This window comes from Microcebus murinus, chromosome 12 (assembly GCF_040939455.1).
Source record: "Microcebus murinus isolate Inina chromosome 12, M.murinus_Inina_mat1.0, whole genome shotgun sequence".
Classification (NCBI taxonomy): domain Eukaryota; kingdom Metazoa; phylum Chordata; class Mammalia; order Primates; family Cheirogaleidae; genus Microcebus; species Microcebus murinus.
This window is the reverse complement of record NC_134115.1, coordinates 66,721,513-66,793,601: the sequence shown is the minus strand read 5'-3', so window position 1 is coordinate 66,793,601 and position 72,089 is coordinate 66,721,513. Positions and strand designations below refer to the sequence as shown.

Genomic DNA, 72,089 nt, shown 5'->3' with positions numbered 1-72,089 from the left:
TAAAGTATATTTTTTAAAAGATTCATCAAAATTTAAAACAAGTAAAATATAATATTTAAAAATTGGTAATTATGATTAATTTTTTCTGATCAATGAAATAGATGAAGTTATTTGAAATCTTTCACCAAAGTTTTTTTTAATATGGTTTAATAATAAATGAATATAGTTGACAATTCAATTGATGTACTTTTTATTTGCTGAGTTGCTTTTATAATTTTCAGCTTTATTAAGATTTAATTGATAAATAAAAATTGTACTTATGATGTACAATGCATGTTTTGATATGTATATATATATATTGTGTGATGATTAAATCAAGCTAATTAACATATTTAGCATTCCACATATTTTTTTGTGATGAAAATATTTAAGATCTACTCTATTAGCAATTTTCAAGTATACATTACATTATTATTCACTATGGTCACAATGCTACATGATAGATCTCCAGAATTTATTCCCCAGGTATAACTGAAACTTTATACCCATTGACCAATATCTCTTCATCTTCCCCCATTATGCCTGGTAACCACTATTTTTACTCTCTGCTTCTGTGAGTTCAACTTTTTTAGATTTCACATATAAATGAGATCATATAGTATTTGTTGTCGTGGCCTGATTACAGGACGCGGGATGACACTGAACATAAAATAAGGACACAGACGCACATGGACACGACAATGACTCGAGTGACCAATGCACCGGTAGCTTTATTTTTATACTCCCCAGACCCAAGGTTAGTTCCTTGTACGTGAGCAACTGAGCATAGCAGCGATATCAGTCAATTCCGGAGTTGTTTCAAAAGGGAACAATTTCCCATGGTCTCAGACCTCAAAATGATTACTAAAGCTAAGGTGTTGGACAGAGCTCAAAAGCCAAGGTTGAGATAGGCAACATAAAACAATGCAGCCATTTGAAGTGCTTCTTGGTCTCAATCCCAGGTGGCGGCTCCTTCCTGGCCCCAACAGTTGTGCCTGTTTTAGGTCGACCCCCCTCCATGGGGAGTCTTATCTGTCATTGACTACCAACCGTCAATTGGGGGCCAGTTCTTGGGAGAGTTCTTCTTGTTCTTGTTCTCATGGCTTCCAGACTCCCCCCACGGGGGCCCTCTGTGTGGGAGTTGGGAGCATTTGCTTATGTGCAACAACTCAGGCCTCTTATCAAGTCACAAGGCAGCAACCGTGTCTGAAGAAAATGCTGACTACTGCTGCGTCAGACAGTACAGGTACATTACAGGCTATAGTGAATGATTAGTAGAAGGCATAACACCAGAATCAGCCCCCAACAATTTGTCTTTCTGTGACTGGCTTATTTCATTAGGAAAATGCCCTCCATGTTCCTCCATGTTGAGATGAGAGGATTTCCTTCATTTTTAAGGCTGGATTATATTCCATTGTGTGTGTTTGTGTGTGTGTGAATCTCACATTTTCTTTATTCATTCATCCATTGATGGACATGTAGTTTGATTCCAGGCCCTAAAAGCGTAGGCAACAAAAGCAAAACTAGACAAATGGGATGCATCAAATCAAAAAGCTTCTACACAGCTAAGGAAACAATCAACAGAGTAAAGAGACAGTCAACAGAATGGGAAAAAATATTTGCAAACCGTACATCTCATAAGGGGTTAATCCAAAATATGTATGGAACTCAAATGACTCAATAGCAAGAAAACAAATAATCAAATTAAAAAAAAAAGAAAAATGGCCAACAAGTATATGAAAAAATGTTCAGCACCTCCAATCATCATGGACATGCAAATTAAAACCACAATGGGATATCACTTCACACCTGTTAGAATGGCTATTATTGAAAAGACAGAAGATAACAGGTGTTGGCAAGGATGTAGAAAACGGAATGTTTGCATGCTACTGGTAAGACAGTACATTAGTATAGCCATTTGGGAAAATAGTATGGAGATTCCTCAAAAAATTAAAAATAGAACTACCCTTTTATCTATAAATTTCACTTCTGGGTATATAAGCAAAATAAATTAAATCAGTATGTTGAAGAAATATCTACATTCCATGTTCATTGATGCATTCTTTTTAATCCATTTCCTATTAAATTAGAACATTCTGATTTACAATTATAGTTACCAGGAGTCAAAGATAGTGTTCAGTGTCTCTGTTAGATGGATGTAGAAATTCAGATTCAAAATGGACCCAAAATATGTAGACATACTTTTTCAGAGACTACTTGACACTTTATGACATCATTTCAAAAGCTGAAAAGCAAAATGTCTGAACATGAAAGATAAGACTGAATGGATCTCTACCCACTCCTTGTTTTATTCATCTCTGGAAAGCTTTCCTTCAGATTTTGAGTAAACATGCTGATAATATATACCAACAATTTTATTCTCCTGCAGGTGAAAAAACCCACAGGTTATTGTGAAAGAGTGAAACTCTCAGTCATCAGTCCATCTGCACATGGTTTAATTTCTCATGACAACTTAACATATTATCCTTAACCTAAAAAAATAATATTTTAGCACTGGTGTTATAGATTCTGACTGTGCTAGATCCTACCCATACTGATGAGAAACACAGTATAGCTAAATCACTTAAAATCTTGGAAATGATCTGGAATTATAACATTTCTGTACCTCATTTCACTCATTTAGGTACCTTTACAACAATCAGTGTTCTTATGTGCATAAAAGCATTTCTTTGCATAGCAGATTGAGAAATATGCATGATTACATCATATTCACATTATCTTATTTTTTTTTTGACTCTGAATTGAGACCAGTAGTGGCCTCTGGCACTGGACAGCTTGGGTTTGAATCCCAGCTCCATCACTTACCCACTGTGGACTATGGACAGCTTACTTAACCTCTTGGTTTCTGCATCGACAGGCTGAGGATCATACTAGATAGGAAAAACTTCATAGATCATTGTGAGGATTAAACAAGTTAATTCATGTAAAGCTTTTAGACCAGCGCTTGATATGCAATAAGTGTTCAGGACATGTTACCCATTATTATACATGAATAGCACAAAGGCTAAAGTTGTTCAAATATTAGTGATTTTATCTAATTGTTAAGTATATGTAGTACATGTGGTTTTAATTGCTTTTCTAAGTAATTAATTTTTACTAATCAGAACTCTTTTTGATGTAAATTGAAAGAAAAAATCTTATAACTTGCTTAATTGGAAAACGAGAATGCATTAGCTTATATAAATTATGAAATCCTAGAAAATATTTAGCATTTAGCCTGGCTGAATTCAAACATTGTTAACAACAATAAATCAATCTCTCTCTCTCCTCTCTTTAATTTCTTGATTCTGCTTTTCCCTGATTTGACTTTATTCTCAGGAAAAAATGGCCTTCAGCCACTCTGTGCTTATAATTCTAAACTATCACAATCTCAAAAAGAAAAAAAAAAAAAGAACAAGCTTTCCCTCTCACAACATCCATATAAATCCTCATGAAAAATAAATGCATGGGAGTAGTTTATTAAAAAAATTAGTCTCTGTGCAGTTAATTGCCCCTTCCAGACTTCTCTTTAGAAACATATCTCCATATCTCTGGATGAAATCTCAGGCATGTTCCATATATCTTAGGTAATAGCAAATAGTTTTAATTCCCAGTGCTAAAAAATCCAGGTTCGTATTAAAGCTTAAATGTTTCATTTACTTTAAAGCTTCTTCCATTCTCCAGCTTGGCCCTCTTCAGGCTGACAATTCTGCAATAGGAAAATACAGTTAATGTGGGTTTCCTCACCATTTTTTTCCTTTTTGCTTTTCTACTCATCCTCTAGCATTGAATGAATTCTCTAGTGTTGGAATGGAGGAACAAAGAGAGGTAAGCGACAGGAAAGGTTTGCCGCTCTGGGATAGTCATAACCTGGCATTGGTACTCTCTGAGTGTGGCACATGTTCAAATGCTCATTCTTCTGATAGAGCACTTTTGTGGATTTCCCAAAGACTTGGCTGGGAACCACTCACTTGCAGTTCATTGTGTGAGTGAGGTACCCTCTGGCTAAACACTATTATTTCCTGTTTGGTCACTGGGTTCTGACAGGTATCTCAGGACTCTCTGTCTCTCTGGAGAGTATACTGACCACTTCAGATGGTGCTATTGATTAGGATCTTTCAAAACTCTTAAGTGCAGTTGTCTTCTATGGGTTCTACATTTGGTCTCACATCTTGCCCTCAGACTCAGGAGGTCCAAGACACCTCCAGTGCACCTCTCTTTGCTAGAATTGGGAACGAGCCTGGCTGCAGGCAGCACAGACTGTCCTTGTATTCCTGTCTGATTTGGTCAGGACTCCCAGCTGCCCTAGCCCAGTGCTGTGTGAAATTTTGCAGGTAAATTTTTCCAATTCTGGGCTTGTCTTACTTAGTACATATGTTTGTAAAGTGCATTTTTGTAATTAGCTTAATAATATAGGCAACATTTGGGCCTTCAGTTTTCTTGTTGTATTCCCTGCATATTGTTCAGAATCTAGGTTGGGAAAGGGGGTTCTTTTCATAGGACAAACTGAAAACTCCTGATGGCCTATAGATCACGATACTAAGAAACATTAGTCTTTTGGGGAAAATATAGAATGAAATTGGAAAAGATCTACAACATGGCCTTTGCCTTCAAATTTTCAGTCTAATTGGGGAGGGGGTAGGCAAGTAAGTCATTATGTACTTACCTAAAATATAAACAAACTCTACTCAGAATCAGAAAATCCCACAATTTCTGAGATTTCAAAAAGTTTATTTTTGCTGTACCTTATTACATATTTAAAGAAATATAACACATGAAATTTCACAAAAATAACATTAGTATACTGGTTTTATTTTAAATGTGCTTTTGTATATGTCTATTCATTTGATCATGTTATCAGTGTCATGGCATATATTATTATTATCAACATTATAATTATTATTATAAAAAAACCTAAGGCTCAGAATTATAAAGCGACTTGCCAGGTTACACAGGCAGCACCTGGGGGGACTTTCTTCTGATATGCAAATTCTATGCTGTTCCCATCCTAACTCAGTGCCTCAGATACTGCCAGCAATCGCTCTAGCTTTTCTTTGATGAGTTCCTCCAGAATGATAAATATCTTCAAAAAGTTGCCAACATGACTGCAAGAGCTGATTATTGGCTGGCTAGGAACAAAACATATAGAGCCGGGCGCGGTGGCTCACGCCTGTAATCCTAGCACTTTGGGAGGCCGAGGCGGGCGGATCGCTCAAGGTCAGGAGTTCGAAACCAGCCTGAGCGAGACCCCGTCTCTACCAAAAATAGAAAGAAACTAATTGACCAACTAAAAATATATATACAAAAAATTAGCCGGGCATGGTGGTGCATGCCTGTAGTCCCAGCTACTCGGGAGGCTGAGGCAGTAGGATCGCTGAGCCCAGGAGATTGAGGTTGCTGTGAGCCAGGCTGACGCCACGGCACTCACTCTAGCCTGGGCAACAAAGCGAGACTCTGTCTCAAAAAAAAAAAAAAATAAAAAAAAAAACATATATCAGACACGGTGGGAAAGCACACGTGCATTTATAGAGGCATTGTTTTTAATCATAAAAAGCTGGTATGACAGGTAATTTTTTGAAATATATGTTAAATTGTGTTTTGCTTCTCTAGCTATAAAAAATTTTAAAAAGAGCAGTCTTTATGTTTTATACTTTGTATTTTCCTCTCTTCATTCCAAAAAGAACTTTGCGTTCTCTTCCCTTTGGTGTAATTGCTGAGCCAAAGCAAAATTATTGGAAGAAAAATCACTTTTAATAGCCTTTGTAGAAGCTTAAACTCATGGAGGATAGGGAGGGAAGAGAAATATTTTCCAGAATGAGGAGAAATATATACAAGCAGTAAAAGAGTTACCACAAGATTTAAAAAAGGATGGCAATCTGCTAATTTATGTAATATTTGGGATATGAAGTTGGCTCCTTTGCAGCACCCATGGGAGCAGGAAGAACCCCAAGAGGGAACACTTGATAAAGCTCAGGAGGCTGGACCCTAGACAGTAGAGCTGGAACGTAGGCAGAAACTCAGATGCCTGAGCCTGCTAGCAAAGCTCCAGGGCTCCAGGGCTTCAAAGTTCAGGTAGGATGGATAATGGGTTTACCAGATCTTCTAGAATGTTCTAAAGTAGCAGTCCCCAACCTTTTTGACACCAGGGACCAGTCTCGTGGAAGACAATTTTTCCACGGACCAGATAGGGGTGGTTAGGGTAGGAGATGGTTTTGGGATGATTCAAGTGCATTACATTTATTGTGCACTTTATTTCTATTATTATTACATTGTAATATATAATGAAATAATTACACAACTCATCATGATGCAGAATCAGTGGGAGTGCTGCTTGTTTTCCTGCAGCTAGACAGTCCCATCTGGGGGCAATGGGAGACGGTAGCTGATCTGACAGGAGGCGGAGCTCAGGCGGTGATGCGAGTGATGGGGAGTGGCTGAAAATACAGATGAAGCTTCACTCGCTCCCCTGACACTCACCCCCTGCTGTGTGATCCAGTTCCTGACAGGGCATGGACCAGTACTGGTCTGCGGGCCAGGGGTTGAGGACCACAGTTCTAAAGGCAAGAGAGGCCTCAGTGAAAATATGGTTTTATAGGAGCCCCCATCACCATCTTTGAACGAAGGCAGAGGCAGAAAGAGGGTTCTCAAAAAGATTAGTTTTCTGGACAGCTACTATCTAGAAACTTGAAGCCATATTTAATTTTATTTGAAAACAATAAAGTATGTATACCTGTATGTATGTGTATGGGTTAGGTTGAATAGATAAAATGAACTTGGCAAAATGTGAATAATTTTTGATGGTGAGTGATAGGTACATGGGAGCTCATAATACTATTCTCTTTGTGTACATTTGAAAATTTTCATAATAAAACATTTTAAAAATACATTAAAGTTAGGTAATCATTTTGGTACCCCAAAGACTAAGGTCCTTCCTGGACATGCTGGAAAGAGCCTAAAAAGTACAATGCAAAGGGAGTAGCTAACTAGCAATGCCTGCCATGGGCTTAGCATGTAGAAGTGGTAATATGTGTGACATGTATTTTCCATCCTCGATCAAAATTCTCCAACTATTTTTGATATAAACAAAGTCATGGAAAATCAGAATATTCCAGTTCAATCACCTTCACACAGAATAGAACAAATATGTCATGCTTTTGGTGGACTAGATTAATAATTTGAAGCAATAGCCACATCTTTTATTATAAATAAAGTTATTGCCCAATATTAGATTCTAACCTTTTTACAAAAACCAAAGTGAAATGTTTCTGCTTGCTTTAGCTCTTGGAAAGTAATATCTCCTAGGAAGAGAGATGTGATTTAACTTGATCCCTGATCCACTAACGCTGTTAGATACAGATAATCCTGCTATTTTTGGTCCACCAGATTAGAAGAAGATGAAATAAAACCTGCCTGGGTGATCCCCAGAGTTTGGGGACTGGACTTCATTTCAAAGCTCAGAAAAAAGCCCTAGTATCCAATTCCTGCCTCCACCAGCAGTCTCGATGCCCCAGCCTTTCTCCCCAGTCTTGCTGGCACTGTGGGACAGCACTGTCGGATGTTCAGGGCTCCAGGGTGATCAGATTCTTGCTCTTTCTAGAGCCCAAGGGCCACTAGATTTGCTGATGCTCCTGAGTTGCCAGGCTCTTTCTAATTCTGCAGTAGGACCTGCAACCGAGGGGGCCCAGAAGCTGAGCCAACAGGGCTCCCTCTTCCAGTCAAGATGTCTAACACTAAGATACCCTGGATGAAGGAAAGTCCAGCTGAGGGAAGGCAAAGCACCACCCCAGAGAGCCCTGGAAGCAGACTTGTAAGGACACCTGCTCTCTAAGTGGAGGCTGTTCTTGGGAGGAGGCTTCTCTTGGGAGGAGGCTGTACTCCCTTGAACCAATCCTGAATGTGAGCTTCCAGTAGCTCATGAAGATTTAAAACCATCTTAGGGATGGACACGCTTAAGATGAGCTTCTGTAGAGCACAAACTACCAGCCAACTATCCACAGACACGTGTAGGTCTTTGGGGGATGCCCACTTCTACTTAGAACTGCCCCAAGTACATCTATTGATATACCCCCCAAAACAACAGCTTCTACCTTGGAACTACCCACTGAGAGAGCGAGCTCCTGTTCCTCTGAGCTAAGGATAGAGCATCAAAACCGAAAATGGTTTCAAAGTCCTTCCAAAGATTTTTGATGTGATGTATGGCGAAAAAATGTTAAAACTACTATTTGCATTCATTTTTATCAAATAGTCTAAAATATATGCTTTAGTAATATATATGGTTGGCAGTGGCTTCTTCACTTGGTCCATGTGTCACTTAAGATATAAATTGCATCCTGAGGAGAAAATACAAATTCCCCAACTCAAAGGGGTTGACAGCTGCACACTCACACATCCATTCAAACTCACTGCATCATAGTGCAGTTCACATATGCTTGATTTTGTGGATTCATGAATTTTGTATCACAAAGAGTAAAATCTTTCTAATACTGCAATTTTATAATACCGACAGAAGGTGCGATCATATAAACCTATTTTATGCATTGTTTTATTTTTCTTCTGTGCAACACGGATTCCTTGTTATTTTTTGGCAAAGAAAGAGAAGAGTAACATTTTTCTTACACTAAATGACAAGAGTTCCACATTAGCTGACCTTTTCTGTAATGGCAAGTTGCTGTCAATAGAATACTACCTAACAGAGATCCTCCAAAAAGATTAAGACACTTATTGTCTCCTTTCAAGGTAGAGGTGACATTCTAACAATGAGTGAGAAAGTAACTATTTGTTTTGTTTTAAATCCTGGGATGGGAAAAGAGTGTTGAAAATGGATGTTTGAAAATGTTTACATCACTGTTGTCAAAAAAGATACTTCTAGTTTCTTACATTTAAACATCCTCATATCTTACATTTAAAAAATTGAAACAGAATTCTCTAATCTATTTTAAGATCTTCCAAATAAAGTTTTGGCAGTTTTAAAGCCATTTGATGAAAATATTAAAATGAAATCCCTTCTCTCTCATTCACAAAAAGATCTGATTCCACAAAGTATGCATGAATTGAAGCATCACAGTGTACTTCCAAAATATACACAATTATTTGTCAATCATAAAGTAAAACTTTAAAAATATTTTAAAAATATGATTTTGACTTCAGGGAAGAGGGAACTTACTAAATTTTAACAATACAATTGAACAAGAAATGTTTTAAGTTGGACTAAGAAACTAATATCGTGATTTAGAAAATGTAGCTAATAAAGCACCTCTTGGATCTTCAGATCTCTTGAGAAATATTTTACAGCTATTAGTCATCAAAATCAAGTATCAAAATACAATAAACAGAACCAGACTTTTAATTTCTGTATCACAAAGAAGATTTAAACCAAAATTTCATTTAAATGATGGAGCATACTCCATCACAATGTTAAAAATATTAATAATATTAATAAGCCAGATACAGATTTTTGTTTGATTAATAAATATAACAATGTTTCAGTAATCTTAATTCATGTTTGCTATATACTTTGTATAAATGTCTATTCTGGTAAATGGTTCATATTGGGCATAATACCTAGTACTGTATTATATGAATGCGCTTATGTGTGTACCTATCTATATTTATGACCATATTCATTTATCTACTAGAATCAAAAAATATGCAGAGATGCCCTTGGGTCACACACATGAACTCCAGAACAACTGGCCATAGCTTTTGAACCACAACTTGAAACAGGAGATCTGAAGATGGCTCATCTCTATCTCCCTAGCATAAGGCCTGGCTATGCTCAATAAATGTTTGATAAATGAATAAAAATTTCAGTATGGCTAGAGGTTTGAATTGTCCTCATACAAAAATAAGCAACCATGAATTATTTCAAAAATGTTTTAATCCAACCATATATGCACAGAGCAGTGAAATAAAATTGCAAATTATTGATGCCTTTGGAAAGAAAATGTTCCTGTTAGGACCGTGAAAAGGTGCCTGACGTTCCAGTCATTAACCACTAGATGGCAATAGCTCTACATCACTCCTCATGTTCTGGCTTCCCAGGGATCCTTCCCTGCTGGTTTCAAAGGTGGCGTCTAGAATGATTGTTATCTCTGCAGATATTTGCCACACAAAAAGAAAAAAAAGGGGGGGGGGCGTATCCGTTTTAGGAACTCTGAGATTGATATTATTAATGAAAATGCATTTCTGTGCTTGTTTCTTGTTGCATATATCTACGACTATTGCAACAGTTATCCACCAATTTGATTATCTTGGAGCTGTAAATTATCACAACAAAATCAATAAAGAATTTATTTTAAGCCATAGGAGTCCATAAAGGTCTGCATATGGAAAATTTAAGATAATTGCTGTGCTTTTATAGCATTATAATTTCTCCTCTCTCCCCTCCTCTCACTTAACCTCATGGCTTTGGAACATGAGCACAGCTACAAATATCAAAACGGCAGAAGTGAGAGTTCTGCTCTTGCTTCTCTCTCTGGCCGTTCCTGTATACAAACAAGTCACCTAACTATAATACAAGTGAGAGCTGTCTAGTCCCTCATTCATGGAGCAGATCTACAAAAAGAGCCGGCAAAAATGCATGACAGAATTAGAGACAGGTTGACAACTGGAGAGCATGAACCTCTCTTTAGCTCAATACCTGGGGAAAATGAGATCATGTAATTTTCTTTTGAAATAGGAACAAAATATAATTCAATGCTCTGATGGGAGGTTTCTTTGAATTTATTCATGTAGCTATATCAGGGTAGTGGAAAGAAACCATATGCAAAATATGAAAACCATATACATAATTTGCAATTTTATTCCACTCCTCTGTGCATATATGGTTGGATTAAAATATTTTTGAAATAATTCATGGATACTTATTTTTGTATGAGGACAATTCAAACCTCTAGCCATACTGAAATTTTTATTCATTTATCAACTCAGGAGGAGTTGTGATCACTAAAGTTTGTTTTCCATAATTTTATCAAATATTAGATCTAAATGACTCAAAAATTGGGGAAAGAAACAGGTTAAATTAATTTCAAAGAAAAGAAAAACCTCTTGGCCTATGAATTTGTATCGTTTTGTTTTTCAAATACTTTTGGCAAATATAGCTCTAATGGGTTCAAAAATACAATTTTATTTTAGCATCTTATGTCAAGACAACTGACTTCTGTCCCTCTCCCTCAATTTTAAGATTATTGTAAAGGCAATATTGGAGGGGTCAGGAGAGAGAGAGAGAGAGCACCCACACTAAAATGAAGATGCCTTGAGTATTTCTTTTTAAAATTAAAGAAATATTAGAGATTAAAAAAAAACAAAATGTCACCGGTTTTTGTGATTATGGCTACATTTGATTGGCCTGTGATGGAAAATATCCCAAGTGACTAATCTCTCTCATGCTTTCTGCATTTATTTAACTTAAATTCCATCTCAATCTAGTTCTAATACGTTTCCTCCAGAGAGAATACTGAGGGATTATTTTAGGATTGAATATTCTCCTCACTACCTACAACCAATTGTTGTTGCAAATTATTTTAAACACTGACAAAATCAATTAGAATCAATGTGGTATCTCAAAAAGAGCATTTATTCATTTAACAAGCTCACCTAGATGGCCCAGCTGTTGTGTCTCTCGTAACAGTGTTCAGAACTAGAAGGTATAAAGGAACAGCAGTTTTCTAGGGCAGATGCACTTTTTCTTTCTTTAGGGAGAATAATCTTAGTATTACCTAGCTCACTTTTCTGGCACCTTTTTGGCCAGAATTAGGCCTTATATCGCCTCTAGACCAACTGGTGGGAAAAGTATACAGGGTTTCCTTACTCTTCTAGACCAGCCATTCTCCAGATCTGGGTGCAATGTCACCTGAACACAGCTGGAGTTCTGTTGGCCAGGAAGAAACAGAAGAAGGGTGGTGAGAAGGGAGAGTAGAAGTTTGGTAATCAAGGAACTCTGTCTGCTACAAACTGCATTGTACACATAGTGGAGTATCAACAGTGTAATACAGCCACATGGAATTCCATGGGGAAACAGTAAAAGATAAAAGGTTGATGTCAGCAGGACCTAGATTCAGGAGGATTTCCTCGAGTCAATATGCTCTTACCAGGCAATGGAGATTCTGTGAATGGCTTTTATGTTATTAGTTTGGTAATCTTGCATAAGTCTAATATCCATGACTTGGAAAACAAGAGCAGCCAGTGTGTGTCTGAGGAGAGATTTGCAGGGTATTTCCTACCATGGATGTTCAGCAGACACTGTTTAGAGTCGTGAAAGGGGGATGGTAAGAGGAAGTGGATCATGGATGATGGATGGAGGAGGTTGAGTCCCTTTGACACATTGTTTGGAGAAGGGAGGAGTCTGTAGCAGTGGACTGGCAATGATTGGTTTCTCTGTAGTACTTGGCAATAAGGTGCTGTGGAGTTCTGTGTAATTGCTGCTTAGTTGGGGATGGAGGGAGACCACCACGGGAAAGACAAAGGTTTAAGAGCCTGCAGGTGTGGTTGGAGGGAAGAAAGATTTGTCTATAACTTAGAGTTATGGTTAGGGTTAGGGTTACCCAGCCTGGGCAACATACTGAGACCCCCATCTGTACAAATATTTTTAAAAAAATTAGCTGGGAGTAGTGGCCTACACCTGTAGTCCTAGCAACTTGGGAGGATGGGGCAGGAGGATTGCTTGAGTCCAGGAGTTTGAGGCTGCAGTGAACTATGATTGTGCCACTGTACTACAGCCTGGGCAATGGTATCTCTAAAAAAAAAGGCAGAAGTGAAATAAGGATATAAATAATTTGAACAATATAATTGATGTTAAAATATTTATCTCCAGCTGGGAGTCCTATAGGTAGTTGATTTTTAGGTTATTTTTATTACCTTGACAAATATTGGTAGCCAAGAAAATAAGGTAATATACAACAAATTAAAAATAAACTATTTCCACTCTAGGACAAGATCAATTAGACAGTTCTGGCTTCAGGTTGTCAAAGAGACAGGTAAAACCCTGGAAAGAAAACTATAATAAGCCAGCTGTCCTATTGCTGATTAGCTCTAGGTCTTTATGAAAGGCACTTTCCTCTTTTGCTTCATTTATGTACCCATGATATAGAAAAAATGATGTCAAGTTCTCCTTCAAGTTCAACATTCTGTGACATTATGCATATAATTTTCATTCAGATAAAAGATGAAATTTTAATATTCATTTGGCAAGTGTTTATTGATGGTGTCTTCCATGCAGGTCCTGTACTATTTGGTGAGAATGGATATGTGAAGAAGCTATAAACTAGGGACTATCCAACTATGTTCAGAATGTTCAGAAGAAGCTCTTATAGGAGAAAATATTTAAACTAGGTCTTTGGAGAACACATAATATATTTAGAGAATAGAAAAACATATCCATCATTTTCTTTCCAATGAGTAATTCATGATCCTCAAAATACATTGCACAATTTCTTTTCATGCTACCAGTTCCTCTGATGATTTTAGAACTAGAGAAAAGAAAACAAGTTATTTCATCTAAGAAATCACCCCACTGGGCCAAAGCATATAAAATAAAGTTTGTGATGTTATAAAGGAAGATGGAAGTGCAAGAAAACAGGGAATCAAGCAGAAACTGAAAAGTTTGAAAAATCAATTGAAGTTAAAAGAAGATCAGTCAAGAAAGGAAACATAGTAGCAGTAGCTCTGCAAGTTAGCTATTGATAGCTCAATCCGTGCTGTTCCTAATGGGTCCTTACAGACACACCAACAGAAGATGGTAAAAGTTGGTGATAGGTGGTAAAGAATACTTAAATTCTAGTGAAGATTAGTTTAGTTTCATCTTGTCACAAAGGAACATAATTGCTATTTCAATGAGAATTTAAAAGGGCATTAGTAAATAAATATTTATTAATAGAATATTTTCTAGTGCTAGGTAGGGAAGGAAATCTAAAGGATATTTCAAATGAATATTGGAAAATATCTGACTGTATGCAGCATGGGCTTTAATCCAGACAAATTCGAGTTCAATATCGAACTCAGTGATTTAATCGCTGGGGGTTCTTGGTAAGTCACTTATTTTTCTGAGCCTCAGGGTTCCTAAACTGTAAAACACATCACTAATAATATTCTGCAACACAGAGTCGCCATGATGATTAAATGAGATGATGAGGATGAAACACACAGCACAGGCCCTTATGTAGAACAGATACTCAGTAAATACTAGTTCTCCCCTCTCCCCAGAGTGCCAGGCTACACTGACCTGCCTATATCCGTCAGGGTCTAATCAGGAGATGGAAACCATACAGTGATTTGAATACAGGAAGTTTAGTAAAAAGATTATTAATGATAACAGGGGACTGGAGTAACAAAGGAGTAGCTGTAAGAAATAAAGAGAACTCTAAAAAAATATGGGAGTGGCAGATATAAGAATCACCCAGGGCTCTAATAGAGCATCCAAGAAAAAGCCCCCCACACCTCACTCCCATGGCTGATCCAGATCCTGAAGAGGGAATGGCTATGGCCCATTGGATAGCAGAGAAGTCGCTGTGTGCTGCACTGGCAGAAGTTGCTGGAAGTCTATCCATAGTGCTGGCAAACTATTCGGAGCTGGGAAACTATGCTCTGTAGTGCTGGGAGGCCTGAGGAATTTAACTGTAAAACCACTAGAGGGTGCTGGAGGAGGCTGTTCATTGTAAGTGGACTGTAGGAGCAAGGTGCTAGAGGTGACCTCTGGGGCACAGAATCCTGGTGCTGGGGCAGCAATAGCGCCGCAGTAGCTGGGTGCTGGAGAAGCCACACATGCTACAGGAGCCATGAGCCAGGGAAGCTGCTCATACTGGGAGAAGCAGCCTGCACTGCAGGAAGCAGGCACTGAAGAAGCGACCCTCACTGCAGGTGCCTGAGAAGTGCAGCACGCTGGAACCAAAAAGAAAAAAGATCTCTTTCCTTCTTCATTGTCTCTCCAGAATTCTCTACTGGCAAAGCTTAATAATGTCCCATATAGCAAAGAAGAAATAATTGCAAAGACCAGCTCCATTTCACAGGACAGGCAATGATGAGCGGATTTGGAGGTGAGAGGCAATAAAATGATAATTTGCACACTGACTACCTAGTTTCCTCTTTGGAATGCATCAGTGTGCAATCATACCCTATGAATTTATCTAGAGACCCAGTAGGTATGAATGGCCAGCCATGGCTAGGCAGCCAAGCTCCTGGGAAGGGCAATCCCAGGGCTTCTGACTACCAAAAGCAGGGGAGGAGATTTTAGCATGTGTCTATCCATGTAAATCTGAGCTCCTTCACCTTATGAAGAAGAAATTTCTAATCTCATTCATCAAATTCTATGCCATAGATTCATCCACACTTGCTAATAGACGAGCACCGTGCCATAAATAACAGGAGTCAGTGCTACACTTTTTCTCTCACTTCTCTCCTATAGCGCTCTTGGGAGGAACTCTGCCACTTCTCATGTTTTCCACAAAACCACCCTAGCAACCTGGGCAGTGTGTCAAGTCCTTGCACCATGTAGCTGGTCAGTAAGTGGTAAGGTTCCAAGATTTGAAATTAAGCTAAAGGCAAGCAAAGAGCTGCAGACCTCTGACTCAGCTTTACCAACATTATGCATTAGGAGTAATTAGGCACTCATCCAAAATAATAATGAAGTAACAGTTGTTTCCCATTGGCTTTGCTCCCTGTGTCTACCTCCCAGTATAATCTGCAAGGATGAGCTGTCATTTGTGGAAAAGGATTCAGGCATCTACATTTTTTTTACAATAATAGCAAACACCTTCAAAATGTCAACTTAATAATAACCATCATTTTTTTTTTTTTGCAGCCAAACATCTTAAGTGGTTGGCTTAAAATAAAAAAAAAAACTTCTTATAACAATCATAAAAGCAGAAATATTTAAGTAGTCATTTATACTGTTCAATAGAAATATTTATATAGGAACTTTACAAACTTTTCACATGTTTACTCAAGTCTTCACAATTTTTATATGAGATGATTATTCTTACTCTTCCTTGACACCTAAGAAAACTGAAGGTGAAAAATACATTTCCCAGAATCACATAATTTTTAAAAGGCAGAGTAGCGATCTGGGCACAGGTGTTTTGATTCTTAATCCCATTTCTGTCAATTAAATAAATATATACTTTAAAATTCTGGACACATAGTAGGTATTCCATAAATTTTGTTCTCACAAATCCCTGTGCTCTACTTGTACTAGCTGCTTTCTTTGCCCAGGAGGTGAGCTGTTAATGCAGCTTATTCTCAGTTTCCATTGCTTTGCTAATGCTAATTACTTAACATCTTGTTCTAAAGGCCAAGATCCCAACTGAGATTATACCTGGGGCTCCTGCTATAATAAGCATGGCTTCTGGGGTGGGAAGGGATAAATTTTGATCCTTTTCTACAGCCTTACAAAGTTGTTTTGTCATTTGCAATTTTTGTTTATTGGGAAACAAGATAAATTCACCCCAGTCTGCTCATGCTGCTTAAACCTCTACATTTTTTTTAAAGTTACTCTTAGGAAATGTGGCGCTAAAAACAGCATTCAGAACAGCAGAGTCAATTGTTATAGAAAGATTAAGAAAGTTAGTAGAAAATAGAAAACATCTGATGCTTTTAAGGGGAGCTTTTCCAATTATATTTACCGTTAGGGACTAACAGCTTCTGAAAAATCAATGTTCACCCACTGTTGTTGCCATACCACATTTAAACAGTCCCCTGTTTATTTACTAGATTTGACCCACAAAACAATGCACTGGCATTGTAGGACTCTTGGATGAGTCCTCTATTAGGAAATAAAAAATTAGACAAGATGCTCTCTTTCCTTTCTTGCTACTTCTAGATTATCCCTGTGCATAGATCCTGAGTTTATGTGCAGTGTCCCCAGAAATAAACCTCCTCATGAACTCTGGTAACACCACTTCTCCTTTGTCTTCTAGCCCTATGAGACCTATCTGCGTTCTGAAAATATTAATCCCTGGGCAACTTTCCCTCTTCCACTTTATTCCTTTGGGGTCCCTCCTCAATTTTGCTCTTCTGGCTTTCCAGTACTAGTGTGACAAATTCCCCCCGTTTAAAATCTTCAAATGTTTTCTGTTTGCCCAATTGAACCTAATGGACAGGAATGATTTTAAAATGTGTTAAGTGCTTTGAAGGAAATAATTTTTGAATAATTTTGAATAAATTTGAAGGAGCCCCCTGAAAACTGAAGCTATTCCAGCTACAGTCTAAAGTATGAGAAGGAGATAACAGAAAGGGGAGCTGGAGGCAGGCAGTGTGTTTCAGCCAGAGGAGATCTCATTTGGGCGATAATCAGTGGTAGTGTGGACTAGAGGGATGGTGGTAAAAATGAAGAGGATGGATTCAAGATGTGGTTTTCAACTAGAAACAAAAAAGAATTGCTTACCGAAAAATGTCTAGGTGGGAGATGGTGTGGCAGGCTGAATAATGCACCCTAAAATATCCAGGTCCTAATCCTCTGAATCTGTGAGTGTTACCTTATACCTGCGGTCCCAGGGCGCAGAACTCCTCCACCCTCCCCCAACTCCCTTCCGTGGAAAAATTGTCTTCCAGGAAACTTAGGAAGGAGGGTGCACAACAGGAGGTGAGCACAGGCCAGCAAGCAAGGGGACCTTCATCTGTATTGTCTGTATTACATCCACTCCCCATCACTCACATCACCCACCTGAGCTTTGCCTTCCCCACCGCCGCCCCCTTTCATTCCATGGAAAAATTATCTTCCATGGAACCCATCCCTGGTGCCAAAATGGTTGAGGACTACTGCTGCCTTATATGACAAAAAGAGACTGTGCAGATGTGATTAAATTAAGGATCTGGAGAGAGTGATGATTATATTTTATTATTTAAGTGGGCTTTAAATGCAATCACAAGTGTCTGTGTGTCTGCTTTTATTGACTAATGTTTCTTTTGAATTTGGATCACAACATCCTGCTTCATCCTATGTCCAGTAATTTTGATTGTATGTTGGATAATATTTTGTAGAGACTGGATTCAGTAAACTTCCTCTGAAAAATGTTAATTTTGTTAGAGCAGGCAAATTTATTTTTATTTTTATTTGTTTATTTCAATAGATTTAGGGGTAGAAGTGGAGTTTTGTTACATGGATATATTGCATAGTGGTGAAGTCTGGGTTTTTAGTGTATCCGTCATGTGAATAATATGTAAAGGGCTCCATGAACAAACACAAAGTGACTTGCCCCCATATGCTTTCCCTGTAGCTTTCTTATGCTTTGGGTTCCCAGGCCTGTAGCACTGAATGACCAGAACATTGTAATCCTTCTGTTTGACCCTTTTGCCTTTTGAGGTGTCTCCCAGAAACAGCAGACTCTTTACAGGAGACAATTCCGAGACTCACCATCCATCACCTACCTGTGACTTCTGAATTAGACCTCCTGTACACGTCACTTTCAACATAACCTGCCCCAATGCACATAGCCACCTTCCTGAACTCCTTATAACCCCCCCTGCCCTCAGTTGGTCAGAGAGACAGAATTAAGGCATTTCTTCCAGCTCCCAGGTGACATCAGCTGTAATAGATTACCTTTCTTCCTTGGCAATCCTCATGGTCTGAGTAATTGGCTTTTTGTGTGGTGAGCAATTGGACCCAGGCCAGAACCCCCTTGTGGGTTCAGTAACAGGGGCACATTGTATCCGATAGGTAATTGCTGATGGACCAACTTGATTCCATGTAGAGTTTGATTTTGGTTTTGTTAGGGTGGCTCTAATTCAATTTTTCTCTCAGTCTCAGGATATAGATTTTAGTCTGGTGAACGATCCTTACTATTATAAGGTGTAGCCTTCCTGGTATATCAGTGAGAAGCCCAAGATTTTTTTTTTTTTTAAGTTTTCTGAGACTTGTTTTGTGGCCTAAGATATGATCAATCTTGGAGCATGTCCCATGTGCTAATGAGAAGAATGCATATTCACTAGTTTTGGGGTAGAATGTTCTGTGATAGTCTGTTAGGTCCATTTATTCTAACATATTGTTTAAGTCCATTGTTTCTTTATTCATTTTCTGATTCATTTATCTGCCTAGTTCCGTCTGTGTGGTGTTGAAGTCCCTGGTTATTAAGATGATACCTTTTATTTCTTTCCTTAGTTCTTGTAGAATTTGTTTTATGAATCTGGGAGAGAGCTCCTGTGTTAGGAGCATATATATTTAGGATTACAAGTATTCTTGTTGAATTTCTCCCTTTACCATAACATAATGACCCATCTTTGTCTTTTTTTTTTTTTTTTACCATTGTTGATTTAAAGTATATTTTATCTAATATGAGAATGGCTATACCTGCTTGCTTTTGGTTTCCATTTGTGTGGAGTATTTTTTTCCATCCCTTTGCCTTGAGTCTGTGGGTGTCCTTGTGGGTAGATGTGTTCCCTGGAGACAGTAGATACTTGAGTTGTGTTTTTTCATCTATTCAGCCAGTCTATATCGTTAGAGTAGGGCATTCAGCCCATTCACGTTGAGTGTTGGATGCTGTTCATCATGTTATAAGAGCCATGAGGTTTATCTTTTGGGTGTTTTTACACTGGTTGGTTTCTATTGTGCTGTTCCATCTATAATGCACTTTTGAGCTTTTCCTGTACAGCAGGTCTAATAGTGACAACTTCCTTTAGTGTTTGCTTGTCTAAAAATGTTTTCATTTTTCTATCATTTCTGAAACTTAGTTTTTCAGGATACAAATTCTTGGCTGGCAATTGTTCTTTTTAAGAGTGAAAAATTGGACCCTAATCCTTTCTGGCTTTATAAGTCTCTGCTGAGAAGTTTGCTGTTAGCCTGATGGATTTGCCTTTGTAGGTTAGTAGTTGCTTTCATCTTGTAGGTTGTAGAATGTTATCCTTCATTTTGACTTTGGCCAGGTTGATGATTATGTGTTGTGGGGATGTCCTGTTTGCTATGAATCTTCCCAGTGTTTGATGACCATCTTGTATCTAGATTTCTGAATCTGTGGTGATATGAGGGAAGTTCTGCTGAATAATTCTCTTGAATAGGTCTTTCATGCTTTTTGCTTTTTTTTCTTCTCCCTCTAGGATATATATAATTCACTTATTGACTCATTTTACATAGTCCCATATTTCTCTGAATGATTATTAATTTATCTTTATTCTTTTTTGGGCATCATTGACTGATTGGGTTAGTTTTCAAGCTTATCTTCAAGCTCTGAGATTCTCTCTTCTGCTTGGTCTAGCCTGTTGTTAAAGGTTTCTGTTGTATTTTGCTATTCCCTAAATGGACTCTTTTATTTCTTTAAGTTCTGTTATATCCTTTTTTATGTTGTCTATCTCTTCAGTGAGTTTTTCATATTTTTCATTCATGTCCTGAATATTTTTTTTAATTTGGTTTTCAACTTTCTCTTCAATTCCATTCATCTTGTTTGCCACCCATATTATGAATTCCATTTCTGACATTTTGACAATTTCTTTCTGGTTGGGGTTTGTTGCACATGTATTGTGATCCTTTGGGAGTGTCAAATTAGCTTGTTTTTCATATTGCCAGAATTCTTTTGCTGATTTCTTTTCATCTGAAACCTCTTCTCTAAGCTCAGGGATGATAGGTTTGCAGCACACCTGTTCTTTTTTGCTGGGGACTCTCCTACTTAGTGAGAAGCAGGAGAAATCCCTGGATAAGGCTTTTGTGTCCTACTCTGGAGGACTGATCCAGTGGGAGAGGTGTGGATGCACTGAGAGCCTGTAATGCAGCTGTTCTCCTGCATTGTTCCATTACCCTGTGGTTGTCACAGACCAAGCCAGTGCTGGGGGATGTTCATTTGGATTAGTGGGTTGGTTCTGAGGCCACTGTTGAAAGTTTTGGCAAGAGGCTGGGCAAGACCCTCTCCATGGAGGCAGGTGGTGTGTCCTTGGCCAGTGCCCGGGCATGTCACAGAACTGCAGCCAGCATCTGGGTGGGTCACAGGATCTTGGTGGGTGCCTAGGCACATTGTGGGATCTTAGTCAGGATGTAGGCAGGTCACAGGACATTGGCAGGTACCTGGACACATCATGGGACCATAGATGGCAGTGCATGGGTCACAGGATCTTGGTGGGTGCATCCATGGGTTGCAGGACCTTGGTGGGTGCCTGGAGAGGTCAGGGGTCTTGGTCAGTACCTGGGAGGGTTGTGGGACCACATCCAGCAGTGGGGGTGATTCTTTAGGCCACAGCAGCTGGACTACCCATGGCTGGTGGGGCTAGCATAGTGTGCAGCACCCTGCCAGAGTCAGGGTAGCTGGAGCTCTCCCTCTGCCCAGGTCCGACTGTGGCAGCTACTGCAATGCAACTCAAATGGCAATGGTAGCACTATCAAGATAGCAAGATGATAGCAGCAGACATTGAGTGCTAGTGGGCACCTGCTGTTCTGGATCCCCAGGAGGCAGCTGGTGGTATGATTTGGAGGGTGCATGGCACCTAGTTACAGTGTGCATGAGAATACCTTCCCTCCCCACTACCTCTCTGACCTGGCAGTTGTAATGAGGAGGCAGTTGCCATGGAGCCAGCCCCTCTGCAGACTGGGCACTCTGGAGCTGAGAGCAAAGATTGGCGTCTGTTGCAGCAACCTGGGACCAGAAGTTGGTGGAACCACACTGTGCCCACTCTCTAGGGCAATGCTGCTGCAGTCTCCAAGCAGCTCCCTGATCAGATTGGAGGACTGCTGTGGTGGGGGAGCCCCCTTGCAGCTCAAATATCAGTGTCTGCTGGGGGAGTGTGGAGCACCAGGGGTCTCTCCCTTAACCCTTCCCCACATGGGGATGCTTCCCCAGGCACCTTCCCATCTTGCTGAGCAGATCACCCCACCTCTCTCTCCTCCACTTTGGGCATCTCTAGTCACTTTTCTGTTGATTCACAATGCTCTCTCCAAGACGGTCTATCCATGGTTGAACCTCTACTCACAACCTTTGATACTCTCTTCGAGAGTGGCAAGTGCAGGCTGCTTCTTGTCTGCCATCTTGGCCCTTCCCCCCACAAAATCTGCTTTTGAAGAAGACCTCCAGGTAGTGGGCAGGTACATTAAAGTTCCACAACTGATCTAGGATATAGCTGAAAAAAAAAAAGACACGGATCTCTAGAGTTCTAGGGTTATAATTCAATCTTTCAGTGTTACAAAGCTGACTTGTAATAAGTTATCAGAGTGAGAAATATATCAGTGGAAGAAAATCTACTTATTTTGAATACAAAAAGAGTAATACAATAATTTGGCCTCAGTGTGACATTTAGTGGTGGAAATAAAGAGGCAGTGAATGGTAGACATTTACTGGATGATGAAGGTTATATGGGAATTAATTTACATTAACACTAATTCCAGTTAAGGAATGTTTGACCTGAAATGCCTCTCCTGTGGTGAGAGTCAATGCTTCTCCTTTGGTAAAGCTGGAAGGAAATGAAAAGCATTTCTAATTGACTTTCAAAGGCCCAGGAACAGCAGTGATAACTCAAAATAAACATTAAATGCTAATTCAAATATTTGTAGGTAACAGGGATTGAATTTGAAAGCACACTTAGTTAATTAGCCAGGGTCTTAAATCCTGAGTTTTATCACACCTAATAAATGAGACTTGAATGAATTGTAGGTCTGAAATGACAGCTCCTAAAATCTTGCCTTCAAGACAATGGTCAATATTAAATATCAGGGAAGTTAAATTAAGGCTTGGAATTGCCACTCTCTACACAGCTTTGCATAATCTGACCATTTTCTCCCATTGACATGGCCTTGGTCAAAATGTATTAGCTCATAATTATGGTTTCTTGATTTCCATTTGTTCTTTCATCAAACATTTATTAAACACCTTTTATGTATCAGATGATGAGCTGGGTTCTGGGAATACAGAACTGAATACGGCCAGCTCCTGACCTTGGGGGGTGAAAAGTTGGAGAAGCATATACACGAATAGGGAAAAAATTTTAAAGTGGTTTAAACCAGGGGTGATGGAGAAGAGGACGGACTGGTGGAAGATAAGGTTACAGTACCAGACATAAAATGAAAAATACACTGAAGAAATGTTTAATATGTATAACCTTTAACAGTGTACAAAATGGTTAACACTGAATATCTCATCAGATCATTTCAGGAAACATGTAAAGTAGATATTAATCCTCTTTTGCAAATGAAGAATCTGAACCTGAAGAAAGATTAGAGACTTATTTGGTTTCGAGAATTATTTGGGATCTTACTGGAAAATGATGGGACATGAATGAGAAATCATGTTTTTTTGACCCTAAAATCCCACATACCTATCCGATTACCTCATCATTATTATAAGTAACAATATATCCAGGAATATCATTTTAGAACATGTTAGGGTTCTCATCCACGTAACTGAATGTAATCCTGATTCATCATCTGATTGGTGAATGATAGATTGATTGATTACATTTTATAATCAATGTAATCATTTAGTGTGATTCCCTCCTCCCCTTACTGCTCTATGTCTATATGTCTGAAACCTGGCCACTTGGAAAAATGCATAAGCAAATAAATAAATAAACACCTTCCAATCTTTAGTTCAAAATTGTTGAGCGATTGGGCTCCACTGCTAGAATTTTCAAATATACCACTTTCTTTAATGACTATTTATAATTTATACACCTACTGTGTGCAAAGTATTATCCTGGAACTATGTAAAAAAAACCCTCAAATTTTTAGTAGTTTAGTTGCCAAGGATTACCTCAAATCAATTCAATCAGAATTTCTGATAGTTAGACTCAAGCATCAGTGTTGTCAAATCTTCCCAGGTCTTAAATCTTCCCAGGGTTAACTAACTCCAATGTAGTGTTAAGTGGCTAGAGAAGTAACAACAGCTAATTGTTACTGAACACTTATCATAGACCAGGCAACACACTAAACTCTTCCATTGGATAATCTTTTTTCATCTTCACAACAACCCAATGGAGAGAATGTTATAATTAACATTATCCTCATTTTTTACAAGAGAGAAATGAAGCTTTCTTAGAGGTTAGTGTGTCCAACCAACGAATGTCAATGGTGAACCCCAAATTTCTGACTCCAGATTCTAGGTCCTAGCCACTAGATTATACTGCCTTCCTACAATACAGCTAAGTAGAAGGAAGATACCATTGAGGACTATTTTTCAAAGTTAAATTTAGAAAGCAGTTGGGGTAAAGCTAGTTCAATGCTTGGGTAAATGATTCTCTGTCCAATGAAGAAAAAAGAGGAAGAAAATAAAGATGAAAAATAAGCTCCAAGTGAATTAAGATCCCTTCCATTATTTCCTTTGAAATTGGGAGAAGTATTTTAATGCAGACTTATGGATTAAAGAAAATCTAAGCAGCCCTCAGGAACAGCATGTCCTACAGCTAGCTGGAAGGGGGCCCTGCAGCAGATGCTAGGGCAAAGATGTAGGAGAACATCTGTGCCAGCAGAAGGGGGAGCGAGGTAATGGATTGCATATACTCAGTGGGGTTCTGGAACATTGCACAAGGATGCAACCTGAGGTGCAGAACCACGCACACTTCCAGGTTTCACAAGGTGAAGAATTTTAATGCATAAATGTAGTCTGCCTGCTTGATGTTTGTCTTATACAAGGCACTATAACTCATTGGTTGCCATACATGCATAGCATGTAGCCTGGGCTAGGTTCAAATCTTGGCTTTAAAATGGAGTGATAATAATCTTAGAGGGTTATTGTGATAATTACGAGGTATACTATACATCTATAATATATGATAATATAGTAATATGTTCTTAAATATTAGATTATTAGGCCTAGAATATCATCTCAATATAGTTTAGTTTTTATTGCTTCTGTTATTATTCCATTAAATGAGAACCCAACATAACTAGTAAGAATGAGTTCCTATATTTTAGTTAAACCCAGAATTTCTGAGAAAAGGGGGAGATGTACCAATTTACAATATTCTTTGAAAAAAGGTCAACAATTCATGGAAAATATACTATTATTGATACTATATTTAGACATAATAAGTAGATAAGTATAAGGGAGCATAGTTCAGTGGTTAGGAACAGGTGCTGGAGTTATAATTGCCTACCTTATTAGCTTTGTGACCTTGAGCAAATTACTGCATGTCTCTGAGCTTCAGTTCTGTCAACTTTAAATTGTGAGTAATAATACCATTCAATAGTTTAGGATTGAATTGTTAATATTTGTAAAGATCTTAGAACAGTGTCCTGTATATAGTAAGAGTTGCATAAAATTATGTATCATGAGATACAAGCTTGCCAGTATGCTTCAAGGGAAGACCTAGTTAATTCTGAATGAATGATTCAGGGAACTTTTCTTGATAGAAGTGGCATTTTAGGTGGCCCACACACTATGACTATAAGGCTTTTGACCCATACCCCAATGCTCAATGAGTTGAGATGGATCTTTTTGGATGATTCCTATTGCCTGTACTAAAGAAAAGCCTACATGGCCTCCAACATTAGTGGAAAGGTAAGAGATTTGTCTCTATGATAAAGACAGACAATTCCAGGGTTAAGCACATGATGGAGATAATCACAAGCCAACTAGAAATTAGCTACCATAATGGCAGGAGAGGAGAGTGTTTACCTTCTCCTGCCAATCAATACCCACATCCCCAGCCTAGACCTTTCTGGTTAAGGAAACTTGGCATTCTTATTCCTTCAGCATTGTGGAAGGAAAGGAGATTCTACAAAGATACAAATCTCATGGCCCAGCCGTATGGCCCAATGTATATATTCTTGATCCTAACTCATTCTAAGAAAAGCAGTGAAAATGGGGTTCAAGAAAGAGCCTGAGTAGCCTGCTGAGGTCAGTTTTCCCCTTTCCTTTAATAAGCTGATGAGCTTAACTGGAAGACCAGTTGTCAACTGGACACATTGCCGAACTACTTAGGACAGGAAAAAGATCAGTGGATTATCAAAGAATGCCTCCTTACACCTTTATGTGATCTCATTACTACTTTTAACAATTTTCATGTTGTCACATGATTTGAAAGTCTGGGCACCTAATTTGTGCTGTGCAATGAGAATGCAGTGATGAGGGCAAAACAAAGCTGGGTTCAGCTTTTATGAAGAGCTGAATAAATTAGGCTTCAAATATGCTGAGGTCAAATCAGTCAGAGGGGATTTAAAAAAAACAAAACAAGAACTCCATAGGAGACCAAATTTTCTTAGTCTAAAAATAGATATAACCTCAGAGTAAATAGTAGAGAATTAATTTAAACAAGGGCAAGATTATTTACAAACTGAGAGAAAAAAATCAAGTTTTAATACAAATACGCAATTTAAATAGATGCAACTTCCTATCACTGAAATGCTTGAAAACACAAAATGATTAAACTCTTACTTTAAAAAGACATGTAGTCAGATATTCTAGCTGCTAAGAAAGTCTTATTTTCTTGTGCTAATTATTGATAAATATAAAAAATATCTCTTAATCAACAGTGACAAGAAACAAAGCATGAACAATTTCATCTTTCAGAAAAACTATTATCTGTCTGGATAGCATCTTCATTTATATTACTCCTGTGGTTATACGATATGCATATTCTCAATTTTTCATTCCTTCAATTTTTTGTCTTGCTCCTGAGGAAATTTTCAACAGAGCATTTGCATTCTTCAAGTACATATGTCGATAAATATGATTTAACCCACATATTTATAACCAAAGTATGTCAATGTAATTAAAATTTCCTAATTTTGATTTCCACAGTGTTTATAGTCTAGCAGGGACCAATTAGAATGGCAGATCATCCCCTTAGGCCTTCTTGAAAATCTCTTTTGATATTGTTCCTCAAAGCCTATAAAATGGGTCAGTACAGGAATTAATTGAGTGACCCCACGGGGATACTATAGATTAGGATAATTATCCATGTTTCCATTTCTCTTCCTCCTACCTACTCACCAGACAAGTTTATACAAGATGTGGCAGCTAACAGCAGAGCCCAAATAATACAAGGCAAGCAATTTCAAATGTCCCAAATTTGCACAAAACCTATACATTTTAACAATATTAACTCTTCATGTTATTACCGAAATCTCTTTTACCACTGGGAAATTTAACACATGAAATGAAATCTTGTCTCCCTATTTATGGAAAGTTAAAGACCTAGATTATATCTAAAAGCATCTTCTCTCTTCCTTTTTCTCACTTTACTGAGTTTCAGTCAAAGGAAAATTCACTTAGGTGTCTTGGTAGAGACGTAGGTGTTTCTTAGCAGTGCTCTGAACTCCTTTCCTCTACAAGCAGTGGAGCTTTTTGGACAACTTCACATGGACTATGTCCAACTAGAAAACTCTCCCACATTCTTATAAAGATAAAAAAAAAAAAAACCATAACACATGTAAGAACATCGTAATCCCGGACACCCCCCCCCACTTCATCCACAAAATATCCAGGACCCAAGGGACATTGGCAGCCCCTAAAATCTAAACATATCCCATAAACAAAAGCATTTTCTAAGCAAGAATGATGTCCCTGAAAAGCAAGAGATGTTCCCAGACAGACCCACATTCTGTTACAAATAATAGATAGCATCAAAGATCTTGTGATAACTGGGAGAAGAACTAAAAAGGAAAAGTAAGAGTTTAAGAGAGAAAACTTTTCTGGTTTATTTTTGCTTTTCTAGGATGTCCATCAATTTCTTGATTCTAGTCCCTGTGAATTTAATCTTCATATTGGAGAAATCTTTCACTCAAATTAATTGTGACACTCTGCTTCTTATATTCCTTTAAAAAAGGCCAGGTGAGATTTTAACACTACATTGTGTTTCTCAATGTGATTCTTAAATTGATACATTTCTCCTTGACTGTATATAAAACTAACGTATGCTGAGTTTGAATGTCTTCCTTCCTTTCTTTTACTATTTCCCACAGCTCATGTTTTAACTGCTAGATCAAAACATTATTCCTTAAGTTTCTGATAGTTTTCTTATAAAATGCAAACACTTTTCTGTTCTTACTCTCTGATTGTTGTTATCAGCAACTCTGATATCTAGAGTCACTGTGCTGGATATAGGCCTATTGTTTTTCTTCATAGCAATTGAATTTTTGATAAATGCACTTAATTTTTTTTCAACATCAGTACAAGAAAAAACAATTTAATATACTAGAGATTCACATTTCTCTTTATCTTTAGTGATGGACTTCAGAAAAGAACTGTACTCTGGGATCTGGATCCCCCTAAATCTATACAATTATCAAGATTTAGTAATAAACTTGTACCTCAAAACTTGGCTGAAGATAGAGGATAAAAAAATAAAAAGATCTTGGTATAAAATATATCAATCTGAAAATAAAATCCTCTATACAGGGGTTCTGGCAATTTTAAAGTGAGTCTTCCTTGACCTTGAAAATGAATATGAACACCTGGGCCACAATAGGTGGAAGAGTGGAAGAGAGTATGTGTTCATGAAAACCCATTTCATTCCCTCCTGGGCTCACAATTAGGTTACATTTCTCAGTCTACTTTCCAGCTTCTGAAGTCTGACCATTGGAATATGAGTGAAAGTAAAAGTGTACACATCCAGGCAGGGCTCATAAAAAACCTTCCATGGGACCCTCCACATGTGCTTGTATTTTTGCCCCTGTCTGCTAGTCAAAGACAGAGGGTACAGCAGAGGACTCCAAGGCTCTAGGGAACAGTGTGATTATCAACAGGAAGACCCCGGTGTCTGAGAGACTTTGTGGAGCAGAGCATTCACCCTTTCTCTCCATCCTATCGAACTTCAGAGGAGTGAAAAATAAAATTCTGTTTTGCTAAGCCACTGAGATTTTGAAATTATTTGTGTTCATCTACCTTGAATTATATAATAAAATAAAGATTATAAGTGCTTTTTTATGTGTCAAACATAAATTTGTTCAGCATTGGGGAAGATTTTCTGACTCAAAGCTCAAGTAACAGTCTCATGAAATCAAAGCCACTCCAAGATAAAGCAGGGTTCCGGCACTCTTTTTATCACCTTTTATTTCCTTATCTCTTAAAAGAATTACCTAGTGATAGCCTACAATATGTTTTCTCAGAATGTTTTGCCTTTACTCTTTTCCTCATTACAGCATATGATTTCTCTCATTTTACATTAATTTTTGCTATATGAATGCTACACATGTAAGAGTGGTCCAAGAAAGACTAAAGACATAAAATAGAATATCACAAAATGTTGAGAGCTCATGAGAAAAATATACAAAGAAAATTCTCCAAGCAAATATCACTGATGAGCTAATGGTTCAACTTCAGTTCAAACTTAATTTTGTCTTGTTCCCTGATATTGTTCAAAGTGAGCGCTGTCAGACTGGTTGGTGCGTTGTAATGCTGCCAAATTGGTGGTTGGATTGGAAAAGGATTATATAATATCACAATAGGAAAGGGAGTTTTGGTTTTTTGTTTTGTTTTGATTTTGTTTTTGTTGTTTTGTTTTCCTATAGAGGACTTGTTCAGAAGATCCACTTTGGATCCGGACCAAAGATAACTGTGGCCTTGCTCCCATGGTTTAGAGTCAGACAAAAACACAATAAAACTGTTTTTATTTTACACACTTTGAGTCCCAAAGTTTTGTTCTCACCTGTTCCACCAAACTACACCATATGTAAGCGATATGTGTTTTAGAATACCACAGAGGAATAGCAGTCACCCAAATTTTTAGTGGTTGCCTATTACCAAAATTTGAAGAGAGCAATATATGAATGGACAAAAAGGCTGTGTGAAGGAATACGTTGTTATTTCTTAGAGTTTCGTTTTCGAACTCCAGTGTGGAGTCTTCTTTGTTGAAGTGAGGTTGACTAGAGTGTGCAGAATTCTGCAGATCCCTTAGGCTAAGGCTAGATAGGCTTAAATTTTCTCCTTTCTGATAAGACCTTATTTTCCTTCCAACATGTATCTCAATGGGGATGAGGAGAATGGTACAAGAGGTACCTATTTTGTGTGGTCCTTGACTTAACACAACTTCCACATGCACAAAGAACTGCAGCACAACCTGTCTTGATTCAGTTCAGAGGCTAAATACTTTCCTCCTGAACTCCAAGGCTCCATTCTCTCACACTGTAATATAGTTAAAGAGCATTTAATGCCTCCTCAATAGAACTATTTAATACTTCTCCATAGGGATAGGATGAAGAGGGAAACAATAGTTTCCAAGTTAATTTATTTTTTTGAATCAATAGACATACTGCATAAGGGTAGGAACCTTTCATTAAGGGAAGTAGCCAAGCTTTTGAAAAGAGATGTAACTGTTAAGGGAGACAATAACTTGAATGTTAGCAGGTAAATATCATGACTTAATTTCCCCAAATGAGAAACCATTTCAAACATATTTTAATGCCAAATGACAAAATCAGGATAGAAATGTAAAGAGGAGCATAGATAAAACAGAACACAAGGAACCACAAGATCTGAGTTGATGCCTTGACTTGTCTTCATTTTTAAAAAATATTTTTAAACTACTAATTTATGATATTTGGTTTCCTAAGTGAGTATGCATAGGCCTATAGCTGTGCTTTTATGGATTTTTATATAAAAAAATTAAAGATCCTTTTTCTAATTGATGAATATACTGGACATTATTTTCTACATTCTGAATAACATTCCACATTGCTCTAGTAATAACTGGTGGCTAAACCACATAGAATATCACCAGAAATCACAGATAGGAAAGAATTCCAACTTTTTTTAAAAAACATGTTACAAAATATAAGCTAAAAGTTTAGATACCATAGGAATATCTATGAATTAAATCTGTAGGTTTATTTTACAAATTATGATTATGTTGACATAAATTTAATTTCTGATAAAATCAAGTTAGGTGCTCATAGGGTAATAACATTAATTGGATATCAAGCAGGTGGGCGAGGGGAAAAGGGGTTGTGTAAATTCACACCTAATGGGTACAATGCACACTATCTGGGGGATGGGCACACTTATAACTTTGACTCAAATGGTACAAAAGCAATTTATGTAACCAACACATTTGTACCCTCATAATATTCTGAATTTTTAAAAAATGGAATATAGTCAATTTTATTGAATCATTTTTAAGATTACAGGAATAGAAATGGTGATAAAAATAAAGCTTAACATGAAATTAAAATAAACAATAGCTAAATGCTGTTTAGATTGTAAAGAACAGAAATTAAACCTGTCTGGTTTAATGAATATATTGGAAAGCTAGTGGATTATCCTAAAGAATGAAAATAGAGTTAAAAAATTAAGACTCAGGAAGGAAGAGAACCAGAGATGCTTTGAGGACCCCAAAAGGATGAGAGTAAGAACTACTCCAGAATGCTACTATCTCCGAGACTCATCTCTGAAGGAAGCAAATGTAGTAGTTATGTATTGCTACATAACAAACACCCCAAAATGTAGAGGCTTAAAACAAGAACATTTATTTCTCACAATTTCTGTGGGTTAGAAATCCAGGCATGGTTTAGCTAGGTTCAGTTGCTTTCAGGAGTCTGTAGTCACAACTAGGGAAAAACCCAACTCCAAGCTCACTAGCAAGATTGTGGTCAAGATCCAGTTCCTTGTGAGTTTTTGGACTGAGGGCTGATGTTATTGCAGGATGTTGGCCAGAAGCTACCCTCAGTTCCTTGGACCTTTCTCACATGACAGCTTGCTTCAACATAGTGTGTGAGGTGAAAAGATAATAGAAAGAATATCAGCAAGACACAGTTGTAGTTTTTTGTTACCTACTCACAGAAGTGGCATCTCATCACTCCATCATTTTTGCCCTATTTTATTATGTAGAAGCAAATCACAATATCCAGCCCACATTCAAGGGAAGAGGATTACATAATGGCATGAATACCAGGAGGGAGGATCATTGAAAGCCATGTCAGATGCTCCATATCACATGCAGTCTCTGTTTTGTTTCAATCAACATTGCAGACTCCTAGGGAAAAAAATAAGGAAACTTAAGTTAATTTTTATACCTTGATCAATGAATTACATGGGGTGGGGAGGGAAGTAATAATATAGAAAAAAATACTTCTAGTCAGCTAAAGGTTGTCTATGAGGGCCATTTCTAGAGAGAAAGATTGGTATGAATTGGGGAGAAGATGAGTACACTGCATGTATTTAGAATGATATATGACGGCTAAAATAACTTTAGAGTCTATTGTTAAGGGGCATAGTTCCAAATATTATCATAGAGTATTATTTCTTTAAAAACAAACCTAATGCCTTTGCCTTTATGTGTTTACTAGTGTGGTCATTCTTAATAGGATTATTTCCCTATATTTTTCTTTGAGGATCAAAAACTTCATAGTAGTTAATCTTGACAGGAATGAAAGTAGCAGTATAAGTTATAATTCTTATTTCTTATGTCACTGGGTTCAAAATGGAGTTAAAGGGTGAGTCAGTAGAAAGTCCATCTCACTTTCAAATGAAGTTTTGCAATTTTTTTTTTTTTTGGTAACAGATCCTGGAGTTGAACATTGTTAAAGGCCGAGGTACCTAATTAATTAATTATTTTCTGTGTAATTTGGGTATGTGTTTGTCTGCATTTAGCAAAGTCAGCATTTTACAAATGTTCCAATAAAGTCTGAAAATAGGTTCTAAATATGGCATAGAACATATTATTTTATCAGATAAACTAGATCTTAAAGCCCCCCAAAATAGTCTTTTGGAATTGACACTAGAAGTACATATTTTCTTACAATAGAAATTATCATATAGTTTTACAACACAAATATATTTCAAGGCACAGGCTATTTTAAAAATTGTTATGTCTTAAATATGATAGAGATGCTATGGAGTGAATAGTCAACTATAATTGTTAGTGCTGTATCCCCATATCACTTTGCTCAAACAACACAGAAACATAGAGTTGAATACCCAGCTATCAGACACTTAAAGACCAGGCAATTTATTCTACACTGCCTTTTAGCTGATTAGATTTTGGCTTTTATCTTTGCATTTTATTACTACTCACAAAAAGTCTTTCAATTACTAAAGATGGTTGCATGTTGATTTGCTCTTTTTAATTATTCTGAATGTAGAATCACTAGAGGGTAAAAAGAAGGTTGATACTAAATTTAAAATCATGGATTATGTATGTTTTTTAAATGTTAAAGCACAGACAAGTGGGACTTATCAAGGACATCAGGATAAATAATTTTCCTCTTTCCTCCATTACCTGTTCAAACTCTATGAGGTTAATTTTGGCTCACTTAAATCCCATATTGGCTCCATCGGTTTTCTGGTTTCTCATTTAGAAAAAGAACTTCAGTCACCTTAGTCCTACAAACAGTTTCAGTGAAATAATGAAATAATCAAAACTAAATTTCTAGATTATTTACTCACATCATACATACAAAGGCAAATGCATTGTAAATGCATGAGAGCTAAGTGTTAAAATAAAACAAATGTGATAAGACAGCTAGCTGAATACTACAGATACATACTCCTACTCCATACTCTGGAATTGTTTCTAAATTGAGGGAACCAGCCATGGACTATATTTCCTAGACTTCCCTGCCTCTAGGTAGTGCCATGTGAATGAGTTCTGACCAAAGAAATGTTAGCAAAACTCATACATTACTTCTAACACTGGGCCTTAAAATATACTGAACTATTCTCCACTCTTTCTCTTTCCCCATTTGCTGGCTGAATGTCAACCCTTAGGGCAAACTTGAAAGCCACATGTTTAATCTAGGTGATGGGTATGTGGATGTTCAGTGTAATATTTTTAAAACTTTAAATTTTTTTTTCATAATACAAACATGCAAAAGATAAAATAAGTGGAGAAAGAAAACACTCTTTCATTCAAATTGAAAGCACCAGGTGGAACAAAAATATAGCATCTCACCACCCCCAGCTGGGCCTGATTTGGGATGATTATCTTCAGTGGGAAAACAGCCGTACACAACTCTTTCTCTAATTCGTTAACTTGTACTTTTGTTCCTTCTCTCCCCTATTGCTATGGGAGTGAAATACCTCCTGCTGAGAATGGGACTCAAAGCTAAGTACTTTAGGAAAAAAATGGCCAAGTTCTACTAAAATTCCTAAAATTTAAACAAAATGAACTCTTGCATTTGATATGTCTAAGGTTCTTATGGAAACGAAGGAGGATAAATGAGGGACATGTAAGAAAACAGTGTGTTTCTTGATTGGCTATATTCCAAGTTATACATTCTCTATGATGGTAGGAGAATGAGAACTACTTCTTATTTTTTTTTAATGTTGTATGGGTTCTTTAGTGGACTCATCAATACCTGGGGATGTCTTGTATATAGTTTCATTTCAGACAAGGTTTCATTTACCTATCAAATGGATATTTAGAGCTGGTTCTAAGACAAATTTATGACAGTGCTCTCACTAAGAATCTCTATCTGGTCCACTGAACCCTGCTCCTTAGACCTTACTGTTAGCAGGATAAACCTACTTCCCAGCTGAATTTCCCCACACTGATGCCATTGGTTAATTTTGACACCCTTTTATTTTTTAGATTTATCAAGTGGGAGTCATAAACAAGTCCACTATATTCTCCAAATTCCTGGGTTTGTACATAAATCTTACTTTGGGCTTGCTTAAAGCTGCTATCAGGAGGCCTCAGTTGAAGTGTGAGCACCTGCTACCCCTTTTCCATGGGTGTAGAGACTCACAGCACACAGTGTAAAATGGCCTCCACTGAAATCCTTTCTATAAATACAACCAACCTTTGTTTCTCTCATTTCTTTTCCTTTTAATGCTCTAGCATATGTGGAAAATGGATATATCCAAACTGTATTATACATGGGAGAAATACCTCCTGTTGAGAATGGGAATCAAAGCTATGAACTTTAGAAAAAATAGCAAAGTTCTACTAAAATTCCTAAAGTTCCAACAAAGCAAAACTCTACACAGCACTATAGTACAGTTTTAGACATTTTTCTAAACCTGGGGAAAACAAGACTCAAGTTGGGGAAAGAAACTAATTAAACTTTAAGTAAAGATAAGCTCACAATCACAGACAGAAACCACAAGATAGATATCTGTAAGTGATAAATCATAGGAAAAGTAACTCAATTAAATGTAACAGAACACTCTAAAATTCAAAATAAAATTTTAAATTAAAAATACTAAAATAGAAGTGAAAATGTGATTAGAAGACATATAAAAATAGTCAATTATTTAAATATAGATATATTTGAAAAAGAACCAAATAGAAAATCTAGGAAAGAAAAGTATAAATATAGTGAAATAAAGTAAAATCAAATAAATGAAATCAATCTTAGTCTAAGGGAAGAAATTAACTATATGTGTTATTTAGTAGAATAAAGACTGATAAAAATTTAGGTACTGAAACATAGTTCTAAGTAAATCACCCAGAATAATGCAGCATAGAGAATAAAAATTAGAGAATATATAGCAAATAAAAATAACCTATATCACTGAGAGAAGGTATTTACAATGCATGTAACCAGTAAAACTAACTTTCTCTTTCTCTATCTCCCACCTCCCACACAAATATATATGTGTGTATGTATAAAATAAATCAGTAAGAAATATAAACTAAAATTCTATTTAAAAAAGAGAAAAGCAATACCAAAAATATTAAGTATGTAAAGAAAAGAAAGTTCTCACTTTATTAGTGAGAATATTAATTGAAACCATCTTTTGGGGAAACAAAGTTGAAGATGTACATAGTCTGTGACTTATCGATTCTCCATTTAGGAATATAGCCTAGGCTCTTTCCTAAAGAGCAGCTTTGTTTGCTGTAGCTAAAAATAGGACTCAACTATTTGAGAGATATTAATAAATTATTATAGACTCACAAAATTCCAAATGACAGTTAAAATGAAAGAAAGGATTCTACCGATCCATAGTATCATATATTTTTCCATTTGTTTGTAACTTCTATGATTTCTTCCCTCAGTGTTTTATAGTTCTCTTTGTGGAGATCTTTCACCTCCTTGGTTAAGTATATTCCTAGGTATTTAATATTCTTTATAGCTATTGTGAAGGGTGTTAAGTCTTTAATTTGCCTCTCAGTGTGACTGAAATTGGTGTAAGGAATGCTACTGATTTGTGTACCTTGATTTTGTAAACTGAGACTTTGCTGAATTTATTAATTCTAGGAGCCCTTGGTGGAGTCTTTGGGGTTTTCTAGATATAAGATCATATCACCAGCACAAAGCAATAGTTTGACCTCCTCTTTCCCAATTTGTATGCCCTTCATTCCTTTCTTTTGTCTGATTGTTCTGCCTAGGACTTACAGCACCATGTTGAATAAAATTGGTGACACTGGGCATGCTTGCCTTGTTCCAGTTCTTAGTGGGAATGCTTTCAACTTTTCCCCATTCAGTATGATGTTGACTATGGGTTTGTCATTTGTACCTTTATACATCATCCTCATGGATCAGTAGAATCAACATTGTTAAAATGCCTATACTACCCAAAGTGATTTACAGATTCGATGTAATCTTCATCAAAACATCAACATCATATTTCATAGATCTAGAAAAAATAATTTCTATACTTCATTTGGAACCAGAAAAGAGCTGGATAGCCAAAATAATCTTAAGCAAAAAGAAGAAATATGAAGGCATCACATTACCAGACTTCAAACTACACTACCAGATATAGTAATGCAAATGGCATGGTACTGGCACAAAAATAGAGACATAGACCAATGGAACACAACAGAGAACCCAGATATAAAATCATCAGCATACAGCAAAATGATGTTTGACAAAGCAGACAATAATGTACACTGTGTACATTATTAGAAGCCCTATTCAATAAATAGTGCTGGGAAAATTGGATAGCTCTATGCAGAAAAATGACACAGGATCCTTTTCTCTCATGACTCACAAAAATTAATTCAAGATGTATAAAACACTTAAATGCAAGCCACAAAACCATAAAAATTCTAGAAGAAAATGTAGTAAAAACTTGCCTAGATAATGACCTAGGCAAAGAATTTATGAAAAAGACCCCAGTGGCAATCACTGCAACAACAAAAATAAATATATGGGACGTGATAAAATTAAAAAGCTTTTGCACAGCTAAGGAAGTAAACAACAGAGCAAATAGATAACCTACAGAATGGGAGAAAATATTTGAAAGCTATACATCCAATAAAGAGCTAATAACCAGAATCTACAAAGTACTCAAGCAAATCAACATGAAAAAAACAACTCCATTAAAAAATGGGCAAAAGACATGAACAGAAGCTTTTCAAAGGAAGATAGACAAATGGCCAATAAACATATAAAAAATGTTCAACATCCCACCAGCAGGGTATGAGTGTTCCTATTTCTCAGCATCTACACCAATATTTATTCTTTTGGGACTTTTTGATAAAGGCTATTCTCATTGGAGTTAAGTGATATTGGGTGTCAGGCAGATGGGAGTGGGGAAGAAGGGATGGGTATATACACATCTAATGGGTGTAGTGTGCACCTTCTGGGGAATGGACACACTTGAAGCTCTGACTCAGATGGGACAAAGGCAATATACATAACTCAAAACATTTGTACCCCTGTAATATGCTGAAATGAAAAAAAAAGTTTTTAAATGCTTGACATCACTAACCATCAGGGGAATGCAAATTAAAACCACAATGAAATATCAGCTTACCCCAGTTAGAATGGTTTTATTAAAAAGTCTAAAAACAATATATTCTGGATGTAGAGAGAAAAGAATGCTTATACACTTTTGGTGGGACTGCAAATTAGTACAACCTCTATGGAAGACAGTATGGAGATTCCTCAAAGAATGAGAAGTAGACCTACCATTCAATCTAGCAATCCTACTACTGGCTATTACCCAAAGTAAAAGAAGCCATTTTATCAAAAAGACAACTGCACTAGCATGTTTATTGCAGCACAATTCACAATTGCAAAGATATGGAATCAACCCAAGTGCTCATCAATTCGTGAGTGGGTTAATAAAATGTGGTGTATACCATGGAGTACTACTCAGCCATAAAAAGGATGAATTAAGGCCTTTTGAAATAATTTGGAAGGAACTAGAGATCATTATCCTAAATGAAGTATCCCAAGAATGGAAAAACAAATACTACATATACTCTCTGTTAAATTAAAACTAACCAGTGAGCACACACATGTACAAAGGGAAGAAAAACTCAGTGGAAATCAAACAGGGGGGGGGGGAGAGAATGGAATGGGTGACAATCTACCTAAGGGGTACAATGAACACTATCTGTGTGATGAGCACACTTATAACCCCGACTTAAGCATTACAAAAGCAATTCATGTAAAGAAAAATATTTGTACCCCCACAATATTTTGAAATTAAAAAAATAAAAAAAGGAATAAAAGGAATATAAATTAATAAACTATAGTTTTCAAAAAATAAAAAAAATATAGTGAAGTTAAAAAAAAGAAAAACAAGTTATTTGCTTCTCTTCAGTTCTTGGCATTAATCCTGGAGTACTCTGCTTCTCCATCCATATTTATTCATATTCTTTCTTTCTCCTTTGAAGAGCCCCTATCTTTGGATTTAGATATGTTTGAAAGGAATTTAATTTTGGGATTCAACCATGCATATATAGTTTCTGTGACTGTAGAAATTCTAAAGATATGTGACTCTTTGAAAGTCACTGTTTTTGTTTTTTTTTTTAAACAGGTCTTTATTTTGTTCACTGAATGTATCTGTCCAATGAGCTTTTCAGGCCTTCACAGCTTTCTGTCTAACCTTCTTCTGCCAATTGATCTCTATTTCTTTGATATATAAGAAATTATATCAGTGGTCCTGCCCTAATTTCAGGGATGTTCTCTGCTTTTCCACCTTTTTGTTCTACTGAACATAAGTGGTTGTTACCAGCAAGCCTCTTGTGATACTTTAGTTCCTTAATGTGTCTGATAAGTAGCCAGCTCTTGAACTCTTTTCCTTGTAATGTTCTTAAATCTTTTGGGGAATCATTTTGTGAGTCCTATGAAGGTTGAAAACAGACTAAATAAGAAACACCAGAATTAATGAGAGACCTCAGTCTGGGTGACTGAATAATTTCAGCTGCTCCTAATAATTCCCACATTGGATTATCCCTATCTTTAAGAGAAATAAGTTTCAGTCATCTTTCTCAGACACAGGTTCAACATGTTGTTGCTAAGCTGGTAAACTAATTTGCACTCAGACAAAAAGAAATGGGAGTTATTTTATGTCTTACAATCATTTAGAAGACATGCTTGGAAAAAAATGCCCGACAAACTATTTCTGAAGACCTTTTATGTATGCCTTTATAGTCATTGGATAAAAGTTTATTCAGACTTTTGCATTTCAGAACGCATGTACCAAAGAGTAGAAGCTTCACAATTTCTAAGAACCTATTTTGCAATTTGGAAATTTCCTTTTTGATTTCTCTGACTTGCACTGAAAATTTCCTTAATCCTTTAAGACCAGTTAAACACGGTGAAAGGAGGCATTACAAATTCATCTGGTGAACTAAATGAAACCAGACAATCAATCTGACTTTGAAACACCTTTCCACTCTTCCCTTTAGTTAGAATGAGCTTTTCTCTTGAATTTTTAATAGTATTTTTCCAAATAAAATGTCTTCATGCTCAGAAAAATAAAAAACTTCTATCAGATATTCAAATGTTTGATTTTCAAAACTGCTAAAAAAATCCAGAACTTTGGAAACATTTAAACAACTGCTCTTCAGTTTGATATAGGTACTGCTATTATCCCCAAATCAACAACTATCCATGTAATACATTGTCATATTTTTTCTGTATGCCTCTATTTTTTGTTTGTATTTTCAGTGAATTCCTTTAAAGGTGACTTAGAGTGCTGATATTAATATTTTTTTAGAAAACATTACATTTTGTGCTGGTTTTCCATCAGGTACCTGGACAAAGGAATATGGTAAAATGATGTGTAAGGTAATTAATGCCTTTCTTAGTCATTTACAGTAATTGTCCATAGTGTTAACTTGAGCAAATTTTTTAACCTGAAACTTTAGGGACACAGAGTTTCTAGTGAGATTAAAATTAAAACAGCTTCGAGGAAAGGTGACAGTTGTTTTTAACTTGTCTTAATTCTTTAATATTGGCAAATGGCATTAATTAACAAAGAATAAAGTGGCTTTACTAATAATTGTAATAGGGCAGTTGGGATCATGATAAAACATTAGAATACATATGATCTACTTACATATATTCTTGTTTTCTAAGTAATTTATTAGATGAGAATTTTTATAAATATGCTAATATGAGGTATAATATCATTTATTAAGCAAGCAGATTTATTTAGATCTTGCTAGTGATAGAGGCTCCCAATAAACAGCATCAATATCTTCCATTTCATCCTTCATAGTTAATAGAGTCATCTATTCATTTTTCTCCTTAGTTTAAAAACCTCAGTGAGTTCTCACAAACTTCTGTATTAAATCTATCTCCTACACTGATATCCAAAACACTTTGTATCAGTCAGTACAACTGATGTTATGCAACATAAACAAATAGCACCAAAATTTCAATGATTTACAGTAACAGATATATTTCTTAGTCATGATACATGCCATTAGCAGGTTGATGGTAGATATGCCCCAAATTATTTTTTAATTATAACATTTTTTCCCAACTCATTGGTCAAAGGCAGTGACATAGACAAAGAATACACTGCATGCCATGTGGGCTAAGTATCAGAAAGAGGATCAGTCTTTATGGTACAGCAGTCTAGGTCTTCCATGGAAGTGGTTTGATGGTCTCCAGACCATTCTTTATCCCATGGTGAAGAGACCATTGTGAATGTAATGAAGTTTTGCTGTAATGGAAGAATATAAGAACAGGGTATTGGAGATAATAGATGGAAATGTTAACATTATAAGGTTGGCATGCTCTTGCTCTTCTCCCATACTGCTGGGAGTTCTTCAGGCTCTGCATTTCTAGGGGCTTTAGTTGGCTCTAGAATTTCCTAAACCAAGCCTATTTGACAGCTAATGAGATTCTCATAGTCTTCTATATTTTAAAGAAAGTTAAGAACTAGCAGAACTTCCAGCTTCCAATAAAAACCAGTAAGTTTTGTGAATGCATGATGAATGTGTTAAAGTACACAATTTGAAAGCTGAAAGGAACTCTAGAATGATCCAGTCTAGAGGATTCTAAACATAGCTGCACATCACAATAACCCTGGCAGATTTTTAAATAACAGATGCTGAAGTCAAAACTGCATACATGCTGATTTTTTGAATCTGGAGTGGAGCCCAGGAGACTTAGTCATTAAATCCAAGCTTCTCTTTACATTCTACCAATTTCTTCTGTTATCATCCTACAGTACCTAATTCAGGCAGCTATAGAGAGAATATACATAAAAATGCAATTGAATGACATCTAATATAAATTCAGAATCCATTTTTTTACTGACAGTATTTCCCATGATTATCTTATAAGAAGATAGGCAACTAGAATATTCATTCATGCTGTAATCTTTAAGCTTCTTTAGTTTCAATGGACATATCTGACTCCTCCTGCTGGTCCCCAACTGTGCTCCAGAGTGCAACAGTAACCTGAATACCACCTCCTACCAAAAACAAAATGAAAATCTCTGAGAGGAACTTCTATTTGACCTACTCTGTTGAAAAATGATGTTCATAAACATCATGGGGTATTTCTAAACTCTCTATCCCAATAAAAATGTTCAGTTTTCTAATGCAATGTAATAAATAATTTTGAGCACACTCTATGCCAGATATTATATCAGGTGATGGATTATGGGACTTTAATTACACTGATGAAAAGCATGTAAGATCATAGCAAAAGTCTGAGCTAATAATCATTCTATCAGCTTCCATGCCCCTCACTCTCACCTTAATTTTGTGCCCCTAACATGTACAGGGATGCAATTTCAATGCTGGGGTTCACTTTACTCCCAATTCCTTTATGTATTCCAAGGTTGAATTAAACAAATATTCCTTTCAACTTTGCCCTCTGGTTTATCCTTCTTTTCTTTTGCCAGGGCCCACTATATTTTTTCCCTTCAGTTCTACTTTTCTACTTATGAAATCTAAAATGTTTTACCCTGTTTCTTAATGCTTCTTTAAAATAGCTATAGTTAATTCTTTAAGAGTTTATTATTAGAAGAGAATATCACCACTTCTTTTTTCAAAAAAAAAAAAAAGAATTTAAATTAAATGTAAAGTTTCTGCCACAAAGATATAAGCAAGTTTTATTTCAGATGACATCGACTATTTCACAGCAGCCTGGCTCATTCTTAGGATTCATACTGATTCCAAAACAAATTTGGTTTTGTTCCATACTCTTGTCATTGTTTTTGACTTGCCACTGCTTTTGGCCAGTTAGCATCATGACATAATTGTTATCACATCACCTTGTGTGAATTTGGTCAATGTTGTTCACATTATCGTCACATCAACTGAATTATGTGTGTAGTTGGTACTACTCATGTTGAATTTAGTTGTTTTTTATAATGTCTTCAGAAAGATTGTTATAATGTACCACTGAAATAAAAAAATGTATGTATAATGTTCTGGACACAGAACAGCATGATAAAATGATAATATTATAATTATAAAAAATCTAAAATTATTCTTTCAAATAAGTATTCTAATTGGAAAAAAAATCATGACACAGTTTCATTAACAGGAGATTTCTTTTCCTTAGTGGTAAATAAAATAATATTGTGCTTCAAACTCACTATTGTTGGAAAGGCATGTGTCCAACCAAAAAAAAATTGCATTCCCCAGCTTTGCTTACAGATTAATATGGCCATGTAACTTAGTTCCATGCATTAACATACATATAACTAGAAGTCACTGAATTGGGATTTTGAAAACAAAAAGAAAAGAAAGGAAGAAAAATCTTTAAATAGGCCAAATTAACTTACAGATGGTGTCTTCATCCTTCCTCACTGGAATGAGAACTTGACTTATGACCATGTGAATTTAAATACTTGATAAGAATAACAGCCATAAGAGCAGCCTGAGTATGTTATAACTTCATGGGGCCAGGATAAGATGAGAACTTGTTATCTCTAAACTCTCTAGTGCATGAGAAAAATACTCCACACACACAATTTGACTATTTTTCAAGTATCTAGAATGCACAATTACAAATATTTACTCTACACATAGATTGAAATGTATAACATGAAGTTTATGAAGCTTTATGATGCCTCGTGTAATGAAATTGTTTCCAAATAATGCAGTAAGAATGGTTTTTCTGGAAGTTTTCCTCTATCTTTTTTTATTTATATAAGTTGTCTTAGTCTGTTTGTGCTGCTATACAAAATATCTGAGACCAGGTCATTTATAAACAACAGAAAATTATTTCTCATAGTTCTAGAGTCTGGGGAGTCTAAGATCAAGGTACTGGCAGGTCTGGTGTGGTGGTGAGAGCTGCTCTCAGCTTCCAAGGTAGTACCTTGTTTTGCTGCAACTTTCGGAGGTGGAACATTGTGTCCTTACATGGCAGAAGTTACACAAAGAATAGACTCAGCCTCTCAATCCCTTTCATAAGGCACTAATCCCAACCCTAAGGCTTCATCATCAGGAATTAACCACCTAAAGATCTCACTGCTCAGTACTATCACAATGGCAATTAAATTTAACACATGAATTCAGGAGGACATGCAGACTATAGCATAAGTAGTATTAATATGTAATCCTTGTATTAACATATATATATGAGTAAATTGAAAATAACTTAATCTACATTCCCACCATTTGTATTACTGACATTTTTAATGTAAATATTAAATATAAACAAATATAAATATTAGATTCAAACTTTTAAAAATATAAATCAAAATATACATGCTGGAATGAAAGTGAATGATATAACAATGTTCATTGTACTATTTTACATTGTGCTATTTTTTCCATTTTTGTGTAGGTTTGAAATTTTTTAAATTTGAGATGTTTATACACACACACACATACATACACATATATATGTATGTATGTATTGCTACATTTCCAGGACATTTGATTGACAAATATCATAGTTGGAGAAACCTTGGCATGTTCTTTGATGCTTCATTTGGCAAATTCAGGACTCTCAGACTGAAAACCAAGTGTCTAGGTCTCCATTGCCCTGAACCTAGTCCCATAGCTATCTTCACACAGAAACTTTAAAAAATTATTATATTTATTCTTTTCCTCCATTCTAGAAATATCATCCATCAAACATACACCTACTACTCAATTTAAAAACTGAAATGAAAATTCTGGCAACCCAGAGGTCTGTTATAAGACTAATTAGAATCCTTTAAATTTCCATGAAAAAAAGGAACCTGCTGTATTGAGACAGATATCAAAAAATTCCTGCTCTCAAGAATATTCAAATTTGATAAGTAAAATGGCTTTCAACATGTTGTGTAGGAATCCTGTAGTAAAACACTAATGAGCTAGTTGCCATAACTGATTACGAGTCAGTTCTGGCAAGGGATGTAATTAAATTCTCAGATGTTTCGATTTTCACAAATAGAAGTTTGTCCTCCCTTGGTGCCTTTTATCCATGCTCAGAGTTCTTTGCAATTATTAGCTCATTAGTCCTAGTGGATTTTTTAATTTAATTGTAAATTAGTAGACCCTACAGAGTTAAAAATAAAACAAACAGAATGTTAATGGCCCATTTCATGAATATATATGCCAATGGCTCAACCTTTATTATCTCAGCATATACATTAATAATATCAGTGGTGTCTTCACTCTCCTATGAAGCATAATTCCTTGCTTTCCACATATTATTAATAGTATTGAACAGAATTTGTCTCAACCCGCAAACTGTTTTCCTTTTTGGTATTTTTTTACAAACTCCAAAGGTTAGTATTTATAGAACTTCTACATATGTTCCATCATCTATTTTGGTTTATTTTTGGTATATTAATGTAGCAAAACTTATATGAACTATTATGAATAGTTATAAGCAGTAAATAGAAGATTTTGATCAAATTATCTGATAACTGAGATACCATTGTAACTATTTACCAGGGATCTTACATTATCATTGCAGCCTATTAGCACCTTCAACCTAGGAAGGAAAGTATGGCTAAAGTATGGTGTTTTTAGGGGCCTGAGAAATACTTAGCCATGTGCAGAAGAGTAAATATCAGGTGCAGTTGAAGGACAGAAAGAGAACAAAAATTTATTACATGGAGCAATGGAAAAGTGAACCTTGATGTCCCTAAAATGTAGAGAAGATAAAGAATCATAGAGTTGAAAGCTGAAGTTTATTCTGCCCGGCTTCCATTTGTCCTCCAACTCTAACTTGCCCCTGAGAATCACCCCTGCTCTTGGCCTGTCCCAGTGCTGCTGTTCCATTCCTGGGGTGGTGGCTTACATAAGACTCAATCCTTGCTTTCACCTGGACATGGCGATGGGTCCATGTATTAGTTTCCTGGTTTTGTCCTAACAAAGTACCACAGACTGGGTGTCCTAAGCAATAGAAATATATTGTCTTGCAGTCTCAGAGTTCCAAAATCATGGTATTGGCAGGGTTAGTTCCTTCTGGGGCCTGTGGAGGAGAATCTGTTCCATGCTTCTATCCTAGTTCCTGGTGGTTTTCTGGTGAGCTATGGGTGATAAAAGATCATAGCTTGGGATTGCCCACAGGGGAAAGAATTTGGAAAACATACAAAGGAATTTTGTATATCCTTTGTGAACTACACCAACCTAAACTCTTCAAATTTGATAATTGGCTTAATTTTTATGTAGAATTGTTTCTTGGAGTATGTAAAAGAATGAGAGTAGGGATAGAGAGTGATGGTAGGAGATACTTAAGGATCTAGAAGATTTTATTCCCAAACTTGGTCGCACATCAGAATCACTTGGAAAAAAATATGTTTAAAGAAATCTGGATTCCTAGGCTTCTCCCCCAAAAGTTGTGACTCCATAGATCTCAGCAGAGATTCTGAGACCTGTATTCTTAAAATGCTCCCCAGGAGAATCTAATACACAGCCAAATTAGGGAAACACTGATCTAAATAATTAATGTAAAAGAATTTAAGAAAATTTATTAAATAAAACTATAAAATTTTCCATGATAGCTTAGGCACTTTCTAAATCACATTTCTTTATTTTCAAATGAGTAAAGGTCTTAACTTCCTGATGTAGAAGGGGAAGTTTAGAATTTAATTTTCAAAATAGAAAAGTCTAATTTTATATCTTTATCTTTCTGAAAATTAACACTAGAGATCCTTTTTTACTTGCTTTTTTAGGCAGGCTTAATTAAAAAAAAATTACTTATATGCATAATATAATAGAAAGGGTACTCAACTAATTAGTATTAATTAACTGTACAATTAAGACTTTGATTGATGATGGTAATTAAGTTGATTCTCCTTTTCAAATATGTATGTTCCTAAAGTATTCGTTAACTGGTTTCAGCCACAAAATATTCCCCAATAGACTTTCCGAATAGACATGGTATTTCTTCTGCTTTTCAGAAACTACCTTAAGAAATTATTGCTCATTTGTGTCCAGGTGTATTCACAGCTGCTTGAGGTTGCTGAAAACATCAAGTAAGTTCAGTTGCTTGGTTAGCAAAAGGGTGTGGGCTGTTCACTTTAAAACTCAAAACTAGTTTGTTTCTGTTTTTGTTTTTGATTGTTTTTTTGTGTGTGCATGAATAGGGAAAAAGTGCTGAAAATAAATAACATCAATAAAAGTTTTAATAAGCAAGATTATAAACATAAATTGGTCTCTCAATAATTTTAGTTGAACATGTGCCTTAGTTAAGGGATTTTCTGACATGATGAACTTAATTTATATATGAAGAGGTTTTTAAGGATAAGAGGTTTAATTTTGTAGAACGTTAAATGTCATGAATTTAACATTCATGGGACTATAAAGTTCTTTAGCTTCTCTATGACAGAAATGTACAGGTATCATGGAAATAAAAAAGAAACATAAATTTAACCAAATAAGAGAAAGATCTCCATCTACAAGGAAAACTATAGAAAGAAATTGAAGAAGACACATAAAAAATGGAAAGAGATTTCATACTGATTGGGAGAATTAGTGTCATTAAAGTGACCACACTGCCCAAAGCAATCTATGGATTCAAGGTAATCTCTATCAAAACACCAATGACATTCTTCACAGAAATAGAAAAATCAGTCCTAAAATTCATATGGAGGCACAAGACCCCAAGTAGCCAAAGCAATCCTCAGCATAAAGAACAAAGCTGGAGGCATCACACTACCTGATCTCAAAATATATTACAAGGCTGTAATAACCAAAACAGATATTGATATAAAAATAAACACATAGACCAAAGGAACAGAATAAAGAACCCAGAAATAAATCAACATATTTATAGCCAACTGATTTTTGACAAAGGCACCAAGAACACCCACTGGGGAAAGGCCAGTCCTTTTAATATATGGTGCTGGGAAAACTGGATACCCATATATGAAAGAAGAAAGCTAGATTTCTATATTTTACCATATAAAAAAATCAACTCAATTCATTTTCACTGTAGTTAGAAAAAAAATAAAAAAAAAATAAAAAAAAAATCAACTCAAAATAAATTAAAGACTTAAATGTAAAACCTGAAACTATAAAACTGCTAAAAGAGTGGACAAATGATACAGGAAATTGGTCTGGGCAGATTTTTTTGGGTAAGACCTCAAAAGCACAGGCAAGAAAAGCAAAAATAGACAAATGGAATTACAACAAGCTAAAAAAAACTTCTGCACAGCAAAGGAAACAGTTAACAAAGTGAAGAGACAGCTAAAGAATAGAAGAAAATATTTGCAACCTAGCCATCAAATAGGGATTAATAACCAAAATATATAAAGAACTCAATAGCAAAAAACCATATAATCTGATTAAAAATTACATACCAATAAAAAGTTTTTTCTTTGTTTTTAAAAAAAGAAAAATATAATCATGGTGGGTTCAATAAAATTGCAATGCAACCTATAGAAAAATAGTAAGGATTACTAATATGAAATTTCTATTCATTTATTTACTCATTCAGTCAACAAATATTTATTTAGTACCCATTCTCCCTATCACTGTCCTAAACACTAGGGATATATTAGTAAATAAAATAGACCCAAATCCCTGCCTGAATAGAGACTTCTATTTTATGGTTTTTGATTCTGCTTTTTATTAGAAAAATTTCTGTGATATTTCCAAGGATCACTGAGAATTACTTATTGCTGCTTGTCTGAATATAATGTCAAAGCAGAAATGCATCTGAAATATGAAGCAAACTGCAAATTATAGTTCCTGTATTCATCTTTCATCTTCTTTTTGTTATGATTCATGGGGATACCCACAACACACCAAAGTATACATGGACTTACAGAAATTGTACTGTATCTTCAGACTGCAGAGTATGTGCTGTGCTATTGATATAATTTATGATACCCTCTAATCTGAACTACCTGAGAGAAATTTTGCTATCTCATTTGGCTATGTTCTGATATCCAAAAAGTCTCAACACAGTATATTTAAAATTATATGAATATTTGACAAGAACTAAACAGAGATGAACTATGTATCTAAGGGTCTTTGAGAAATTAGAGTCAAATTAGCAATTTCATAAGGAATGTAATGTCTTGAAAAGCAGCTCCTTAATGAGTCTGATCTAAATTCTTGCCTTTCTCCAAAAGCGATAATTCAAGTTCAGTTTCTTTTGCCTTATTTTGTCTATGGATGGTTCTTTTGCATCTGAGAATTACTAATTTGTGTCCCTTAAGTCTCAGAAATAGAGCATTTTATTACAGATCATTGTTTGAGTTTAGGGCCCTCCTGGGAATGGACAGTTTGGATTTTTGAGGTGTAGAAGCAAAGAGTGGTCCCGAATACTCACGCACACTGCAGGGTATTCTAACACTGGTATAAAAAAGAAGAAAAGGAGAAATAAAATCCATAGTAAAAGTGCCTGTGAAGTGAAGAATGAATAATGGCTGTGCATTTTGCTCACTGTGGAAAAAACAGAACATTTACCAAACCCTTTCCTCATCCTCCTCACTTTATTCCTCCTTTTTCCTTTTTTCTCTTCTACTTCCCCCTTCATTTTCACCTCCTCTTCATTCTTTTTCATCTTTGTCTTCTTCTTCCTTTGATTTAAGACAGAAGGAGGGTATTCTTTGAGTTATACTTTAGGTCACTTTGGAATTTCCATAAGTGGGAAATTTGGCTTTCTTATTTCTTTGCAAGCTGCTATGTTGTTGTGTCTAGACTCTTGATCACACTGTCAGTGGGAGCCAATCAAGGACATCTGTGCTATGATCCAGGCCCCCAGGGGCATGATTACGAGCCTATGCCCATGCTTACTCATACATGGAGCTCCATAAACAGTGGTGGTCTGGTCAGGAAAGCCAGCTGGGAGCTGGGGGAGAGGGTTCTGATTTGTAGTAATTGTTGATTTCTGTGATTTAAAGTGCTCTCACCGTGGCTGATTTCAAGATAACATATAACTGAACTCAGAGTTAGGAAAAGAGCCACTTTGCACTCTTTGAATCAGCTTTATCTTTTCTAAAGCCCAAATGAACTACTTTGGTGACTGATGTGAAGACAATGTGTCACTAAAGGAAAGAAAAAAGAAATTCTGTTATAAAAACTGCATAGGGAGTTTTATTGTGAAAGGCATTTAAGTGGAATTGTGGGAGCTCTAATAAGCATCTTACTGAAAGAGCAGGGACACTGGACTCAAGTTTCTCAGGGCCCTTATTTCTGGTCTCCAGGACTGGGAACTATTGGAGCCTTGTATCATTTGGCATTTTCTTATATGTTACTGTTACCTGCTATGTCATTTATCTCAGAATATTTTGCATTCCTCTTTCTCCAAGTTTAGGATTTATTTAGCTTTTGGAGTCTATCTGATTTATTGAGAAATGAAATAAGGAAATCACCAGGTGATCTATCAATATCCAAACATTAAAAGTTCCAGATCCATATGGAAATATTGCAATGCTGAGGGCAATAAGAATTTCCTAAGGTTCTCCACACCTGATGGATATTTCTCTGCATTATACAGGACCTGAAGAGACTACATCTAAGGTGGGACAGGGGAGTGAGAAGAGTATTCAGATTGGTACTTTCACAAAAATTTGGTCAAACTCATCTGTTATCACAAGTTTTCTACTGAAGAAGTTGGTGTTATTGATTAGCCATAAACTCCTTTATATGAGTCACCTTCCATTGGAGGGATATCTTTACAGGGACTAAGTTTTCTCACTTAAGTGAAATTGGTGTTGTTGTATCTTATCACTGCTTTCCCTAGGTGTGACTAATTATATAATGAGACAATCAGATTAGAGGAGGAGGAAACTGAGGAAATAGCAAGCAGAGCCTCAAAGAAGCAGAGAGTAGAATAATGGTCAGCAGACTCAGGGGTAGGAGGAGAGAGGGATGGAGGGAGGTTGGTCAACAGTTAGAAATGTATAGTTAAATAGGAGAAATAAATTCTGATGCTCTATTGCACACTAGGGTGAATAGTTAACAGTAATGTATTATTTATTTCAAAATAGCTAGAAGAGAGAATATTGAATGTTTTTACCATAAAGAAATGACAAGTGTTTGAGGTGATGAATATATTATATCATTATGCAATGTATAAATATATCAAAACATCACACAGTACCCCATAAATGTATACAATTATTATCTGTGAATTAAAAACAAAATAAAACTTTAAAAATGTGTCATGAGACCAAAGCATATTTTAGGGAATTCAAAGCAGATTCATAATCTGAATAAAACAAATCAATCCTGTGATGACTTTAGTGTCAGGAATCTTATGGTTCTGTAATGTTTCTAAAATCTATTTAGTAATATAAGAAATATGTATGCTATCATATTATTTAAAAAAAATCACACATTGTTACCACCTGTGATTTCCATTCACCCCTTCCCCTCAAACTGAAATCTTCCAAACCATTTGCAGCCTGAGTTAGTTTCTGATGACTTAATGTTTTCAGGGAAACTGGGGCAAAGGTAGATGATCAAAGGACATTGTCAGATATCGAATGGAATCAGAGATTGTTGAGCATATCATGCCATCTGGGAGGCAAGAGCCAACCAAATTGTTAAATATGCCTGGGAATACATTTTATCAGAGGCTTTGAAATTTCTCTGTGGGTCATTGATAGCTTTAAACACTTCTACTTTATTTTTATCCCAAGTTAAATAACATTAGTGTGTTATTTTTCACTATAAAATATATGCTTATTTTAGAGGCTGAAAACTGTGTAAAAAGAGAAAGATGACTAAAATGAACAATAATCTCACCCATGAAGGCACAAATGGCTAACATTTGGCTGTGTTTCTTTTCAGTATATTTCATGAATATTTTTGCTCATAGATAAGATCAAAGTATTATAATATGCACAACTTAAATTCCTACTTTGCTTCTTAACAACTTAACATAATAAATTTTCTGTGTTATTTCTGGAAACACTAAATAAACTTAAAATTTAAACACAAATAAGCTGGATCAGAGATGGAAGATTATACAATGAAGCAGAAAACCCCCTCCATGAGGAATTGAGAGTCATGGGTTTTAGTCACCACAGTATTCTTGTCTTGGGCTGCAAGCATGGGTATTAGCTGCATTGGACGGCAAGGAGACTGGGGTTAGTGAACCAGAATGAGGTGGTGTAAAAGAATTACCTAAAAAAGGTGTGAAAATACAGATCTCAGGATTCCAGCCCTGGATATTCTGATTCCACAAGAGTAAGACCTGAGGTTCTAAATCTTTAATAATGACCATGGATGATTGTGTTGCAGGAGATTCTAGGACCATCCATTGGGAAATCAGTGGATTAGATCACTCTTCGCTTTCATAAATTGTTGGGAAGGAGTTGGAAAAGTCTATAGACAGTGGAGCATGTGTAGGGAGGATATTAAAATTGTCAGTACTGCCTCTCAAGTTCAAGAAGTTCAGGTTGAGTGGCTCCCCAGGCATAGCTACTCATAAGCAATAGCTGCATTTCTCTGGGCTCTTGGCTTTTCCTCCTAGTGCTAAGCGTTCTTCTCTTTCATAGCATCTACTCTTCCTGTCTCTTCTCTCTGTATATACTTCTCCCATCATCTTTCAACTGACAGATTTGGTTAGTGTCAGAGCTCATACTGGAAATTGGCGCCTTAGACCCCTTTCCAAGGATCTTTTCACTACACTGTCCTTCAAATTCTGATTTGCAGGTCATCCCAAGCAACATCTCTTTTAAGCAGCCTTTCCCAATTTTATAGTCTTTTCTATGTTCCTACAGCACCCTCCCCCCACTGTGTGCTTACCTCTTTCATACTTTTTATGATATAGTTAGTGCACTTACCATGCTTCCCCACTGGACTGAGTTATCCCAGTTTCCAGAACAGTCCTTGACATAGAATGCATTCACAATAATATTTCTTAAATTAACAAAAAAATATGCAATCCTCTTAAGACATATATAGTTTAAAGGACATAGTAGAGTTATATACTATGGAGTTTCACCCTTGGTTAAGCTCTGTGTTTTTCAGATGCCAATATTTTGAAGTTTCTCCTCTTGTTTATGCAGCATTTATAATAATTCATCTTTTCTGAAACAGCAGAAGTATATCATTTTGCTCTGTTATATATACCTCTTGACGTAGGATTTCTTTGTAAATTTATGTCAATTGGTTGGCCTGATTTCCATCAGAGACTTCATTTTAAGTTGTTATTTTATCGTCTGATCAGAGTAACTACTCTGTAAAATAAAGGTATAAAATGTTCAAAGAAGATAGTCACATCTATTGACACTGTATTAAAATGCAAATGCAATGCAAACTGGAAGAAATCAAGCTGCCAAATAATCTGGACCATTTCTGAGTCCAGGATAACAATTCAAATTACTGATTTTCTCTGTAGCAAGCTGTTGCAAGTCTCTGTATGCATATTGTTTGAAAGGAAACTGACTGCAAAAATGAACTAGAGATTCATTCTTCATGCTTGGTTGCCCAATGAGGACACTGAGTGACATTTTCTGACATAGTTTCAAAAATAAGCTTTAATTTATATGTACACAATGCAAATTATATCTGAATCATTTTGGGTTTCCAGGAAACTCCAACCCTACCTTTTTAGCCCTAAGCTGTATCCATATACCTTTCATACCTGTCAATAGACCTTAGATATCCACCCTGTTTTGTTCACCTGTTGGTAGTCATTACCTTTGGGGATTCCATCCCCTTGAGATTAGCCCAAAAGTGGTATAGAGTATGTCAAGCTCCTTGCTTTCTTTATAGAATTTAAATATCAGGTTTCGTAATTTAAGAAGTTCCTTGCTAGCCTGCATCTCACCATGTTCTCTGTCCCCAGTTGCCTCTCTACTTTCATCTCTTATGTTCTTCCTTTGCCTCACTCCATTCCAGCCCCTTTGCTGTGCTTGCTGATCCTACCCCGCCACGCACACTCCTGACTCAGGACCAGTGCACTTGCTGTTCTCTCTGTTTCCAATGTTCCCTCTCTTCCCCTGAACTCAGCATGGCCCACCCCCTCACTTCCTTGAGGTCTTTATTCCAGTATTAATGAATCAAAGAGGCTATATTTTCTATTCCTTCACTCTTGTTTTCACAGCACTTATCACCCTCTGATACATTATATATTTCATTATTGTATCTGAATATATGCTCCATGACAGCAATGACTTTTTCTGTTTACTGCTTCTACCTCAGCACTTAAAATAGTGCCTGGTACCTAATGGGTGCTCAGAAATGATGCATTAAATGACTGATTAATTACCATGGAAAAATAGACAATTTTTGAAAAGAGAAAATGATAAAGGTTCTGAAGTTTTCAAATAGCACTTAAGATGCAGTTCCTAACCTTTAATGCCTAACTCCCTCGTAGGCAGTCATTAGAACCAGTGGTGCTTTTGGACTCAGCTTTCAGTTCTGAGAGGACTCCCACCACCATTTTGCACTCTCTGACATCCCCGACTTTAACACAGAGCTGTGTTCTCAGCAGGAAGATATTAATAGATATGTAAGTGCCAAAATACATTATATATGAAAGTGGAATCTTAAATCTATTTTGTTTTATAACCTCATATTACATAAGACTAACATATAAGTACCTTTCTCTGTCAAAGAATATCTTTCATAGTATAGCTTTGAAGGATGAAATAATTCCTTGATAAATCTTCAATAATTACTCATTTAAAATGTGTCCAACTTTTTGGTCTTCTAAACTATATTGAGATGTTCATTCATGTAAAGAAATCCATTGGATAACTTCCTAGATGTAAAAGTGTCACCTCAAAAGACAAGGCTATTTTTAAACCTTTTGAAGAGTACTCCCAAATTTCCTTCCAGAAGGGCTGTAGCAATTTACCAGCAAGGAAGAGAGTGACTATGGTGTCCATGAAAACATTAGTTATTACTAGTCTTTAAAATATTGTCAGTTTGATAGGTGAAAGCTTATTCATTTCCAATTCCCTGGCTGTACTACTGAAGTTGAAAGGTTTTGTATGATTCTTGACTATTAATGTATCTTCTTTGTGATATATTCTTCTTTCTTTATCTTATTAAATTTTAAGAAAATTTTAGATACATTATGACTATCAAATCTTTGTCGTATATATACAAAGGTTTTTCCATTATTGGCCATTTACTTATATATCTTCTTTGTAATATACTCATTTTTCTATTTTTTTCATCTTTCTCATTGGATTTCTAGAAATTTATACATATGTACTTATATATATATACATATTAATGACTATCACAAAAAGATATTTCTGCCTTTCTTTTTCATTAAATTTTGTTTTTGAATGTTCTTTTGTTCCAGTCAAAACTATCACCTATCTTTATTGTTTATGAAATTTAGTGATGTTTCCTTAAAAAGTTATTTCCAAAACATGTTTGGTGGATTTTTAATGAAATATTAAAATCTTTCAGCAATTTGGAAATTATTTTGATGTAATGATTAGCTGACTATTATTAACATTTATTAGTTACCCAATCTTTCCCTACAGATCTCATGTCTCCTTTATTATAGTCTAAATTATTTATATGTATATATAGGTCTATATCTTGACTTTCTATTCATTCTATTGTTCTGTCTCTTCATACACTAGTATCACATCACCTTAATTACTGCTTATATAAAGCATTTTATTACCTTGTAGAGCAAACACCCCTTTGTTGTGTCTTTTTAACACTTTCTTGACTAGTCTCAAAACAGGTTTTCTTTCAGGTGAACTTTACAATCATTCTGACACAATCCAAAAAGAATCCCATTGGAATTGCCTTCATCAGATCTTAATTTTGAAAGAATTTACATATCTATAACATTTTGTTTTCTAATATAAAAGATGCCTGGTCCGGTGGCTCCACTCCTATAATCCCAACTACTGTGGAGGCTGAGGCGGGGGATCACTTAAGCACAGGAGTTCGAGGCCTGCCTGGCAACATAGTGAGACTCCGTCTCTATTTAAAAAAAAAAAAAAGTAAAAACAAAATCTAAAAGCAATAGTATTAAAAACCATGCAGCCCCTGCCTGGTGGGTTCAAGATGGATGCACTGGATAGTCCACAGGCTCCCTCAGGATTATGCACTTCTCTCTAGAACTTCCAGCACAGACAATGCCCAGCATGACCCAACTTCCTTTGGGTGTCCATAAGTGGCAGGCAGGTGGCACTGAGGAGTGGGTGCCATGAGCCTTCTCAGGCACCATGAACCTCTTATCTTGTAGGTCCCCAGCTTCCACAGGGACCACAGATGCTTTGCACGTGGAATGGAAACTGGATTCCAAAGTCTGTAACACTGATCCATTTTTAAAAAAGAAAGAGAAACAAGAATTTCTACAAGGAGACCATGTTGAAAGGTTATTTTGCTGTAACTATTTAGCTGTAGACTGTTGTGGGAAAAAGCTGAAATACCATCGCGATAGTGATAATCTAGGATGAGCAGAAAAAGAAGACTGTTATTGAAATAGAAGTTTCTATACAAGTCAAATTGTGATGAGATAGATTTGTGGCTGTTTTGGGCTCCATGATTAAGGTGTTTACATAGAAACACAGTTCTCAATAGTTCCATGTCTTTGAAACCTGCTATAACTCTAAAGGTCTTTGTGTCTGTGTCCTGATAGATAGTAACATCTCTCTCCTGGCCTTCCCCAGCATGCACGTGAGTCACAAAGCGTATGGTCCTGGCCAGCATCAAGCCACATGCAGACACTCCTGCATACAAGGGCATCCTGAACCCCATTGCTCTCAACCTGTCAGGAGCACTAACTGCTACTGCATCTTAAAAGAGGACCCTTATAAGAATGTTTGCTACTTCATCAGGGCATTTAATTCCAGAACTATGGCTCTCAAGCTGCAAATTTTTGTTGGATTAACTTCAATCAGGAAGCTTCCCTCATCTGTGTAGCCAGTGACCATGGCACAGCACACATTTTTGCTCCTGAAGATCCAAAAATGAATAAACAGTCTAGTTTGGTGTCAGCCAGTTTCCTTCCAAAAGAAGTTCCAAGTGGAGTTTTTTCAAATATCAGGTTCCCTCAGGCTCACCATACATTTGTACCTTTGGAATGGAGCCATATGCTGTCATTGCAATTTGTACAGATGGCAGCTACTACAAATTCCTATTCAGCCCCAGGGGGAGTGTATCCTGATGTCTGGCTGCAGTTTCTAGAAATGACAAGCTGTGACTCTTTACAAGTGTGTGCAATCAATACTCACTGCTGACCTCCCCCTGTAAGCACTGAATATGCCTCTCATACTCCCTTGGTGCTGAAATGTGGACCTTGTGGGTAACAGATTAGTAAGACTGCCGTGGGTGACTCTTGGTCTTAAAGCCATATGTGATTGTTCATTTTCCTAAGCAAGGCTTCCCATTTCCAGTGTTTAAAAGAAAAAAAGAAAAATCGACAAGGCATAAGTAGATATTCAAGTGTCTTTGAACAACGTATGCCTGATATTGGTTTGTCATATTTTAGTTCAACTGTGAAATTAACTTAAGGCATTCCACTGCACCCTTTATACCTAAAATTTTAGGGACTCCATACAAAGGGACTAAGGGGCTAGGTTGAGAAAAGGATGAACAAATTGAAATTCATTTTTGGCAACATATCCAGTCATTTTTATTGAGTCTATGTAGGGAAATGAACAAATGTGTAAACATTAGTTCTTATAGTATCCAAGATTTAAATAGAATAATAACAACAGTGGCCTGTCTTAGAAAATGAGCAAGGAATTCCTACTCTAGTCTGAAAAACAAAGACACAACTATGAAAGAAAACACAATGCGGATGTTTCACCTTGTGGAAATTTGGCGTTGTGACATTTCCTGTGTCCATAGTGGTGTTTGGTTATGTGTGCATACGTGCTGGTGTTCCCATTTCTGTGGCGTTGCTGTTGGAATTGCTGCAAACACCAGATCCATTCCACGAGCAGAGGCCTTTGTAGTATCACTGGTGGGAGTGGCCAGTCTTCACAAGAGCAGTGACTCTGTTTCCTGAATGAGCAGAGTCTGCTTTAATTCCTGGTTAAAATGAAATCTCTCTCTTATATGTAGGGAGCAAAGCAATGCATAGACTTTCAAATTTAGTCCTCAAAGAATTTTTTTTAATTTAAAGTATATGAAGGAAAATATTCAACAAAGGGAAATCTCTTTCAACAAAGTGGTACCCAAAAGAATGTCCTTTGGAGATTACTGTAAGCATTGAGCATAATGCCCTAGTTTGTCATTTCCATTTATCTTTCTCACCATCTTTTCCTCTCTCTACCACTTATACAAATAACTGCACACTGGCATTTTGGGAACAAAAGGCACATAGCCTCCTTTTAAAAAATATTGGGTAACTATAATAGTTTATGGGCTCTATATATAAGATATATATTTGATTTTTTAAAACTCCCTTTAAAGAGACTGAATTTTGTGTTTTTGATTACAGATTGCAAACATTAAAAATTTACATAGCAGCAAGTTCTTAGTTTTGCCAGTTCCTTTATTGGCATCTAATCAACTAACTTTATAAAGTAGATTTTGCTATAAAGTATGCATGTTAGTTTTCTGTATATTTAATCATGAAATTTAATTTTTCACAAAATTTGTAATGTTTATTTTAAATAAAAGTGATTATTGTGTTATTGAAAAAATATCTAAGACCAATATCAAGGTATGCCAAAACTTTATCCAGGGAATATTTGAACATATGTTCCTAATGAGAAAATTCCATAATGTAAAGATGTTATTGTTGTTTGGGTAAATTAATTTAAAAGCATATAACAATAAATACCCTTGAGAAATTTTAATGACTTTTCAAAATTATATTTTAAATTATAAGAGTAACTTGAAGGAAACAATCAAATAAAACAAATACATGGATACTTGGATACATGGACACATGGATATTTATCTAATCAGTTATTTAAAGTATTAGTAAAATATTATTAGCTTAATTAATAAAAACTAAAGGGGAGAACCCTGGAAAGCCATATTCTAACTATGGGGTGAGAGATGAACTGAGAATGTTCTGCTGCCAAAAGTAACACACTCTCATACTAATTCTTTTTTTTTTTTATTTCAACATAATATGGGGGTACAAATGTTAAGGTTGCATACATTGCTCTTGCCTTCCCTCATAGACAATGCACATCGCACTTAATGGAAAAGCAACTGGGATTAGGCCCAATTATTTTTAGTTTAATGTAGGATGTCTTGAGATGCAAAGATAGACATGGATTAAGCAAAGCTCTTTCAGGATAATTAAGCTAAGGTTCCAGTTGACAAAAATATAAAGTTCAAATTATATTAATAAGAGTAATATGAATTTCAGAATAAACAGAAAATCTCATCAGAATGAAAGTAATCTTCGAGGTGGCAAAATTGTGTGGTTTTTCGTTTTCGATACTCTAAGGGAAAAAAACAAGGTGCAGTAAGGAGTGAAAAATTCCACCCCCTTATATTACCTCTACTACCATTACCATTCTCCTTTTAATTTTGGGACAATTTCCAAACATTTCAGAAAAGACCTTAAATGTGGCAATTAGTACAATCAACATAGCTTGATATTGAAAAAGATATTTAAATATTTTGAAAACAAGCACTTAAATAATAGATCAAAATGAATTTCAGATATAAATATTATTATTATAAATATTATATTTAGATAACAGAAGCCATGAAGTGAAACCAAACAAAAAGTAAAGTATAAAGCATACTAGAAACATTAGGGATTATTTCATTTACTTGAGATTGGAGATATAGAGATATAGATATAATTTGTGCAAGAAACCACAAAAAATGTCAAGCATATATTCTAAAGGATATATTAATTTTACTACATTGCAGTATAAAGTATCTTTTATGTCAAAAAAGATAATAAAATAAGGCAAACAAAAAATATGGGGAAAATACTGCCAACAAATATGATGAAGAGACTAAACATGGGTATAATGAGATTATTATGTGCTTGGCAGCCTTGATCTTTACTAAGGTGTCCTTAATGGGTCCCCACAGGCAACATGATGTAGAGTCTAGACCAAATCCCCTAGCCAGCATGCAAAGATAAAGGAAAGCCCAAATTCCCCATTTTAGGGGCATTCCCAAGCATCCCAAAGTATCTATATTACAAAGAAAACTTCTCTCCTTCCTTAATTTAAAAGGGGAAGAAGATAAAGAAGACAAACATCCCAGTGGAAAATTGGTAATAGGACAAGGAGAAACAATTCACAGAATATAATTTCTAGTATATGAAAAAAAACCCCTTCATGTTTAAAAAGGACAAGTAATATACCATGTTTTTTCCATTAAACTGTGCACTTCTAGTGCAACTACAAATTAGCAAAACCTGCCCCCAAAGCAATTTGACAATAAGTAGAAAAAGCTTTAAAAGTATAACTTACACTTTGACCCAACAATTCCAATTCTAGGATTCTGCCCTTAGGAAATCACAATAGATGTGGAGATGCGAGGAATAATTTATGTATAAGAATGAACATTACAGAGTTCTTAGAATATAGAAAATTGGAAGCAAACTAAATGCTCACTGCAAGTTAATAGTTACATAATTTATGGACTAGGCTTATGTTGTGATATTATACAGCTACTAGAGTATTGTTTTCAGAGAACATTGAACATGATAGGAAATTCTCATGGCATAATTTAAATGAATAGAAATAAGAGATAAATATGTAATATTATATATGTGTCTGAATGGAAAGGAGTGTGTGAAATATTTATGGTGGTTATTTCTGGGTCTGAGCTTTATGAATAATTTTTTATTTTCTCCTTTATACTTTAATCGTCAGTGTTTTACTATGAGCATACAATCCACTTATAACAAAAAGGTACTAAATTTTATTTTCATTCCTAATAACTTCAGGAAAAAAAAAACTATGAAATACTATTATTTCATTTTACTTCCAAAATATATTGACTTGACTTAGTTTTTGTTTTGTTTTCATTCCGGATTTGTGCTTTAAACTTACCTTTGTGAATTAAAATCCCCAGTTTTAGAAAGTGACATATTACTATATAGTATTCTATTGAGAAATTTTAGCAGATACCCTCAGCTCAAGCTGAGATTGATGCGCATATATGTTGAAGAATGCACACTGATTTTTCACAGGAACAGAAAACAGTTGTAGAGATTGATAGAACAGTTCCTTTCAGACAATAAACACTTTGCCTTTCTAGACATTCACAATAAAAACAAAGCAAGAAAAGTTTTTTTTTTTTAGTTTGATCTTTTCACTTCTCTATTTGTTTTAGGCTAAAAGGCAAGCATTTTTTCTGAACTTGTATGTCTATAAAATAGAGCTTATCAATGAAGTAAATAAAAAGAAAATAGAAATAAACAGGAAATCCCAGGATAACTAAAACATTCCTTGATTATATGCAGAATACCAAGGAAAGCATTTATTACATTCTATGTTGGATTTTAGATACTAAAATAATATTTGTGTTATCACTGTGGTTTTAAATTTTATATCTCAAAGAGGCTTCACTTCCTCATTATGTTCAGGAGGCTTTGAGATAGCCTTGCTCTTTTTCATCCATGGTAGCACCACAAAGGTTTTCTATACCCAATCTGACTATGTATCTCTTCTTAGGAGTCTTCAGAGTCTATCTTTGGTGTTGCTTTGTAGGATTTACAGCCTCCTGCCCCTGCCAGGCTTCTGCCCTCCTCTCACTGTTCCACCCCATGGCTGCTCCAGCTACATTCCAGCTTCCAACATTTTCCAAACAGGCTGAGTGCTTTCCAGATTCTGTGATGTTGTTGGCTGTTCATTTCTCGTTAAATTCCTGTTCCAGCTTCTCTACTTGGCAAGAAAAGCTTCATCCTGTAAGATTCATCACAAACATATTGAGAAAACCTTGCCTACCTACTTTAAGGTGAGTTAGTCCTTCCTTCCTCTTTCCTCCCATATCACCCTCAAGCCAGCTTGCATGATGCGATTGATTATGCTGTTATGTATGTACATAGTAGTTCATATAGACTACCAGTCTACGAGGATAGGGACTGGATAAGTCCTCCATTACTAGAAGTGTTCAAGTCCAGTGCTGGAATCAAAGGATGAGGCAGGCTACAGTAGGAACCCAGCCTCAGCTGGGTGGTTTGCCAATCAACAGATACCCCTTTTAGTTCCAAGTGTATGGAATTTCCTTGTGACAAGCTTGCCATTCTCAGTGGGGAGGAGGGAGAAGGAAGTTAGGGTGTGGGGCTGGGCAGGGGGTGAAATCTCTCGTATCCATGTATCTTTTCCAACTTTAATCAGCAACTTATTAAATATGGTCTTTAATCCTCATCATTTCCTGAGATTCCAGGGCTCTGATAAGTGAAAAGCAGCTATCCTTACTAAAAAACATTTGAGGAAACTACTGAACTAATAATAACTTATGTTATTAAGCATTTGTTATGCACCAGGCATTCGTCTAAGTGCTTTATATATATATGAATATAGTTCATAAAACTTGCTTAAATATATATTATGAATAAGTGATGATCTTGTTCAAATCCAGGCAATATGATCCAGTTCCCTACAGCTTTCTGCCAGCTGTGATCACAGGTACATTGTCGTCAGAACTCTTCTTTGCCTCTCAAATTGTTGGCCTCTAAACATTTAATTATGGAGCTTATGGTTAGCACTGACTGAATGTATCTGTTTCCTGAAGTCGTTCCCTTTTAAAGTCCAGGAAACAACAAACCCAAGTTCATTCAACCTTGTGCCCAGTGCACTTGTCATCCATGGTACTCTCGTTGCCCTCGTAACCTCTATCTTCTTTCCTTCACTCCTGTTTACACACTGCAGCCAATTGATCTTAAAAAGAAAAAAATCAGATCATCCCCAGGAAAACAGTTCTTCAATATTAACCCACTGCTTTTGGAATAATGTCCAAATATAAAAGGAAAAGCCTTGCATGATGTGGGCCCATTGTTCTGTGTCAGGTCTGGGCTCAATAGAAGTCAAAAACAAAGCAGGAAATTAGGCCATAAAGAGACCCTGAGTGCAGCTTCAAGATGGGAGGCTCACTGTAGCATCCATACCCTACATGCCCCAGAACTTCCAAATACACTTGGTTCTCTCATACCTTTACACATGTTGTTCCCTGCCTGACCTTTGCCCCTTATGTTAGGCAGGGTTTTGCAGAGAAACGGAACCAATAGAATACATAGAGATACTATATACAAAGAGATTTATTATGAGAGATTGACTCACATGATTATGGCAGCTGAGAAGTCCCAGGATCTGCCCACTGCATGCTGGAGAACCAGGAAAGCCCGTGGTGGAGTTTCAGTCCAAGACTGAAGGCCTAAGAAAACCAGGGAGATGATGGCGTAAGTCTTGGTCTGAGTCCGAAGACTTAAGAATCAGGAGTGCTGATGTCTTAGGACAGAAGAATATGGATGTCCTAGCTAAAGCAGAGAGAGCGAATTTACCCTTCTCTCATCTTTTTGTTCTGTATGGGCCCACAACAGTTTGGATGGTGTCCCTTGGTATTGGGGATGGTGAACCTCTTTTTTTAGTCTACTGATTCAAGTACTAATCTCTTCCATAGACACAATCACAGACACACCCAGAAATAATGTGTTACCAATTATGCAGGCATCCCTCAGCCCAAAGTGATATATAAATTTAATCATCCATCATACCCTCTTTCTTGACAAATTCTTATTTGTCCTGAAGTTTTGAGCTTAGCCACAAAAGACTGGTCTAGGCTGGAGGACCTAGGAGAGTGACTACTGAGATTTGGCTTAACTTGTTTCACAAGATTGGCAGGCGGAAAAGTTGAACTGAGAAGCAGTTGCAATAAAGCCCCTGCTGATCCCAGGGTGTATAGTTTCCTGTGGCTTCTATATCAAATTACTGCAGACCGGGTGACTTCAAACAACACACTTTTTTTCTCTCATAGTTCTGAAGGCCAGAAGCCTGAAATCAGTTATCAAGGAACTCAAATCAATGTGTCCATAGGGCTGAACTGTCTCCAAATGCTCTAGGAGAAAATCCATTCCTTGACTTGTTGGTAGTCTTTGGCTAGTGGCCATGTCAATCCAACCTCTGCCTCTGTCCTCCTATCACTTTCTCATGGGATTGGATTTAGAAACCACCCTGATAATCTAGGGTAATGCCCTAATCTCAAAATCCTTAACTTCATCACATCTGTGAAGAGCTAGTTTCCATATGAAATAACATTTACAGGTTCCAGGCATTAGGACCCATATGATCCTCGGGGTGTGATTTTTTACCTTCCCACAAATGGGGAGCTCTGGAATTTAGATGGCCCATCAGAATTACCTCCCAACTGAGGCAAGGCAGTTAAGCTTTTGCATCCCTAAACTGATAAATTAGGTGAGTCATATTACCTATGAGATGGGGGCACACACACTTGGCTGAGGGGGCTCCCTTTGACGAAAGGCAATTTCCAAGAAAAGGCTCAGCTCTGAGCCTTCAGCAAGTAACATACTGTCAGCTGGAGTTAACGCTTTGGTCCTAAAGGGGTGGTCTGGGTGGCACATCACCACATCCACTCAACCTACTACCTTTTATGGCCCATAACTCTGCCACAGTCATTGATTTCTGAGTATTTTTTTTTACTGAGTCATGAAGCCTTCTATAGGCTTGACCATTGCCTACCCCAAGAGCATACTTTAAACATCACTGTGTCTGTAACACCTTCCTATAATTTATCTCTCTCCACTTTTCTCCTATACAGAATTATTCTTTTTCCTCTGTTCCCACATTACTTTATTCATACCTCTTTTAGTACTCAATCTAATCATGTAATGATTGATATTTACATGTGTGTCTTTCCTTATTAGACTGTTAGCTCCTTAAGGGTAGGGTTCCTGATTGTTCCTATTTGCAACTGCCTCAGTAGCTGGCAGACTGTAGGTGCTCATAAATTTTCAATCAATGGGCTAATAAATGTGGCTTAAAGCAGGCACTCTCTGCCTCTTCATCAATTGGTGGAGCAGATGGAACAGCCAACTGTATGAACGAAAGCCATCAAGCATGTCCAGCAAAAGTGACTGAGTGTGTATCAGGAGGCTGTAAAGTAAACAATATCTCAAGGGTCACAGCTGTTTCACTCTGCCTTTCAGCCAAGAAATCCCATGATTTACTTTCTGTTCTTGCCAAGGATGAAGAAATAAAGTCATAAACAAAAGTGAAGGAGTAAAGAATTGCTCAGCTTGGATGGACAGGTCAATCTGCTTGCCCACCTGTAGCCAAGCAAGCATAATCAAAGAATAATATACTTTCCCCTTCTATTCCCATCTCACAGTCTTTATTCTTTAACAAGGAGGAAGGAAGCTCCAATAGAAAATGGAGTTCCACTTCTGAAATCACTGACAAAGTCAGTTTTATACACAGTTGACATTGAGTGTCCTCATCATTGTAGGGACTTATCAAAATCTGCCTCCAAAATACCCTTTTCTCTCCAGGGTGCTAAATTTCCAGAGGGCTCCTGTATAATATCTATTTCACAGGCACATTTGGAGGATTTTGCAATTAGGAATTTAAGAAATGTAGAAACTCCTAGAACAGTACACATGGCGCACACTTAATAAATGTTTTTGTTCCTTCATTTTCCTATAACAGTTTAAGTTCAATCACGTTATTTATTCATATGGGAGGTTTGGCAGAATGCAGTCAATATAGTTGTTCAGACGCGTTTTATTTTGGAAGTTTTTCATTTATTAAAGAAACATACATACACAGTAAAAGTCCAAACAGTAGGAAGCAGTATTAAATGAAAAGAAAATTTTTCTGTCCCCCTCTCCCCAAACCTTCTGTTAGCACAATTATTCTAAATAATATGCTAAAATCTGTTTTTCTCTGTTTATCAATTTTAGGTAGTAACTATAAACTTTGCCTATGAAAGATGAGGAATTTGATTGATTTATACTACTACTTCCCTCCTAGTTTTGTTATTTATATTGTTACTTAATTCTTTGGTTTCATTTATAACTATAAGAAATATATGTAAATCTCTATTTCTATTCTTGTCATAATATAAGTTATTCCTTGATATCTGCCATTTAAATAATGAAATTGTAAATTTGTAGAACCTCATACCCAGTGGTCTGACGGTAAACTGACTCAGTGGTGGAGGAAGCAGAGGACTAATTTGTTCCATTTTCCTATTTCTGTGGCTGATTTCAAGCCACCAACCTGACTTTGAATTTCCTCTATAATTATAATAATCTTCAACGATTTTTCTATGGTTGGCTTTTGAGAAATCAATAAGCTGCATTTATAAAATTATGATTATGCAAATGTTATTCAATAGAGAACCAAATATTGTGATTCCCACAGAGAAAGAAATGTAATCTTGATGGGAAATAAAATAGATAATAAAATAAACTATAATTTTCAAGTTCCCATTGTATTTTAGAAATAATTAAATCTATCAATCTGAAGGAGAACATACCTCTTCCAAAATTCAAAAGAGGTAATATAATGTAGCAGGGATAGCAGATAACAGAAAATAAGTACTAACTTTATAGTTTTGATCACAGAAGTATGCTGTTTTGCAAAACACTTGGAAGGACATATGGATGGCTTAGCATTATTTAAAGTTACTACCAAAAAAGAAAACAGAGACAGAAAATTATTTCCCATCTATATTATAATGACCCCTAAAAAGTACCAGAAATATGGACCTAGATTCTAAGCAAGAATTTAATGGTATGAGACAAAGGGGAGACAGGTTTGTGGTTTTGTGTAAACATGTGAGATCAAGGCTTCTGCCTTAGATGTTTTTGGCAACTGCAGACCTGCTACTTTCACAAGTATGTACAAAATGTAGGATCCACTATTGCATACCTTTTTTGACTCTTTTTTTATACTTCTATCATTTGTTGGAACAATAGGAGTTTCTCCAGTAATGAAAATGTTTTATTTCTTCACTGTTCAGTTTTATCTATTGTCTTAGTTAGTCCATTTGCATTGCTGTAAAGAAATACGTGAGGCTGGGTAATTTATAAAGAAAAAGGTTTATTTGGCTCACAGCTCTGTAGGCTGTACAAGAATGGTACTAGTACCTGCTTGTGGTGAGGAAGCTTCAGGGAGCTTCCACTCATGGCAAAAGAAGAACAGGCAACATATGTCAACTTGACTAAAAGAAGGAGGCAAGTGAGAGAGAGGAGGAGGTACCAGGGTTTTTTAAAACAATCAGATCTTGTGGTAACTAATAGAGTGAGAACACAGTCATTAACAGACCATCATGGCCCCAAGCCATTCATGAGAGATCTGCACCCCATGACCCAAATACCTCCCACCAGGCCCCACCTTCAACATGACATTTGGAGTGGATAAATATACAAACTATACCATCTATCTATGTATCAATCATCTATCTATTTAGTGGTAATCACAAGCCACCTGCAGCTATTAAGCACTTGAAATGTAGCTAGTGCAACTAAGAAAGGAATTTTTAACTTCATATAATTTTAATTTAAAACTAAATAGCCACATGTAGTTCATGAATGCATGCTGACAGTGAAGTTCCTGAAGAAGCCATAGACCAACAGAAAACAAACATTCCTCAACTGGGAACTTTATAGTTTGGCCAGAAAATGAAGCAATCTGCTCAGTTACAGTCCAGAAGGTCCTTCTTGTCCTGGAGGGTTGGGTTACAGCGTCAGGAGAAAATAAGAGAGTCGGCAATTCTGTGACACTAAACCTTTACTATGGAGGTTGAATATTCCAAGCACAAAAGTCAAATGGAGTTTCTTTTATTTCATTCTCTTTATTGCTCAGAATTATGTGTTTTAGTTTTTGCTTTGTATTTGGACTATGATGTTTATGTATATATATTAAATATCTTTGTTATTTCTGGAGATTCTAAATGCTTTTGCTTTTCCTGGTGGGCGTAAAAACTACATGCCTTGAAATTAAGGGCTTCTAGTTGGTTTTTGTGTTGTTGTTGTTGTTGTTGTTGTTTTAATGCTCTGGGTTTAATGGAATCTACTTTTCATGAAGACATTGTTCTCAGAGCCCTGTGAATTCCTACACTAATTTAGGGCTTTTGCTTACTTTACCTGCTAAACAATGGGCATCTTGATTTTTCTTGTCATATTCCTGGGATAATTCATTCATATATTAATTATTTGTTAAACACGTACTGAACACCAGATACTGTCATAAGCACTAGAAAATCAGCAGTGAACAAACCAAGTCCCTATACTCAAACCAAGTCCCTATAAGAACTTCATAGTTCTTATTTCAGTAGGGGGAGACACCAAGTAAACAAATAAATAAAAATAATATGTCAAGTAGTGAAAATAAAGCATAGCAAGAGGAAAAGAGAATGCTGTGAATGGAGAAAGATTTGTGACTATTTTATAAAGGTTGATCATGGAAGGCTTTACTAGTATGATGGCAGTTTGAGCAGAGACCAAAAAGAAGAAAGACCAAAAAGAAGAAAGGTCATATGAAAATTGGGTGAAAAAAGTGCCAAGCAGAGGGCACAGCAAATGTAAATGTTCCCAGGGCAGACTGCTTAGGGTAATGGGTTGAGCTCTTTGTCCACAGGCTGGGTTTGTCAACCTGTCCTAATTTGTATAGATGGAAGAACACAGGTAGGACACCTTAAAGACAGCTTTAACAGTGGGGCAGGAACACTCCTACTAGAGATTCTAGCTTTGTCTTGGCAGAATGCCTTTGTATTTTTTAGAAGGAAGATTGGGACTGTAGCCCGGCTTGCTGTGTGTGTGTGGGGGGGGGGGGGCAGGGGGTGGCTGTACTGAACAGTTCTGTGTCCACAGCACAGATTTCAACTTTCAACTACAGATTTCTTGACTTGTGTTCTGGGCTATTTACTTTCTCTGTTCTGGCTTAGCAAACAAAATATACTTCTTTCCATATCATAAAAATTCTTCAATATCTCTGGTCACTGATAACCCCATTCTCAGATTGGGGGTATATAGAGATCATTCTCTGATTACTAACATGGGTTTTGGAAGGAAAATAAATCCATGCGCCACCTTGAACTTGAAGTCTGCAGATGTGGCTGGGGAGTGAGGCAGGGCAGACTGTGGGAAAGGCCGAGTGAGTCGTCACAGTGGAAGAATAGTAAAGATTCAGTCCTAAACAGCTATGTTCTGACATCTCTACTGTATGAACATTCCAGTGACTGGATTTTTATAGGTTTTTTTTTTTTTACATATATGTGTTATGCTACGAATTGGTGTCGTAAGACTATAAAGCAAGGGCCCCACAGAGTAAGGTGAGATAACAAAGTTTGAGATTGTATACATTGGTAACTGCTATTCAACAATATGAATATCAGCATGAATGAGATAAATCCTTCAAAATATAGAGAATCTTAAGTGAGAAACATATTCTAAGGAATCTTGAGTGTGTTGTTTAAAAACGTGTTTTAAAGCCTTTTACTTATTTTTCCCAAGAAAGGAAATCTTGAGGATGGCTAGCCTAGTGGTTAAAAGCAAAGACTCTAGAACAAGATTGCTGGGGTCTGAGATCCATCTGTTTAAATACAACAGCGTGTGAAATAAATAAACTATTTATTTAGTCCTGCAGGCCTGAAGGACTGGAGGTAGAAGTAGTCCTCGGGGCTTTCAACTCAATTAAATGAATGTGTACTGATTATCACTAGGTTGCAGCCCTAGAGCTGACTCCTGAAGCTAGAGACACAGGAAATGTATTTTCTGAATGTAGGGAGCTTACAGCTGGATAGGGAGATGGTCACATAAAGAAATGATGACTCTACATGTAAAACCAGCAATAGAAGCATGGATAAGGCATAGGGGAAATACAGAAGGGAGTGTAATTAACTGCAGAGTCAGGGGAGGTTGTCAAGAAGCTCAGCACCCATGATCATGGTACTGAAGAAATGAGTAGGATCTTTCAGGTGGGACCTGGCAGGCAACTAATCCAGGTTAATGTGCCCATCTACCATATGTTAGTATGGTTATCTTAGCATGAAGAGATTTAGGAGTCAGACTCTGCCACATGCTGGGCTACATTTGTTCTACTCCATTGAGACGCTTGCTTTTGACTTTTGTGCCTGAAACACTTTCTTAGCTATATCCTCTGCTTTTTTACTGGCTGCAAAATCATCCTCTCACCCATAGCACATCCTGTGGTGGTGGGGGGTGGGATTTGCTTAATTGCATTATTGTGTTTTTTATTTATTTAAATTTTTTCCCTGTTCACCACAAATGGATGGCGGTGGAGATAAAGCCAATTAAACCCTGCTAAGAGTGTGCTGTGGAGAAGTGTCCATATTATTTTGCTATTAAAATAAGGAAGGGGACCACAGGTGCTCAGCCTTTGGGAATAAGCTTACAAATACATTTTCCAATTCAAACATCTCCATATTTCTTTTCAAGGAGAGAAATTGGAACGGAAGGCATGATTTCAGTGACAAGCTCACTTGAAACTACAAGATTTTCCTGTTGCCATAAACTTAAGCCTACTCAAAACTGGAAAGTGATTATTTCTGAGGAAAGGAAGAGAACATTTCATTTTAAAATAAGTATTGATTTTTTTTTCTTATTAGATCAAAACATGTACATTTTGGATAATATAGAAAAGTATAAAGAGACAAGGAAAATATCTAGTGATCCCATCTCCCTGGGTTAGTGGAATACTTCTTTAATGTCTTTCCCCTATCTATATGACATTATATTTGGAAGATAAAATGACTTAAACCACTTGTCATATTGCAGTATTATAATAGAATCCAATTCTAATACTCAAAAGCTTTCTTACACTTTCTATTTCCCACGCACAAATTATCTGCCCTTTTTGAACTTGCTGAAGAATAGCCAGAAACTACTTTCTCTCTGTTTTGAATGTACTTTTGTCACTGTTTTTCAAACTCCTTTCCTCCTTCTTTCTCTCCCTCCTGAGCCTATGATCATGTTATTCTGCATGTGTCAGGGCTTCCATCTTTGGATTCCAAATTTGCCTCAGTTGGGTTGAAACTTGAGCCTAGCAGAAGGTTTTTGTTCATAAAACTATATTAAGACTAAAATAAATAATTGATATTTTAAACTTGTCCCGCTTGCTGCCTCCTTAAAATATTAGAATAATTCATAAGGACAAGGACATAAAGGGCTTTTAGAGCTCTGTATTGTACAGAGATATATAATACCAATTATTTAAATCTGGGATAACCTTACCCTTTTTTCTGAGATGGGATCTCGCTGCTTTGCCCAGGCTGCTCTCGAACTTCTGAGCTCAAACTATACTCCTGCCTCAGCCTCCCAAGTAGTTAGGACTGCAGGTGCTTTAAATATTTTTGTGAACAAGCCAGTTTAGTCCACATATAATAATTCATAGACTATCTTTGCAGTTCATATATTTAAAGTATAATAATTCACAAATCAGTTAGGATACCTTTATATACATCTTATTCAGGACCTAATCATGTGTCCCTGGGTGTGAGGTGCTACCTGTCTTCAAAGTTTGGGTGTCTGAGGCACTAGGCCTTGCAGAATCCATAGCTTAAAACAGGTCTGGGGGACAGTGCTACACAAAGTGTAGTGTCCAAACCATCAGCAGCAACAACAGCATCTGAGAGTGTGTTAAAAGTTCAAATTCAAAGACCCCACTTCAGATTTACTAAATCAGGGTCTCTAGAGGTGACACACAGGAATCTGTGTTCTAACAAATTCTCCAGGTAGTTCTTGGATATGCTAAAGAGAACCATGAATAGAGAAACATAGTAGTTTCTGAACAGAGATTCCCAAATCCATATGATATGTTAGGCATGAATGTAGTTTTGGAAAAAATGGAATGGGATATTCAAAATAGATTCTTGGAAAAATTTGAACAGGGCGTCATCATATCTGCGTCAATGTCAGAATAGATCCTGTAGAGACTAATTTTAGAATAATTTCCCACCTAGTCATAGTTATAAGAATATGAAATTATAGTCTGGAAACTAAAACATTTGATTCCCATAGAGCAGTAGATCTCAACCTTGACAGCATTTAAGAATTATCTGGGGTGTTTGCAATAGAGCCCATTCCTAATTCTTACCTCCCAGAGATTCTGATTTAATTGATCTGGCATAAAGCCCAGATTTTTTTTTTTTAAAAAAAGGCTTTCTACATTATTTTAATACACAAGCAGGACTGAGAACCTCTGACTGAGAGTGAACTCATTTTCAGCATGACTCCCAGCCGGAAGCCAGATAAAGCCGAGTCCACTAGGACCATAGTACCGAATTCCGAGATAAATTCCGGAAATGCCCTCTCTGTGAATCAAAGCTCAGAAAACAGTGTTACAGGCCTTTTAATGAAATTTTGTTTGCAATTATCAAAACTAGGGCATTGAAATAAAATACGTAGAGTCTCAGCCTATGTTTTGGTATTTTCCTCTAGTAAGGCTGGCCTTGGATCTCTTTTTGTGAGGTATGGGAGACAGAGAAGAGGTAATATTGTAGTGCAGTGTTTTGGGCTTTTTTTTGTTTTGTTTTTGCCTCAAGAAATTACTAGGTCATCACCAACATTGTTTTAAATGAAGTAAAATAGAACAGGAGAAAAAAATAGGGAGTATAGGAGTACATGGCAGTTAAGAATAATTATTGTTTCATAAAATTTTAGTTTCAGTTATATGTGCATGTGTGTATGAATGCATACATTCAGGTATGTGTATAGTTTATCACAATGTAAAATTTATTTCTTAGTGTGAGTCATGATAAAAACTTTATGTCAATATTCTAGAGCAGCAGTCCCCAACCTGTTTGGCACCAAGGACCAGTTTCATGGAAGACGATTTTTCCATGGACAATTGGTGGTGGAGGATGCTTTCGGAATGATTCAAGCACATTACATTTACTGTGCAGTTAAACCTCTCTGCTAATGATAATCTGTATTTGCA

General features: G+C 36.3%; 1 pseudogene; it reads left to right on the top strand.

The window, feature by feature from the left end:
• Positions 1-21,365: 21,365 nt before the first annotated feature.
• LOC105865313 (WD repeat domain phosphoinositide-interacting protein 3 pseudogene) lies at positions 21,366-56,471 on the top strand (annotated as a pseudogene).
• The last annotated feature ends 15,618 nt before the right edge of the window (positions 56,472-72,089 follow it).